This window comes from Hemiscyllium ocellatum, chromosome 10 (genome assembly GCF_020745735.1).
Source record: "Hemiscyllium ocellatum isolate sHemOce1 chromosome 10, sHemOce1.pat.X.cur, whole genome shotgun sequence".
NCBI lineage: Eukaryota > Metazoa > Chordata > Chondrichthyes > Orectolobiformes > Hemiscylliidae > Hemiscyllium > Hemiscyllium ocellatum.
Genome location: NC_083410.1, coordinates 79711716 through 79783804, shown reverse-complemented (window position 1 = coordinate 79783804; position 72089 = coordinate 79711716). Strand labels below are relative to the sequence as shown.

At 41.1% G+C, this 72089-nt stretch overlaps 1 protein-coding gene across 1 annotated transcript; it reads right to left on the bottom strand.

The window, feature by feature from the left end:
• Positions 1–19311: 19311 nt before the first annotated feature.
• ccr6a (chemokine (C-C motif) receptor 6a) lies at positions 19312–31978 on the bottom strand. The gene is made up of 3 exons (XM_060831136.1): positions 31892–31978; positions 25726–25846; positions 19312–20327 (listed from the first exon to the last, which is right to left on the bottom strand). The coding sequence occupies exons 1-3, from the start codon at positions 31976–31978 to the stop codon at positions 19312–19314; spliced, it is 1224 nt and encodes a 407-aa protein (XP_060687119.1).
• Positions 31979–72089: the final 40111 nt, after the last annotated feature.

The window sequence follows — 72089 nt, the reverse complement described above, 5'->3', positions numbered from 1 at the left end:
CACACCTCGGGTTTGGTACACTCCACCCAGGTTTGTAAGTGTAACCAGACCCAGTGCAAAAACAGCCCAGGAGACGCTACGAGAAATATAACAGGCCTGTGTCCCTGGACTTAGAGGGAGAGGGATGTAATGATTGTAATGAGGACAGCTACATCGACATCATAGAATATAAGCTCCCTCATTGGGGCTTTTCACCTGATCCACTCAGGGAGCCCTGACTAACAGGTATAAACTGGAATCTCAGATACTCTGTTCATTCTGACTGCTGGGTCTGAGAAAGCTGCATCAGTGTCAAGGACTATGTCCATGTAAATAAAGGATGACTTGGTGACGGGACACCAGCCTCTTTGGAGTTATTTCAAAATGTATAGCTGTATTGAAAACTTTAAAGAGATAAAGTTTGTCAGTAATCAACATTTACCTGATCAAGTTCCTGTAAGTTATGGATTATTGGTTAAGTACATTATGGAATGTGTCAATCTGCAACTGCCTGATTTGTAAAGCCTGCCTTTGATTGCTGCTGAAAAAATTTTGAGTTAGGGTAGGATTAGTTAACAGGTTTTGCTATGGGTTCAGAGAATTCTACTTTGACTCATAATGCAAAGTAATTTCTGCTTGGCATGCTAGAATAATGCACTGGAGCAAACTGTTTTGCGAACAGATCATTACTGTAATCACTATTTTAATCCTCCCATTTCCTTGGACAGTGATGAAAGTAGTTCCAGTTACATCCGATTTCCACACATGCAAATACTTGAGGTGCCTGTGAAGATCATTGGGAAAATAAGCTTGTTCTTTGGAACATGTTGAATTGCTTGTAACAAATTGTTGCACAAAAAAAACCTTTTGTAAGAAAGTTTGTAAAAAAGTTTTCCTCTACATTTTTTTAAGTTCACTGGCCACAATTAACAACTTTCATAAGATTGTCAATAGAAATCTTCAGGATAATCAAAATTAGCATCTTAATCACTTACATAGCCAACAATAAAAACATTTTAATAATACACTATGGTAATGTTTCCACTAGAGAGCAAATAGTTTTATTTTATTAGTATATTACATTCTTGGCTTATTTGTTCATATATTACAAATAATTATAGTACTTAAGGACTTGCCATGTAATTGCAGTAAATATAAGCTATTAAAGATTTAATATTCCATTAGATTTTATCCAGATATGTTAAAGTGCAAAATAATTGATTTTTTTATTTAAGAGTTAGCATTTTTTAAAAAATGGTAGTACCTCCTACTGACCAATTAAATAATGAAAATCAACCAAAGAAACAAAACTATTTATTTTCTGGAGTATTGATGCCAAGGTGTCTCTAATCGCAGCTTTAAATTCCATTCTGCAGTTAAATTGTTTATCATGGCCCCAGTGCTGGGTCTAAGTGAGTTTATTTTATGTGCAGTGATCACAATTTTCTAAATTCCTGATTGGATGAAGCTGATACTTTGTTTACTTTAGTAAACTTTAGTTTACTTTATTTTGGGCGTGGGGAGGGTGGGGAAGGGTGATATATCTAAGTGTTGTTATTCAAGAGTGTTGTGCTGGAAAAGCACAGTAGGTCAGGTAGCATCTAAAGAGCAGGATAATCGACAGTTCAGGCAAAAGTCCTTTAATCAGGAATGAGGTCGGGGATGGAGAGATAAATGGGAGAGGTGTGGGGTTGGGGGGCAAGGTAGCTGAGAGTGCAATAGGTGGATGGAGGTGGGAGTAAAGATGATAGGTCAGAGGGGAGGATGATGCAGATAGGTGGGAAGGAAGAAGGACAAACTGGACAGGTCATGAGGACGGTGCTGAGACGGAAGGTTGGAACTGATCAAAGTTTGTGAGAAGATTAGTAGCTTGGGTGCTCGGTGTTGTGGTTCTGTTCGCCGAGCTGGGAATTTGTATTGCAGAAGTTTCGTCCCCTGTCTAGGTGACATCTAACGAAGACAGCTAACAATCTGCATCCATGAACACCAACTAGCCACGAAACGACACGACCAGCTATCCTTAGTAGCCACACACGCAGATGACAAGCAATATGAGTTCGACTGGGACAACACTACTATTATAGGACAAGCCAAACAGAGAACAGCCAGGGAATTCCTAGAGGCACAGTACTCATCCACAGATTCAATCAATAAGCACATCGACCTGGACCCAATGTATCGACCACTGCAATGGACAGCTGGAACTGACAACCGGAAGCGGCAGAGACAAACCACTATAAATGTCAGAGAAAACATCACAGAAGCGCTTCATAAGAGGCTCCCAAGCACTGAGGATGTCACCTAGACAGGGGACGAAATGTCTGCAACACAAATTCCCAGCTCGGCGAATAGGTTGGAACTGAGGTAAGGTGGGGGAGGGGAAATGACAAAATGGTGAAATCCACGTTGATGCCATGGGGTTGGAGGGTCCCAAGGCAGAAGATGAGACTTTCTTCCTCCAGGCGATGGGTGGTAAGGGAGCGGCAATGGAGGAGGTCCAGGACCTGCATCTCCTTGTCTGAGTTGGAGAGGAAGGTGAAGTGTTTGGCCACAGGGCAGTGGGGTTGGTTGGTGTGAGTGTCCCGGAGATGTCCTCTGAAGCACTCTGCGAGTAGGTGTCCTGTCTCCCCAATGTTGAGGAGACTGCATCAGGAGCAACGGATACAGTAAATGGCATGTGTGAAACTTTGATAGATGAGGAATGCTCTTTTGAGGCCTTGGATAGAGGTGAGGGGGGTTCGTGTGGGCACAGGATTTGCAATTCCTGCGGTGGCAGGGAAAGATGCTGAGAGGGGAGGGTGGGTTGTTGGGGGAAGTGAACCTGACGAGGTAGTTGCAGAGGGAACAATCTTTATGGAAAGTGGATGGAGTGGGGAGGAAAATATATCTCTGGGTGTGGGGTCTGTTTGTACATGGCGGAAATGGCAGAGGATGATGCGATGCATACAGAGGTTGGTGAGATGGAAGGTGAGGACTGTGGGGGGGGACGTGCGGGGAGTGTTCTGTCCTTGTTGCAGTTGGAGGGGTGGGGTTTGAGGCAGATGTGCGGGAAGTGGATGAGATGTGCTGAAGGGCATCATCAACCACATGGGAGGGGAAATTGTGGTCTTTAAAGAAGGAGGCCATCTGGTGAGTTCTGTGGTGGAACTGGTCCTCCTTGGGAGCAGATGCGGTGGAAGCAGAGGAATTGAGAATAAGGAATAATCACCTAGTGGTTGCAAGACAAGGGAACTGTCACAAAACAAAAAGGGATCCTGACACACCAATGGCAGAGTTTTTTTTCGAAAATGTAATTCATGAACTTCCCTGATATTTCCTTCACTCTTAGGTAATGACATCTGAATGAAGGAAAGTCAAAATTGTACCAACTGATTTTGAATAGAAGATTGCAGAGTACCTAATACCAAGTCTCCCACCCCAATAAACTGAGAACTCCTGTCCGCCTAAACCCCTCCTCACCCTCTCAGCCTACAATCTCTCCCCTTTCCTCACCCACCACTCCTTCTTCCTACCGTCAGCCCCATCTCCCTTCCAAGCACCCGTCCCTCCAGCTCACCATCTCTCCCTTCCCTCAACCACCCCAAGTCTTCCAGCCCAAACTGAACACTCAGCTCTAATCTCCCCCACTCCCTCATTCCCCTAACTACATCACCCCATTCCTTTAGCTTCCCCCATCTCACTCCTCAGCGCAAGACTTCTAACACTCCAGCATCCAATCCCCTCATTCCATCACCCAACCCCCTCAATGACCCCATCCCCTCAACCTCCACTTCACTCCCTCAAACTCCTTATCAGTCCCTCATTCCCGCCAGTTGTTAATTGCTCCACATACCCTGAATCTCTCATTCGTACATACTCCCTCATCCCCCTGCATTCCTTTAAACCTTCACTCCCCTCAGACTGCCACTCCCTCATTCACTCCGCTCCCTCCCATTCCACCACATTTCCTCATTCCCACTGCCCTTCCTATTCCCCCACAGTCCCTCATTCCTCCCACACTCCTTCATTCCCTCGCCCCCTCCTACTCCCCCACTTCCCTCAATTCCCACACCTCCTCCTTTTCCCCCACATTCCCCCAATTCCCCCGCCCCTTCTATTCCCCCACACTCCCTCATTCCAACTACACTCCCTCATTCCTCCCACTCCCCACTTCCCCATCCCCTCCCATTCCCCCAGCACTTTCTCATTCCCCCACACTCCCTTATTCCCTGCCCCCTCCTATTCCCCCACATTCCCTCAATCCCCCCGCCCCTCCTATTCCCCCACACTCGCTCACTCCCCCCCCCCCCCGGCCCCCTTCTATTCCCCCTCACTCACTTCTCCTCCAGACCGCTCCGGCTGCCGCTCTGGAGCGATCCACTCCAAACATTCGAATCGGTCGCTAGGAGACCGGGGACGCCGATTAAGTCACGGCGCCCGTCCGTTGGCTCTCGAGCAACGTTCGGTGGAGGTGGAAGTGGGGGAGGGGTGGGAGGTGCGCGCTGGAAGTGGAGGTGGTGAGTGCGGGAGATGGAGGTGGAAATGTGGAGGAGATGGGGAATGGTCGGTGGAAATGGGACGGCGACGTGAGGGAGTGTGGGGATGATTTTTCAGGTCGTTGTAGGATTATTACTAGTTATAGGTAGGATTTCAGGGTGTTATACCTAATTGTACCAGCTATATTTGATTTATTAGTGATTATTATGAACAGAATCTGAGAGTTAGCGTGTTTATTATTAACCGGCACATTTAACGAATTACCCGCAGTTACTGTTTGAATCAAAACTCTTCCCGCCTCAAATTTAATCTGAAAATTGCTTCCCCTTTCCCAGTTCACCTGCAAGTAGTTTGTTTCCTGATTCTTGGAATTTCTCACAGGAATAGCTGCTTGTTAAAAAACACAAATATATATGTTCTTAATATGAGGATCCAACATTAAACTAAATATTTGTGAAAATCAGATGGTTAGATCATGCAGGTTGTCACTTTCTGTGCAATCACTTGAGGTATGTAGAGATCACTGGGCCAACATTTTAATGTATGTTGGTAGTCGCCCTTGATAAGGTAAAGGTGAGCCGCCCAATTAAATCATTGCAGTCTATGTACTGTACATAGACCAATAATGTTGTCAAGGAGGGAATTCCAAGATTTTGACCCAGTGACACTTAAGGACCAGCAAAATATTTCCAGTGATATATTTCAGCAAGGTGGCTCAGTGGCTAGCACTGCTGCCTCATAGCACCAAGGACCTAGGTTTGATTCCACCCTCGGGCAAATGTCTGTATGGAATTTGTACATTCCGTGTCTGTGTGGGTTTCCTCTGGGTGTTCCTGTTTCATCCCACAGTCCAAGGATGTGCAGGCTAGGTGTGTTAGTCATGGCAAATGCATGGGACGCAGGGATGAGGTGGGATTGGATGGGATGCTCTTTGGAGGGTCACTGAGAATATGGTGGGCTGAATGGCCTGCTTTCATACTGTTGGGTTTCTATAAAGTCCAGATGATCAATAGCTTGAAGGGAATTTGCAGGTGATGGTGTTCCAATGTATCTGCTGCACTTGTCCCTTCAATGGTAGCAGTTGTGGGGTTGGAAGGACCTATCAAAGGATCTTCAATGAATTTCTGCAATGCATCTTACAGATGGTACACATTGCTGCTACTGAGTGGTGACAGTGGAGACAGTGCATGTTTGTGATTATGGTGCCGATCAAGCATCTGCCTTGTCCTGGATGATGCCAAATTTGTTGTGTGTTGTTGAAACTGTACTTATCCAGGCAAGAGGGCAGAATTCCATCACACTTTTTACTGAGTCTTCTAGATGGTGAACATGCTTTAAGGAATCAGATGACTTACTCACTGCAATAGTCCTAGCCTTGGACCTGCTCTCATTGTCACTAGATTTATGTGGCTAGTCCTGTTCAGTTTCTGGATTAGAGTGGTGCTGGAAAAGCACAGCAGGTCAGGCAGCATCTGAGGAGCGGAAAATCAATGTTTCAGGCAAAAGGCCTTCATCAGGAATGAGGCAGGGAGCCTCCCGGGTGGAGAGATAAATGTTCAGTTTCTGGTCAATGGTAATTCCCTTAGGGCGTTGGTTGTGAGGGATTCAGCAATTGTAATGTCAAAGGACAATGGTTATATTGTCTCTTATTGTAGATGGTCATTGCCTCCATTTGAGTGGCCTGAATGTTATTTGCCACTTTTGGAGGGAAGGTCATTGGTAGAGCAACTGAAGATGATTGGACCTAGGACATTATCCTGAAGAGCACCTTCTAGATGACTGACCTCCAGCAACCAACACCATCTTCCTGGGTGCCAGGCATATTTCCAACCAGTGCAATTGTCTCTCCTGATGCCATTGATTTCAGTTTTGCTAGGTTATGGCACATGAATAAATCTACAGAATACCTCCAACAGTAATCCCATGCTGTAATTCTTGCTTGAAATCTGACTCCAGCTTTAATATTTTAGCAACAATTCTTCCTCGATATTACCTTTTGCATCTCCTTCAAACATGTGTCCTTCAATGACGTGGGCATAGCTTCTTTCAAATAATACTCAGGATCTTTTGCTTAATAAATGATGTGGAGCTATCAGTGTTGGACTGGGATAGACAAGTTAAAAATCACACAACACCAGGTTATAGTCCAACAGATTTATTTGGAAGTACTAGCTTTTGGAGTGCTTCTCCATCAGGTAGCTGTGGAGCAGGAACATAAGTCTCAGAATTTATAGCAAAAAATCTCAGTGTCATGCAACTGAAACGATATAGAGTCATAGGGTCATAGAGATGTACAGCATGGAAACAGACCCTTTGGTCCAACCTGTCCATGCCCACCAGATATCTCAACCCAATCTAGTCCCACCTGCCAGCACCTGGCCCATATCTCTCTAAACTCTTCTGATTCATATATCCATCCAAATGCCTCTTAAATGTTGCAATTGTATCAGCCTCCATCACTTCCTCTGGCAGCTTATTCCATACACCTACCACGCTGTGTTGGAAAACATTGCCCCTTAGGTCTCTTTTATATCTTTCCCCTCTCACCGTAAACCTATGCCCTCTAGTTCTGCACTACCTGACCCCAGGGAAAAGACTTTGTCTATTTACTCTATCCATGCCCCTCATAATTTTGTAAACCTCTATTAGGTCACCCCTCAGCCTCTAACACTCCAGGGAAAACAGCCCCAGCCTCTCCCTTAAAGCTCAAATCCTCCAACCCGGCAACATTCTTGTAAAGCTTTTATGAATCCTTTCAAGTTTCACAACACCTTTCCAATAGGAAGGAGACCAGAATTGCATGCAATATTTCAACAGTAGCCTAACCAATGTCCTGTACAGCGGCAACATGACCTCCAAACTCCTATACTCAATACTCTGACCAATAAAGGAAAGCATACCAAACGCCTTCTTCACTATCCTATCTACCTGCGACTCCACTTTCAAGGAGCTATGAACCTGCACACCAAGCTCTCTTTGTTCAGCAACACTCCCTAGGATCTTACCGTTAATTGTATAAGTCCTGCTAAGATTTGCTTTCCCAAAATGCAGCACCTCGCATTTATCTGAATTAAACTCCATCTGCCACTTCTTAGCCCATTGGCCCATCTGGTCAAGATCCTGCTGGAATCTGAGGTAACCCTCTTCGCTGTCCACTACACCTCCAATTTTGGTGTCATCTGCAAACTTACTAACTATACCTCTTATGTTCACATCCAAATCATTTATGTAAATGACAAAAAGTAGAAGACCCAGCATCAATTCTTGTAGCACTCCCCTGGTCACAGGCCTCCAGTCTGAAAAACAACTCTCCGCCACCACTCTCTGTCTTCTACCTTTGCGCCAATTCTGTATCCAAATGGCTAGTTATCCCTGCATTCCATGAGATCTAACCAGTTTCCCATGGGGAACCTTGTTGAACACCTTACTGAAGAGGAGAAAGTGAGGACTGCAGATGCTGGAGATCAGAGCTGAAAATGTGTTGCTGGAAAAGCGCAGCAGGTCAGGCAGCATCCAAGGAGCAGGAGAATCGACGTTTTGGGCATGAGCCCTTCTTCAGGAATCAGGAATCCTGCTCCTTGGATGCTGCCTGACCTGCTGCGCTTTTCCAGCAACACATTTTCAGAACACCTTACTGAAGTCCATATCAAATCTTATAAGTTTCTCCTTTTTGTTGGCTCTCTCACCATCTGCCTCAAACCTAGTCTGGCAGCTATGCTCTTTAAGACTTGGCAGCTCAGTGAGTAGTGGCGCTACTGAGTGACTGTTTGCGATGGACATTGAAGATCCCCCACCCAGACTATATTCTGTGTTGCTTGCCATTCTCCTAATGATGCTCAACATGGATGTGATTCATTAACTGAGGATGCTAATCAGCACAGTCCCTGTTTGATCTGATACCATGAGACTACATAGGGTCAGACAGCAATGTTGAGGACTCCTAGAGCAAATTCATCTCAATGTACATGTCTATGATGTCATTGCAGGTCAGTTTATCCTTGCTGGTGGTGTATGATATACCCAGAAATGATGGTGGTTTCTGGGATTTTCTAAGCTATGATCCAAAGAGTATGATTATGTCAGGCTATTTTTAGACTTATCTGTGGGTCGTCTTTTCCAGTTTTGCCATTAAACCCCCAGATATTACAAAGGAAGATATTCTGGGGATTAAGATGGCTGAATTTGCCACTGTTGCTTCAATGTCTGTATCATGCTTAGGTTACATTCCTTTAAGGTTTGATAAAATTGATTTAACAGGGTCATTAAGAGCCATTCACATTGCTATGGATCTGGAGTCACAAGTAAGATAATGACAATTAATCAAGGCAAAGTACTGCAGATGCTGGAAATTTGAAACAAGCACAGAGAATGCTGGAGGAACTTAGCAGGTCTCGCAGGATTTGTGGAGAAAGAAAGAGTTAATATTCGGAGTCCCATATGACTCTTCTTCAGGAAAAGGATGACATACTTCCTTCTCTGAAGGGCATTAGAGATCTAGATTTTTAAGGGTAATCAACAATGATTTCATGGTTTCCTTTAAGCCAGCTTTTAATTTCAGATTTTATTGCATTGAAATTTCACAATCTGCCATGGTGGTATTCAAATTCTTGTCACTTGAAATTATTTGAGATTCTGGAATTCTAATCCAGTGATAGTACAAACAACACCACCACTTCTTGCCATGGCTTGGGTATGAAGATGGTAATTGTTTTTCTTGCTTGTGTTTGATCTTGATTACAAGTGTTTTTCAAGCATGCTGCTAATACTTAAATTTTACTTCTTCTCAGAAGGTAACATCAAAAATCACATCTCACCAAGTGAAAGTCCAACAGGTTTATTTAAAAACACGAGCTTTTGGAGTGTTGTTCTTTCATCAGGTGTAATGAAAGAGGATGCAAAAGACAGAATTTTTAAGTAAAAGATCAAAAGGTCATACAACTGACACAAATGTATTGAACAAACCTAAAATGGCTGACTCCCTTGCGTTAAATCTCTAATCAGTTAAAAAGGAGATGCAGATTTTGAATGACTAAAATGCAAATCCCAGAATTTCTTTCAAGTCACTGCCCGAGATAACTACAAGTTTTATCAGTGTTAACAAGTGATGACATCTCTGGTTAGACAATGCATTTTAGGTGTGAGGTCCTGTTAACAGTCTGTCTGTGTTCTAACCTGGAGTCAAATTGGTTTTATTTCCAAAGCAAAAGGTATTCTCGGTGAGGAATTTCAGCGCCCACCACCAAGAGCGGCTTAGTAGCAAATGCCAGGAAATGACCATCTCCAATAAAAGATAATCTAATCACTACCCCTTGACATTCAATGGTGCTACCATCACTGAACGCCCAACTATATTAGTTGTTTAAATTAAAATAATTATTCTTTGAAAAAAACTTTCATCGATAGACACTTCTTCACTACATTTATAGTCATTTAATGCCTTGTGAAACACCTATTGAGATTCATAGTTCTATTTCAAAAAGTCTATAATCAAGTAAAACTGTCAATCCAACTGTAAATTGGGTGGAACCACACCATAATAATGGAGGATTGTAAAATTAGTCATGAAGCATTCATCTAGTAATGGAAATCCTCAGGCTTATGTCAACAGATCCAGTGAAATAGCCAGCGCTTTTTAAAAAAAAATTGCAGATTTTTGTTCCCAAATATTAAAACAGAAAGAGTAAACATGTCTTGAGAACTTGATGTCTCATTTTCATGGCTCTATTGATAATTCATTTTAACAACTCTATTGACAGTTCATTTTAGAACCTTCTTTTTACTACTTTGTTGAGAGTTTCAATGAGCTTGGTAATTCCAATGAGTTTAAGCACTTTGCATACAATGTCATGTCTACCTGTAACAATTCTAAAAGGACAACTTACTTCCCCCAAAGGTGTCTCAGGACAACTTCCAAAAGGGTAATTTAACTCTCAAAGAGAGTACTAATCCAGCAATTTCACAAAGAATAGACTGTCCCTACCAAGTCTAATCTGCACATCTCATTTTCCACTACTAGCTATTGTAAAGCAGATAAGACAGGAGGCCTCCTGCGAAAATGGCAAGTGCCATCACTACATTTCTCCAAGGTTTCTGCAGAATAAGAAAACACACTCCTACTTCCTTTTTTTCCACTCTCAGTACTGTTTTCAGACCACTGCTTAAGCTATAGAACAACTTGGCTATCACAGTCCGCTAAATAGATCATAACGTTAGTGAAATCGAGTTGGAACAATACAATTGTTCATGGCACAATAGTAATAAATGATAAACAAGGAATATTTTTATGCATTTATTTTTATAAACAGAACACATTGATTTTCATTCATTTGAGAACATGACAGTAAAGCAAAATCATAAATCTTATCATAAACTCTTCCATGCAGCATGGATACATTTATTCACAACTTGTGTTATTTTAAATGATTGATTTGTATATACAGTAATAAACTTTTAAAACAACTAAAGCTTTTCAAGCCTTTTTCTGTACCTTCTACTAGTATTTATCTGAACTGAATACCAATAGAGGCCATTTAAGTCCATCACATTCTTTTTTTTCATCACATGTTTACCATCTTAGTTAGGAGCTTATCAGGTGTCTGATTAGCACTCTCCACAGGACTGTAGCTGAGATTAAAGTCAGCAAAGTAAACACTGTATAAAAAAATGCTGTGTGTCCTCAGCGAAAAACTGAATGCTAACAAAACACAGGAGGTCTGGCAGCATCTGTTGAGCAGGAAACAAAGTTAACATTTCAGGTCCAGTGACCTTTTGTCAGAACACAAAAAGATCTCTGGATTCCAAACATTAACTTTATTTTTCTGTTAACAATGCTGACTGACATCCTCAATTTCTCAGAATTCCTTTTCTTTCAGATTTCTGCAGTTTTTTTGTGTTTATTTTACTGCACTTCCTCACTGCACAGAATGAAAAGTCTTTACTGATTTTGTAATAGATCAGAACAAGAAAAAGGAAGGGTTCGCCTTCATTCTCACTTTCTTCAGGTAGTTGTGGGTGTGGGTACCCTCTTGGTGCCCCTGTTATGCTTGTTTCTTTAGGTTTATGCATCACTAATCCAGAATGCCTTGTTCCAATCCTACTCAGGTCCCTCTCCTCAGGTTTCTCTGGTACATCAATGACATTATCAGTGCTGCTTCCCTCTCTCATCTAGAATTGGAAAAATTGTCAAGTTTCCTTCCAAGTTTCACCCCGCTCTGACCTTCACTTGGGTGATCTCTGACCCTTTTCCTCAATAATTCTGTTTGGAATATCAATGTAAGCTGTATGAAAAATACCTCATCTTCCACTTTATAACTTTCAGGAATCAATATTGAGTTTAACAACTTCAGAATGCGAGAACCCTCCTCCATATTCATTATCTACCCCCACACACTAGGTGCAATTTGTATGGGTTGCTCCCGATACAGCCAACTCATTTTCAACCATTTTTACTTCTTGACATCTTTATCTCAGCTTAACATCATCAATCTAGGCACTATATGTCTATCCCTTTTCTCTCTCTGGCTGGGCACAATCTCAGTGTACTCCTACTCACTCTACCCCCAACCCCAGCCCCGTCATCAGCATAAATAACATCATTTCTCACTTATTTTCATGTCTGACAAAGCGTTACTGGACTAAAAGCAATAACTTTGTTTTTTTCTACAGATACTGAGTTTCTCCAGCACATTCAGTTTTGCTTCAACTTATGTATCACTTAAAGGAGAGTTATCATTTGGGTATTTTATGCAGCTCTTTGAATAAGCAGTAGTACTTTGTCAAACTCTTCAGAACTCTTATCATGATAGCACATCATTCCTCACCAATACATAGAATTCTATCTCAATTTGAGTTTTTGAACACATAATTGATTAAAAATTAATTTTAAGTAAACACAGTGACCTGATGAAATATTTCTATTTACAAACAGAATACAAATTGAATACATCAAGAATACAATGCTTCTAATTATCAACATTAAAACTGAGCATTATCCTAAAAAAAAGGTTTCCATGACAGTGGTAATGTTAAGCACTGTATCAGAATTCAATGTAAAAAACTAACCTGCGTTTTCATATTAACAATTCTGCAAAATATAAAATAAATTCAATGTGTATCTTTTTTTAATTGTAGAATTAATCATTTGGTAAAAAGAATGTAAAATCCACATTAACAAGCACTGATTTACTGAAAAGAATGAGCTTGTATTAATCAGCTCAACAGGCCCTTCAGCCCAACATGTCCACACTGACCCTCTGAAGAATAACCTACCCAGACCCATTCCCCTCCACACAAACTGGCTAAAGAGCTACAACAGAAACTGAAATACCTGGTAAGTGGAACCAGACACTCTATACAGTCAACACAAGAATTCTTGGACATCATCAGAAATATACACATAGACAAGGAAAATACCATGGTCTCATTCGATGTAACAACACTGTTCACTTCTATTGACAAAACCCTAGCCAGAGAAACAATATCCAACCTGCTGGACATACATAACAGACAACAGGACGCTGAATCTATTAACAAAGACGGCATACTTAAACTACTGGACCTGTGCCTCACGACACACTTCACATTCAACAACCAGATATATGAACAAATCAACGGAATGTGGGCTCACCTATCTCCGTACTCATAGCAGAAGCAGTAATGCAAAGGTTAGAAAAAATAGTTTTAACACAATTACAACCCAAAGTATGGGTCAGATACGTGGACGACACCTTTGTAATCATTAAAAACATAGAAATAGAGAACACACACCAGATCATCAACGCCACACTCACAGGAATCCGATTCACGAGAGAGGAAGAAAAGGACAACCAGCTCCCATTCTGGACGTGATGGTACAAAGATCACCGAACGGAGAATTCACCACGAAGGTATACAGAAAAGCCACACACACAGACTAAGTCCTGAACTATGAAAGCAACCACCCCAACACACACAAACGAAATTGCATCAGGACATTATTCAAAAGGGCCACAACACACTGCAGCACACTTGAACTACAAAAAGAGGAAGAAGAACACCTATACAAGGTATTCACCAAAAACGGATACCCGCGCAATTTCATCAACAGATGCCTTAGAAAAAGACAACGAAATGAGGACATGCCACAACCCAAAGGACTGGCCACACTCCCATACATCAGGAGCATTTCTGAACTGACAGCCAGACTGCTGCGACCACTAGGACTCATAACAGCACACAAACCAACAGCCACTCTCAGACAACAAAGGACCCGATACCCAGCAGGAGCAAAACCAACGTAGTGTACAAAATCCCATGTAAGGACTGCACAAAACACTACATAGGACAAACAGGAAGACAGCTATAAACCCGCATCCATGAACACCAACTAGCCACGAAACGACACGACCAGCTATCCCTAGTAGCCATACACTCAGATGACAAACAACACGAATTCGATTGGGACAACACCACTATTATAGAGCAGGCCAAACAGAGAACAGCCAGGGAATTCCTAGAGGCATGGCACTCATCCACAAATTCTATCAACAGACACATCGAACTAGACCCTATATACCAGCCACTGCAGCGGACAGCGACTGACAACCGGAAGCAGCAGATTCAAACCAGTATAAATGCCGAAGGAATCAGCACAGAAACGCTTCACAGGAGGATCCCAAGCACTGAAGATGTCACCTAGAAAGGGGATGAAACGTTTGCAACAAAAACTCCCAGCTCGGCGAACAGAACCACAACAACGAGCACCCGAGCTACAAATCTTCTCACAAACTTTGACCATTCCCCGCCCTATATTTACCCCTGACTGATGCACCTAATACTAGGGGCAATTTAGCATGGCCAATTCACCGGACCTGCACATCTTTGGATTGTGGGGGGAAACCCGCACAGACAATGTGCAAACTCCACACAAATAGTCGCCCGAGGTTGGTATCAAACCCAGGTCCCGGGTGCTGTGAGGCAGCAGTGTGAACCACTGAGCCAGAATTGTACCCTAGATTGTCATTTCTTCTATAGCGCAATAGTCGTGTTCCTGTGCGACCCTCCGCTATACAAGAATCACGCAATACAAAGTGTTGGCGATGTGATCACACTATAGCAAACACATATTTTAAAAGTTCGTGCTTTAGAAACAGCACCCCATCTGTCAATTACATTTCAGTGAGCTCGTATTGATGAAACATGCATTATAGCAGAATGACTTGTACAACATAACAGCTTACAATCAATCTCAGAAATTTGAAAATGAAATTGTAGCACAAATACTGCAACTTTTGCAAAGAAGTCCCAAGACCTACAAAGGTGCTTAATAATCTCAATGTATCACCTCCAGTACTCCACAACAGTAAGGTTATTATATATATTGACTTTCAATAGTCAACATGTAATTGATTTTGTGATAACTCTGATCACCAGAGCTGGTATATAAGATTTCTCTTCACAACTGGAGACAATTTACATATTCTTCATTATTCAGGTGAGGGGAGATTAGACAAGAACAGAAGTTTATATTGATATGGTTAGATTAAGTAATGGCAGAAAACAATTGAAACAAATATCCTGTTTCTATGCTGCAAATTCCAACAAGTATAATAAAAAGTACATTTCATATTAAAGAAAAAAGTTTTCTTAGAATGGATTGTGTAAAATTATCATTACAGAAGAAATTAGAAATATTGAAGCAAATAGACTCAGCTAATATAAATGTTTGAATTTTTTTGAAAAAGTACTACTACATTTCTGTATTACAGAAATCCAGTTAGTATGTAAATCAAGTTTCGATTGTGCTTCTGGAAACAAGAGGGATTTGAGAGTCTTTGTACAGAACACACTAAGTTAACATGATGGTACTGAAGCAATTAAGAAGGTGAATTATATATTAAACTTTATTACAAAGAGAATGAAATATAACAAAAATCACTTGAATTTATGCTGTGAATTTAATATGATTAAATATCCTGGAGGGTTTCACAGAACATTAAAAAATAAAAGTGTGACACCGAACCGCATCAGGAGATATGAGGGTGGGTCAACAAAAGTTTAGACAATAATTAATTTTTAATGAATATCTTAAAATAGAGAAGTATGGACAAAAGGTTTTTGGAGGAAATTTCAATGTTTATGATTTGCACAGTGTAGCAATTAAAATCAGTCATGCCAAATTGTAGATGTCTCAAAGGGTTCTGGGGCTAGGGAGAGGATTACAGAGGGATGGAAAAAAGTGATGAAAACTGTGAAACAAAGGTGTTGCTTCACTAGAAGGCAGCATATGTTAGCAAGTACAAGGTGAATAAGATTCAGTGCAAGTTAGAATATGAACAACAGAATTGTATATGATCCCAAATTTACAGCAGCTAGAATATGAAGCTAGTCTGGAATGCCTTACTTTGGACAAACCTGGAGGTGACAAGGGCACAGATAAAGCTTTCAACAGGGGTGAAACTGGTCAATGTTACCAAGGCTAAATTAAGTTGCATCAGTGACAGTGCAACACAACTATGTCATTGAAAACTTGCTTCCTGAAAATGATAGATTGTGGGCAGCACAGTAGCTCTTTGGTTAGCTTTGCTGCCACTCAGTGCCAGGGATCCACATCCGATGCCAACTTTGGGTAACTGTCTGTGTGGAGTGTGTGTCCCTATGTCTGAATGGGTTTCCTCCCACAGTCCTAAGACATGCAGGTTAGGTGGATTAGCTGTGGTAAAACACAGGGTTATCAAAATAGGGTGGAATTCTCTTTGGAGGGTCGGTGCAGATTCGATGGGTCAAATGGCCTCTTTTCACATTGTAGAAATTCTGTGAATCTAAAGTCTAGTTCAGCCTCAGACACTTACCAGCAAAAGTTCACAGGCCAGAAGTGAAGGTCACTGGGAGGAATCAAAGACAATGGTTTCATTTGTTCAATATTTGATTAGGGAACTTTCTGCTCATCCAGTACCTAATGCCAGACAAGCAGTTTTGAGTTAATAGTACTGGTTGTTGCCATTTATGTGTGAAAACGGACACAAAAACAGAAATTGGAGAAACTCAGCAGATCTGGCAGCATCTGTGGAGAGAAAACAGAGTTAATGTTTCAAGTCCAGTGACTCTTCTTCAGAATTGAAAGGTCACTGGACTTGAAATGTTAACTCTGTTTTCTCTCCACAGATGCTGCCAAATCTGCTGAGTTTTTTCAATACTTCTGTTTTTGTTTCAGATTTCCAGATCTACAGTTGTTTGTTTTATTTTAGTGTGAAAACTGACATTGAGTTTTCAGAAGCTATCTCAGAGGATATGAGCAAGAATGGTGGCATCACAGGCTATCTTTATTCACTCCTGGGATTCCTGCATTATCATTTTTGAAAAGAGTGAGTAGAATAGATCTATGAATTTGAAGAATTTGAGGTGATCTTATTGAAATAAATAACATTGTGAGGAACTAAGGAAATTAAGGGGTACAGGGATCTGGCAGGTAAGTGAAGTTGATGTGGAAGATTCATCCTCGATCTAACTGAATGGCAGACTGTTCCACGGGATCCTATGTCTTACTACTTTCTCTTAGATTCTTATATCCTCATCAATTCAATTACTTCTGATAAATACTGACTTATATTAAATTAGGTGCTGCAAGATCTGAACAGAAATTGTGATGTAAATTGACAAGTAACATACATGATAATTGTTAGGAAGGAAGATGTGTTGGACATTTTGAACAACTTGAGGATAGACAAGTCCCCCGGGCCTGACGGGATATATCCTAGGATTATGTGGGAAGCAAGAGAGGAAATTGCAGTACCGTTGGCAATGATCTTTTCGTCTTCACTGTCAACGGGGGTGGTACCAGGGGACTGGAGAGTAGCGAATGTTGTGCCCCTGTTCAAAAAAGGGAATAGGGATAACCCCGGGAATTACAGGCCAGTTAGTCTTACTTCTGTGGTAGGCAAAGTAATGGAAAGGGTACTGAGGGATAGGATTTATGAGTATCTGGAAAGACGCTGCTTGATTAGGGACAGCCAGCACGGATTTGTGAAGGGTAGGTCTTGCCTTACAAGTCTTATTGAATTCTTTGAGGGTGTGACCAAGCATGTGGATGAGGGTAGAGCAGTGGATGTAGTGTACATGGATTTTAGTAAGGCATTTGATAAGGTTCCCCATGGTAGGCTTATGCAGAAAGTCAGGAGGCATGGGATAGAGGGAAACTTGGCCAATTGGATAGAAAACTGGCTAACTGGTCGAAGTCAGAGAGTGGTGGTAGATGGTAAATATTCAGCCTGGAGCCCAGTTACAAGTGGAGTTCCGCAGGGATCAGTTCTGGGTCCTCTGCTGTTTGTAATTTTTATTAATGACTTGGATGAGGGAGTCGAAGGGTGGGTCAGTAAATTTGCAGATGATACGAAGATTGGTGGAGTTGTGGACAGTGGGGAGGGCTGTTGTCGGCTGCAAAGGGACTTAGCTATGATGCAGAGCTGGGCTGAGGAGTGGCAGATGGAGTTCAACCCTGCCAAGTGTGAGGTTGTCCATTTTGGAAGAACAAATAAGAATGCGGAATACAGGGTTAACGGTAGAGTTCTTAGTCAGGTGGAGGAACAGAGGGATCTTGGGGTCTATGTACATAGATCTTTGAAAGTTGCCACTCAGGTGGATAGAACTTGTAAGAAGGCCAATGGTGAATAAGCGTTCATTAGCAGAGGGATTGAATTCAAGAGTCGTGAAGTGATGTTGCAGCTGTACAGGACTTTGGTTAGGCCACATTTGGAGTACTGTGTGCAGTTCTGGTCGCCTCACTTTAGGAAAGATGTGGAAGCTTTGGAGAGGGTGCAGAGAAGATTTACCAGGATGTTGCCTGGAATGGAGAATAGGTCGTACGAGGACAGGTTGAGAGTTCTCGGCCTTTTCTCATTGGAACGGCGAAGGATGAGGGGTGACTTGATAGAGGTTTATAAGATGATCAGAGGAATAGATAGAGTAGACAGTCAGAAACTTTTTCCCCGGGTACAACAGAGTATTACAAGGGGACATAAATTTAAGGTGAAGGGTGGAAGGTATAGGTGAGATGTCAGGGGCGGGTTCTTTACCCAGAGAGTGGTGGGGGCATGGAATGTGCTGCCCGTGGCAGTGGTAGAGTCAGAATCATTGACGACCTTTAAGCGGCAATTGGATAGGTACATGGATGGGTGCTTAATCTAGGATAGATGTTCGGCACAATATCGTGGGCCGAAGGGCCTGTTCTGTGCTGTATTGTTCTATGTTCTATGATACACAAGTGCCATTCAATGACTAGTTGTAATAAAAGAGAACCTGACCACCTTCCCTTGACATTCATGGCATTTGCTGCTATTGAATCCCCTGCCATTGGCATTCGAGGGTACAAATCTAACTAGACCAGCCAAATAAATTGTGACTACAACAGCAAATCAAAGGCTGGCTATTAATTGGTGAATAACTCGCCTTTTGGCCCTCCAAAGCCCTTTCACCATCAGTGAGTCACAAGTCAGAAGAATGATGGAATGTTTTCCACTTGTCACTATAAATATAGATGGATAAGAATTTAATTTTGAAATTATCATCTTGTGCTTCTTTTGTCAGGAAGAGAAATTTATTTTCTTGTGAGTTATCACTTTCAACAAGAGATTCAGCAAAGTGACAGATGGGGAAAATCAAAGTATTCTGTGGTGTGAAAGAGCATACTAGACCTCGAATCCTATTCTTATATTCCTTATACATACTGTTGTGGTTCTGTTCGCCGAGCTGGGAGTTTTTCTTGCAAACGTTTCGTCCCCTTTCTAGGTGACATCTTCAGTGCTTGGGAGCCTCCTGTGAAGCGCTTCTGTGCTGATTCCTCCGGCATTTATACTGGTTTGAGTTAATGTAAAAAGGTGAAGATCATACCGTAAAAGATGATGGGTTGTCAATATCAAAATCAGAAGTGCGCTTTGACACAAATGTTTCACTGGTACGCCTGGATGGACTGTGGCGAAATGTCATGTACCTTTTGCTTAAACACCAGATATCTCGAATAATTTTTGTAAAATAAAACCGGAACTTAACACCAATAAATGCATAGAGAACAGGGTTTAGACAGCAATGTAAAAAGGCCAAAGATTGTGCTACTGTACGCACAATGGTCATTTGTTTGTGAAGCTCACAATTGTCTGTTTTAACTAAAGTTTCATAAAGTACAATGACGTTGTATGGCACTTGGCAAAAGACAAATGCTATCACTACTGCCAATACAACTCGAAATGCCTTATGTCTTTGGAAGTTTCTGGCTTGGATAAGTGTGTTAATTATTAATGAATAACAGAAAACCATGATTAAAAGAGGTATAAAAAACCCCAGTGTGAGTTGTATTGTTGGAGCAATCATTTTACCAATATTTGAATAGTTTTTAGGGTACCTGATATCACATATATATTCTCCAGTTGTTTGAAACTTGTACATTTCACTAAAAACAAATGTTGGCAGGGATACAACAATTCCAGATAGCCAGATAACTACACAAATAATTTTACTGTAAATCAGTGCCTTTCCTCTGTAATTGAAGGACTTAGTTGCATGAACGATAGCAATATATCGATCAATACTAATAACAGCTAGCAACAACATCCCACTGTAGAAGTTGACGCTGTACATCCCCTTGAGAACCTTACATCCAATGTCCTTGAAGATCCACCCATTTGCTTCATTTGCAGCCCAGAATGGTAAAGTAACCACAAACAGTATATCGGCTATAGCCAAATTCATTAGGTACATGTCAGTCATAGACTTCACCTTTTTGTAAAGGGAATAGGTTAACACAACCAAACCATTGCCAATAATGCCTGCTGCAGTGATGATTGAATACAAAACTGGAATAAACACCCATGTAAATTTCCTGGTATCATTCATTGTACACAAGAATTCCATGCCGTTATAATCAAAAGTACTGTTGTATTCAAAGTAACCATAGTTGTCGTAAATGTAATCCATCGTTTTGGGTCAGTAAGTCTGGAAGACAAATAAATACAATAAATCATTATTAAAGACAATAAAGTTCTTCAGATGATGCTCTTAGATACCATAAGACTATTGAATTCAATAGTTGCTTAATTGGGTCCTCTCCAGTCTTTTTACAATTTTCAAATTATTTTAGGCAACCCCTATAATCAATTTATAACTGTCCCAACATCCATTTTCAATATAACATGAAGAAGGAAACTTCAGAATCTGGAGCAAGGAAGGGCCAATATAATTTGAAGCCAACAGCTTGTGGGCGTATTGCTGCTCTACTAGAAGACAGGTCTTCAGCTCACTGCCTGATAATGCTTCATCCTGACTTACACTGCCAAGAAAATGTTTCAGGAAGTCAGTGGTAGTTTGCCATTTCCTTCCACTCTCAGGGACAGATTGAGGATGCACATCTTAGTCCACCCCAACTGGAATAGAAATTAAATCTGAGCTGTTGGTGTTATCTGAACCAAATGTTAGTTATCTAGCCAAGACCCCTATTGAAGTCCCCATTCATAAAATGAAGGAAAGAGCTAAAGCAACACTTATTTACTCTTAACTTTGTTGTCCAAATTATATTTCTGTTAAGTTTGTGCCCAGGTCCTGACCTGGTGCAACTTGTTAGCTATGGCTCAGTTAGTAACATTCTCTCTAAGTTCTGGGTTCAAATATGGCTTTAGTAATTTCCACACAAAATCTCGGCTTAAAGTACAAGTAATAATAAGGAAGCCTTTTTTGGCTTTTGGATGAGACTTTAAACAGAGGCCTAAGCCTCTTGAAAAGTTGAATGGAAAAGTTCCCATGGCACTATTTCAAAGAAACACAGGGTTATATCCAGTCATTCTGACCATTATGAATTAACATCACAATATTCTTTCTGTCCAAGGATATTAAAGGAAGTGAGAGTGGAAATTGCACAAATGCTAGCAATAGTCTTTCCATCTTCCCTAAACTTAGGAATGGTGCCTGAAAATGCAGCACCCTTGTTCAAAAGGGTAAATAGATAGGCCCAACAAAGAACATTCTCTGTATATTGATGCATGTAGCTTTCAGTACATGCAAGTACATTAAGCCCGACTGACCATCGTAAATTGGCTGACAGCATGATTCCTTGCACACCCAAGACTATGCAGTAATTGTGGAATTACATTGGTGCAAATAAGTTTTGCAAGCTTACCAAGTTGAGCACAGTGAGTACCTTGCTAGTTGTGAATAGCTAAAGATATGCAGTTTGTTATGATTTGCCAATTTTTTGACATCAGCCTGCATACCTAGCGTCATGCCAGCATTGAAATTCCCCTGCCACATTACTGAGTTGAGTGACAAGTTACACATTTTTTTGGCCATTCTGATTAAGAGTCACTGGACTCGAAATGTTAATTCTGCTTTTTTCCCTCAGATGCTACCAGACTTCCTGAGTTTCTCGAGCAATTTATGTTTTTGTTTCAGATTCCAGCATCTGCAGATCTTTGTTATATCTTTCCAACTTGATTGTTAAGGACAACATTGTAATGCTGATTTGAAGATGCCGGTTGGACTGTGGTGTACAAAGTTAAAAAAAAATCACAGAACACCAAGTTATAGTCCAACAGGTTTAATTGGAAGCACTAGCTTTCGGAGCGCTGCTCCTTCATCAGGTGATTGTCTTGCTGCAGATGGAGGATATCCCAGAGGGTTCAAGAAAATAGACAACTTAGCTTGAAATAAGATACAAAAAGGGTAAAATCACATTGCTTGGTATAGTTTACAGATCACCATCTAATGGTAAGGATGGAATATTAAATCTCCAAGGACATTACAGAGAGGTGAAAACAGCACGGAATAGTTATAATGGATACTTCAATTATCCAAATATTGATTAGGATGTTGATAGTAGATACAACCTTGATGAACATAGACTCCTAGATTGTGTTCAGGAGTGTTTTCTATAGCACTACTTGTTCAGTCAAACTAGAAAGGAGGCACTGATAGACCTGTAGCTTAGAAACCAAATGGCTCCATTCAAGCAAGTATTGATGGGAGGGCTTCTACAGAAAAGTGAAACTTGTGTCAGAAAGTTTATGACGACAATGGAAAAAGACCAAGCACAATCCTGAGTAAGAATAGTAAAATGATGAAGAGCTGAATTCAATACAGCAAGAACAGAGCTGGACTAGATAGATTGGAACCAAAGACTTGCAGGAAAAGCTTTGCTGAACAATGGGATAGCCTCAAAGAAGAGGTGTTACGGGTACATAGAGTCATAGAGTCCTACAGCACGGAGAGAGGCCCTTCAGCTCAAATGGTTGATGCCAACCAAAAAGTTACAGTTGGGACATTTTTCCACAAAAAAGAAAATTAGGTCAAACAAGCCCAGAGCTGCCTGGATGGGAAAGGAGAAGGGGATTAAGATAATAAAATGTGTTAATGGCTGGTGGTAGATAGAAAATATAATTAAGAAGGTTCAGAGGGGAGGTTTAAAAGCAAATACGAGTGCAAAGAGAGACTATGAGAAAAGACTGTAAGCTAACAAAGAAGAATATGAGAAGTTTTCTATAGGGACATAAAGAGTTGGGCTAATTAGGGATCTCAAAGAGGATATACACACAGAGGCAATGGGCATGCTAAGGTGTTAAATGAATACCTTGTATCTTTCTTTACTAAGAAAGTAGTGCTGCCCAGATCAAGGTGACCAAAACTCTGTCACTAGAAGGGTTTAAAACTGATAAGGTGGATGTATTGGATAGACTGTTGATACTTAAAGTTGATGACACTGGAACCAGATGAGATGCATCCAACGATATTGAAGGAAGTGAGTGTGAAAGTTGCAGAGACACTGGCCATAATCTTTCCATCTTTTCTAGGTTTGGGGTAGTGCCTGAGCACTGGAGAATAGCACATGTAACACCTTTGTTCAAAAAAGGTTGTAACAATACAGTTTGATTGCCAACCAGATTGACATCTTCAAGGATATGAAATTAAAAGTCACATAGTCCAACAGGTTTATTTGGAAGCACTAGTGATCTTCTTGGAGATATGAAAGGTAGACAGAGAAGGACAGGAGTGAGATCAGAATTTACATCCACAAACATACATAGACACAAATGAGAGGTTTGAGTAGAAGCATATGTTTATAAGATTCAATAAATTCAGTTGTGGACGAAGCTTGTATTTAGCATAAATACCACCATGGACTGTGAGGTTGAATGGTCTGTTTCTGTGCAAGTCTAAACTGTTTGCCCAGATACCATAAACAGCAAAATGCAAAACCTCACAATCTATTTTCTTAAAATTCAATTGAGTGCCTAATTCCAAACATTCCAGATTGCATCATAATTCACAGCTATCACATTGCTATGATAGCCTTATGTGAAGGGATGGTTCTCTGTTTCACCTCCTTCAAGGAAAATATATCCTTCCTGAGGATACTTTCATGAATTGAAAGTAGTACTCCACATAAAATCCAAATGAGGCTCTATATAACTACAGCACAACTTCCATCCTGAAATATTCCAGCCTTCAGATAAAAAAATTCTGTTTGCCTTTTTGATTGCTTGTTGTTCTTGTCTACAAAATTTAAATGATTAATGTACTTGAACTCTCAAATCTTCCTGCTCATAATTTTCTTTTGGTTGGAAACAATCTAATTCACAATTATTTGGTCAAAAATAAATTGCCTCTTACTTTGCCTACATTAAGCTTTATTTTCCACAGCTCTGCTTCCTTGATTAATCTGTTTTTTGCTCTTTAGTTACTTCTTGACCATGTGACTACAATTTACATTCCCTTCAAATTTAGTGTCATTATCAGACTAAGATAGAAAACTCTATTTTCCTTTAACCATATTATTAATAAACGTTGAACATATCCTTGGGAGCATTATTTGTCACCTATTGCCAATCTAAGAAAATACCTTTTGTTCCCATGACTTCCAACGTTCCAAGAGAAAGTGAAGACTGCAGGTGCTCGAGATCAGAATCAAAAATTATGGCACTGGAAAAGCACAGCTGGTCAGGCAGCACCCGAGGAGCTGGAGAATCGACAGTTCAAGCATAAGCTCTTCATCAGGCCATTCCTGATAAAGAGCTTATGCTCGAAATGTTGACTCTCCTGCTCCTCCCGTGCTGCCTGACTGGCTGTGCTTTTCCAGCGCCCCTACTTTCCAACCATTTCCCATCAAAGTCAAAAAGCCACTTGTCTTGAGTCATCTTGAAGCACCGTTGAATTGCATGCTATTTATTTCTATCATGAATGTAGTTCATACCTGTTATATGGAGTACAATGATCCTGTTTTTCTTCAATGCAATGCTGTGTTTTATCAGGAAGATGCAATTATTCCAACTTGGTAGTCTGCAATTTCAAAGTGTAATATTAAATAATCAATCATAAAGTAAAATCTTACCAAGAAATCTGATATGAATTACAGAAGCCCTACTTCTATGAAGTTAACAATTACACAACACCAGGTCTGGAAGCACTAGCTTTCAGAGCGCTGCTCCTTCATCAGGTGGTTGTATGAACTTCTATCAGGTACTTCAATGAACTATATTATACCGTCCATGCTGTATACTTTTACTGACCGCACACATTACTTTATAGACACCACATGTCAACTCTCCTTATAAAAGGCAAAATAATGCAAATACTGAAAACCTGAAAGAAACACGGAGAATGCTGGAGAAACCCATCAGGTTTGATAACATCTGTGCAAAGCGAAACAGAATTAACATTTCATGTCCAGTAAGATTCTTCTTCGGATCAGAAGCAGAGTCATACCACGCTCGAAATGTTAATTCGGTTTTGTCTCCACAGATGCTGCCAAATCTGCTGAGTTTCTCCGGCATTCTCTGTGTTTGTTTCAACCCTACCTTATATTAGAACTAAATGGCATTCCACCCCCTCAACATCCAACTGGAGTGTTAGTATGGACATGGAATAATGGAACTCAGTGCTCAATATCATGGTAACCTTCATTCCTCTGTAATCCATACTTTAAGCCACAGCAATGAACTGGAAGGTAGCTAATGAGTCATGAATGCTGCCTACTATCAATGTGGCTGATAATTCCAGGTGTGAAATCTAAATATATAAGCGCAACATGAAAGCCAAAATATGACAGAACATGTCTTTGTCATGTTAAAACAATGTTTCGGTGAGCTGGACTGCTCAGCAGGAACCCTGCAGTACTTGTAGAACTGATGTTGTGAGTTATGAAAATCTGCTGCATGCTTCACCATCATCTCTTATAAGAGGTCAACCTTTCCATCAGCTATACTGAGTTAGCTGAGCAGAGAGAAAAAAGGAACTTGGGGGGAAGAAAATCTTCTTCTTGCATCTCTGAATTGACCTTGAAGTATGTCTCGGAAGCACTATACCACAGAAGTATTGGGGCATCTGTGCTGAGGAAAGCTCTGAATTCAACTTTTATCCTATTGTCAACAGTCTCAGATTCCTTTAAGAAGAAGTCCAAATTAACGCTTCGTATGGATAAGAGTCAGCTGGCGTCATCCCAACTTCATTTCCTCTGTCATTAAAGCCATACAGAATAAGACAAATGTCAATTTCCTACTCCGTAACCACCCTGTGGTTACATGGTTTTAAATATATATTCCAGTTATGCAAATAGTGCTACACTCCCAAGTACAAATCATTGCAAAGATTCACATAAATAGACATGCAGATCAAAGCAAGAGATGGAGGTGGACCTGCTAGGATACAGCATGAATAATAGCAAGAAATATAACAAACAGAATGAAAAAAAATCAGGATACTGACATCAAAAACTTCCAGCTTTTGCATCAAGCCTTAATGGTGACTTAAGAATTGTGTCATTGTGTGGTGACTTCCTTACTTCCACATCCTTGCATCTCATTAAAGCCTCAATTTGCTTTATTTATGGTGGACTTTCAATTCTTGTCTCCTTCCACAAGTAAGCAGAAGGCCTCAAATTCCCTCATGTAAATAAGAGCAGAAAACCTCTGGCAATTGCAGTTCACTAAACCTAACCAATATGTAACTACTTCTTCAGCAAGTTTTGAGATTTGTAGCTCAGGTTGAGGTTCTGGATGTAGGATTGCTCGCTGAGCTGGAAGGTTCATTTCCAAACATTTCATCACCCTCCTAGGTAACATCTTCAGTGGGCCTCAAAGTGAAGCACTGTGCATGATTCCTGCTTTCTATTTATATGTTTAGGTTTCTTTGGGATGGTGATGTCATTTCCTGTGGTGATACCATTTCCTGTGATGATATCATTTCTTATGGTGATGTCGTTTCCGGTTCTTTTTCTCAAGGGGTGGTACATGGGGTCTAACTCGATGTGTTTGTTGAGAGAGTCCTGGTTGGAATGCCATGCTTCTAGGAATTCTCGTACGTGTCTCTGTTTGGCTTGTCCGAAGATGGATGTGTTGTCCCAGCCGAAGTGGTGTCCTTCCTTATCTGTATGAAAGGATACTAGTGAGAGAGGATCATGTCATTTTGTGGCTAGTTGGTGTTCATGTATTCTGGTGGCTAGTTTTCTGCCTGTTTGTCCAATGTAGTGTTTGTTACAGTTCTTGCAAAGTATTTTGTAAATGTCATTAATTTTGCTTGTTGTCTATATAGGGTCTTTCAAGTTCATTAACTGCTGTTTTAGTGTGTTGGTGGGCTACCATGATGCCAAGGAGTCCGAGTAGTCTGGCAGTCATTTCCGAGATGTCTTTGATGTAGGGGAGAGTGGCTAGGGATTCTGAACGTGTTCTGTCTGCTTGCTTGGGTTTGTTGCTGAGAAATCGGCGACTGTGTTCATTGGGTATCCATTCTTTTTGAATATATGGTATGGGTGATTTTCCTCTGCTCTGCGTAGTTCCTCTGTGCAGCAGTGTGTGTTGGCTGTTGAAATAATGTTCTGATGCAGCTTTGTTTGTGGATGTTGGGATGATTGCTTCTGTAGTTCAATATTTAGTCCGTATGTGTTGTTTTTCTGTCAATGCTGTGGCAGTGACATCTAGGAATGGCAGTTTGTTGTTGCTTTCCTCCTCTTTAGTGAATTTTATGCCAGTAAGGGTATTATTGATGGTGTTGAAGATTTCCTTTAATTTGTTTTGTTCATTGATGACAGTTTATTGATTAGCAGAGGCAGTAATGCAGAGACTTGAACAAATAGCTCTGCCAACCATCCAACCCAAGCTTTGGGTTCACTACGTGGATGACACCTTTGTCATCACCAACCGAAGAAACCTAAACATATAAATAGAAAGCAGGAATCATGTACAGTGCTTCACCTGGAGGTCCACTGAAGATGCTACCTAGTAGGGTGACAAAACATTCAGAAATGAACCTTCCAACTCAGCGAGCAATCCTACATCCATACTTCTTCACAACAGTGTTCCTTCATGCCCAAATTCACTGCAAATTCAGCTTTTCCATATCATCAGACTAACTCATGCACGACGTGGGTCCTCAACCATTTTACTGTGGAATTCAGAAACATCTATGACTTGCAGACTTTGAACAATCAACGGATGGACCTGACACTTTATGGACCAATATGATGTTAATGTCATTCCTAGAGCATTTGCCAGCAGTTTAATGCAGCAAACGTGCTGCCTGTGCTTCAACCAAATAGCAATGTGTGGCAGTCAAAGGGCAGCAGTCCTGCATGAGCTGAGGGAGACTGCAGTCAGTCAGAGGATACCACCACAGTCAGTGAAGCGATTCACCCAATTCTAGTCCTGGAATTTGACAATGGTATGTGAAATATTTAGTGCTACCACAGTTTCAGTATCCATATCCTTACAATCTGGGGATTAGCTCTGCAGGTCTAGTGCAACCAGTCTAAAGATTACAGGTAGGTCAGTCAGGATACTATGGAGACACTACTACATCATTTGGATCATTTTGGGGGTGGGATGATCCTTTTTTTCTGCAATGAGACTAAGGGTGGGATTGATGGAAGTGAATGATACATAAATGGGACAGATTGTGAAATGTCTGCAGTGAGTGAGTAGAAAACAGATTGGGCTGGAAGGGTTGGGAGGATCAAGTGAATGAGATCCATTGAGTGGACATGATGCATGCAATCATAAGAGAGTTGTAGTGTATGAGCTTACAATAGACCATGGTGAGAGGTGTGTGCAATGGCAGAGTGGAGTCAGTGATGGTCCTGTCAGTGTGAGCAGAGAAACGATGGTGGTATTTATGCTTGCAGAGGGGAAAAAATATCATTGACGTTCATTCTGCATCACTTCATACAGGACACAACTATTCCCCAGACTGACTGCATAATTAATGAGATGAACAATGGAAAACTGCATGAACAAAGTCACTCCAAGCCTTTATGGACTAGCGCCATGAAACTCAGAGCAGAACATTTCATTGAAAATCAAAAAATTGTTGTGCATGACATCTTCATGAAACATAAGATTAATTGTATTCATACAATTAAAAGATCAAGGTATTAGCAGACAATTCAAAACCAAATGCAGGGTTTATATTTAATAAATATCAAAATATAGAAGCCATTTTCAGTTCAAACTTTGACAAAAAAAACATGTTTATTTCATTCAGGCTGACAGAAGCCTTGAAATGTACATAGTGGAGTTAAGACTGGAGTTTTAAGCAGACATTTCTGCACCTTCATGGTCATTGATTTATTAAGAGTGGTTTCTCATAGACATAAACGTTTCCCTGTTATCAAACTGCTTTTAATTATTTAATTATCTCAGGTATCAGGCAGGAATCTAAACTAATCTATTTAAAAAGGTGACTAAGGTAAATCCCTAAAATATTTGTTCAAAGTGACAGAGGAGAAGTATTTAAAAAAAATATTTAACTGCATCTCGGTCCACAGCACACGACACTTGGTCATTACCACTACCTCCACTAGTACCTGTACCATTGCTTTCTGAATGTACCTAGAGATATAAGATATCTTGCCTCATTCATCTCATTTTTTTCTCATCTTTCCTGATGAAGGGCTTATGCCCGAAACGTCAAATTTCCTGTTCCTTGGATGTTGCCCTGACCTGCTGCGCTTTTCCAGCAACACATTTTCAGCTCATTCATCTCATTCACCAAGATTTGTTTGGTTCCATTCTTCAATGTTTCCAACAGAACAGTCACCTTCGACTAACTGCAAGGCAGCACACCATTCCTGTAAGAAGGTGAAGTGTTGAGCCATGCAGGCTAGTTTTAAATAGTCTAGCCACTCATCAGCAGTGATACAATCAAAGCATCATTAGTATTGGCTGGACACTAAAATCATTGAAAGGGACAGGTGGCAGGAAGATAGCATGCTGCCTGCGGTGCAACCAGTGTGGGTTAAATATACGTCAGTCTCGGCCAAATTTAGCCCCTCTTTCGTTTCCTTCATAATCTGGCAAATGATATATCTAAGTATAAATTCCTCTCATCTCCCACATCTCAAATCTGAGTTTAGGGAAGGATGAATTTGCTCCTTAATACCCTCACAAAATTAATGAGTGGGATGACAAGTGAGTGATTAGTGGAGCAGTAGGAGCCTGACCACTGGAGTGGTAGTGGTAAGACAGACCACAGGTGAGTGACTCCAAGCGAGATGAAAGTGTCTTGGGGATTTGGGAAGGGACTGTGAAGAAAAGTGCAGTTGTGAGGATAAGTGAAGGAATGAGAGATTGTGGAGTCAGCAACAGAGATGAAGACCGGTGCTCTGTGAGGGAGAGTGGTCACTGGGAGGTTCAACAAGGAAGAGAAAATACCCTTGCAAAGAGGAGATCATTTCAAACATCAGTGACGTGATTTTTCAAGCCTTTGAACTACTGTGTATTTCTATTGAAAGAGTGATCACCTATAGAGCACATCAGCCACAGCAGACAACCGAATGCACACCTGCTTTCACCAATGGTCTGCAGTCAGTCTGCCATGTTAAATGGAATTGAAGAAAGCCTTGCAAGACCTCACTAAAGTGTCTTAACCATCCTCCTGCAGCTCGTCTTCTGTGCTGCAGTATGTTGTACGTAGGAAAGCAGGTCAATCCCCTCTGAACATTCTTTCTGGTATATTCTGAAGGGCACCCCAAGACCTGGGCAGATATCCTATGCAGGTAACCAAATAGTTTTTGCGATGAGTGACCTTGTGTTCGTGTGACTCCCTTTGCATCTTTCCTGATATCAGTGGTGGAGCCACCCTTTGATGTCATCAGGCATGTCACTTGAGGATAGCCCTTGTTTCCAAGGACTCACCCACTTGCTCTATTTGGAGTTGCAAAGGCTGTGCAGAATGGTGCTGACTGGTACAGAATGGAAGCATTGTGGCAGCCTCCAGGATAACTTGCATGGACATAAATGACTACCTTATAGTGGTCACATTCCAATGAACATTAATGGAGTGGAAGCCCTTCCAACTGACAAACACTGCTGGTTGATCAAAGAAAACTTTCATTGAAACGTATGTGCAGCCTGTGACTCTCTGTATGCTTGTAAATACAACTAATACAGCAGATATAAGAACCATCTGATTCTGACTGTTCTCATCAGTAGCAAAATAGATGTAAATGGCAGTGCTGGCAAACACAACTGCTCACCTGGGGTGGGGGGTGGGGTGGGGGGCAGTATAGGCCAGCCTTATTGCCCAGCCCTAATAGGCCTTGAAAAGGTTATGGTGAGCTGTGCTCTAACTCCTGCAGTTCTATTGGTGTAGTTTCACCCACAATGCTGTTAGGTAGGAAGTTCCAGGATGTTAACCCAGTGACAGTGAAGGAATGTTGACATATTTCAAAGTTAGAATGGCTTAGAGGGGAACCTGCAGGTGGGGGTGTTCTGATATATTTACTGCTGTGGTCCTTCCGGATGATAGTGGCCATGGGCTTTGAGGGTGCAGCCTAACAAATCTTGGTGAATTTATGCAGTGCATCTTGTACATTGTACACACTGCTGCTACAGAGAAATGGTGCTGAGAGTGTGAATGTTTGTGTATGTAGTGCCAATCAAGTGGGTTGCTTTGACATGGATGATGGAAAGCATTTCGAGTATTGTTGGAGCTGTACTCATCCAGGGAAGTGTATAATATTTTATCACACTCCTGACTTATGCCTTACGGACAGATTTTGGACAATCAGAAAGTGAATGATCTGCTGTAGATTTCTGAGCCTCTGACCTGCTCTTGTAGCCACTGTATTTACCTGGCTAGCGCAGTTCAGTTTCTGACCAGTGGTAATCCCAGGATGTTGATAGTGGGGATTCAGTCATGGTATCACAATTGAATGTCAGGGGGCATGGCATGAATGAGACTTGCCATTTGTCAGCACTAATCCTGAGAAGAATCCACACACTCAATAAACGCTTTTTCTCCAGTTTATTGGATATCAAGGAACGTAATTACACCAAACTCTCACATACTTACCTCCAAACTTGGAATTCCTCGATTGTCCCAGAACCTTCTCCTGGCCTTCAAAACCGCTCGGACACCTTTAGCCACATGGTCACTGCAGCTACCACCACTGCAGCAATGATGATATCACTTCCGCTGCTGCCACCCCACAGACCACTGCCAAATATAATGCCTCTGTGATGGCTGCCAGGACAACTGCCTCCGCGATCACCACCAAGACCACCGCTGCTGAAACCACCATGAAGACTACCTGTCACCACCTCAACCTGTCCACCCCCTCACCCACTCCGATCTCTCATCCTCGCAATATGCAACCCTCCACTCCCTCCGCTCCAACCCCAACCTCACCATCAAACCAGCGGACAAGGAGGGTGCAGTTGTACACTGATCGCTAACTCATGGACACCTCTTCCTACTGACCCCTCGACCACTTCACCTCCCATCACCAAACTATCATCTCCCAGATCAAATACAGCCTCATCACCTCAAGGGATCTCCCATCCACTGCCTCCAACCTCATAGTTCCGGAGCCCCACACTGCCCAGTTCTATCTTTTACCTAAAATTGCCAAACCTGACTGCCCCGTTTGACCCATTGTCTCCACCTGCTCCTGCCCCACTGAACTTATCTTGACACCATCCTGTCCACCTTGGTCCAGGAACTTCCCTCATGCATTCAGGACAGAACTTCCACCTCTTCCATGACTTTTTCCCCAGCCCCCAATGCCTTATCTTCACGGTGCAGGGCAGCACGGTGGCTCAGTAGTTAGCACTGCTGCCTCACAGCGCCAGGCACCCGAGTTTTAGCCTCAGGCAACTGTCTGTGTGGAGTTTGCACATTCTCCCCATGTCTGCATGGGTTCTTCCTGGTGCTCCGATTTCTCCCACAATCCAAAGATGTGTAGTTTAGCTTGTTTGGCCACGCTAAATTGCCCATAGTGTTCAGGGATATGCAGGTTAGGTGCATTAGTCAGGGGTAAATGTAGTGTAATAGGGTAGGGAATGGGTCTGGGTGGGTTACTGTTTGGAGAGACGTGGATTTGTTGGGCCAAATGGCCTGCTTCCACCTGTAGGCATTCTGTAGGGATTCTATGACCATGGACATCCAGTTGCTATACACATCCATCCGCCATGATAAAGGCCTCCAAACCCTCTATTTCTTCCTCTCCCGCCAACCCAACCAGTACCCCTCCACTGACACATTCATTTGATTAGCTGAACTGGTCCTCACCCTCAACAACTTCTCCGAATTCTCCCACTTCCTTCAGACCAAAGGTGTAGCCATGGGCACCTGCATGGGCTCCAGCTATGCTTGACTCTTCATTGGGTACATGCAACAGTCCATCTTCCATAGTTACACTGGCACCATTCCCCTTTTCCTCCACTACATTGATGACTCTATTGGCACCACCTCATGCTCACACCAGGAGGCTGAACAGTTGATCAACTTCACAAACACCTTCAACCCTGACTTCAAGTTCACTTAGACCATCTTGAACACCTCCCCCCCTTCCTGGATTTCTCCAACTCCATTTCTGGTGACCGACTCAACATGGACATCTATTTCAAACCCACTGACTCCCATAGCTACCTGGACTACATCTCCTCCCACCACCACCCTCCCCACCCCAGCCCCTGTAAAAATGCTATCCCTTACTCGCAATTCCTCCGCCTCCGCTGCATCTGCTCCCAGGAGGACCAATTCCACTTTGAAATATCCCAGATGGCCTCCTACTTCAAGGACTGCAATTTCCCCTCTCACGTGCTCAACAATGCCCTCCAGTGCATCTCCTCCACTTCCCACACCACTGCCCTTGAACCCCACCCCTCGAACCCTAACAAGGATAGAATCCCCGGTCCTCACTTTCCACCCAACCAATCTCCAGATACAGCGTGACATCCTCTGCCATTTCCGCCACCTACTGTCAGACCCCACCACCTGTGCCCACAGCTCCCCACTCACCTCCACCTAAACCCCCAAACGATCCTTCCACATCCAGCAGAGATTTTCCTGCACATCTAAACACCTCATCTACTGTGTGTATTGCTCTCGATGTGGTCTCCTCTACATTGGAGAGAGGGGATGCCAACTTGTGCAACATTTCAAAGAACATCTCCAGGCAACATGCACCCAATAACTCCACTGCCCTGAGGCTGACCACCTCAATTCTCCCTCCCACTCCGCCAAGGACATGCAAGTCCTGGGCGTCCTCCATTGCCAAATCCTAGCCACCCGACGCCTGGAGGAAGAATGCCTCATCCTCCACCTGGGACCCTCCAACCACACAGTGACAATGTTAATGTCACCAGTTTTCTCATCTTCCCTCCCTATTTTATCTCAGATCCAACCCTCTAACTCAGCACCGCCCTCTTGAACGTCTTACACCTGTCCATCTTCCTTCCCACCTATCTATTCCACCTTCCGCTCCAACCTATCACCATCACCCCTCACCTACACACACCTATCGCCTTCCTAGCTACCTTCCCTCTCAGACCCACTCCCCTCCTATTTATCTCTCAACGTCCTAGGGCCTCCCTTCTCCCCATATTCATGACTAAATGTGCATGCCTGAAAAGCCGACTCTCCTGCTCCTCGGACACTGCCTGACCTGCTGTGCTTTTCCAGTGTCAAAGTCTTTGATTCTGATCTCCAGCATCTGCAGTTGTCACTTTTTCCTAATCTGGATATTGTCCAGGTTTTGTTACATTTGGACAAGGAATGCTACAGTATCTTAGGTGTCAAAAATGGTGTTGATTACCATGCAATAATGGGCAAAACTCACTTCTGACCTTAGTTTGATGGGAAGATCACTGATGAAGTAGCTGAAGGTGGTTGAGCCTTGAACACTTCCATGAGGACATCCTACAGAGATGGACTAGAGCTGAGATGACTGACCTCCAACAACCACAACCATCATCATCTTCCTATGTGTAGGTATGACTCCAACCAATGGGGAGTTTTGTCTTTGATTCCCGTTGATTTCAGTTATCCTCGGTGTCCTTATTGCCACACTGGTTGGAATGTGGTCTTCATGTCAAGGACTGTCACTCTCATCTCTGGATATCAACTTTTTGTCCATATATACATTAAAGATTATAAATAGATCATGAGGTGTGGCCCTGGTTAATCCAAACCAGTCATTGCTAAAAAAGCACTAATTGGTGTTAGAGTAGATTCAGAGCGATCACTGACCAAGTTAAATTGTCCTGCTTTTTATGGTCAGGACACACCCGGGCCATTTTTCACATTTTCAGATATATGCCAAAATTGTAGCTGTGCAGGGTTAACTTACTTAATGGCTCAACTAGTTTTGGAGCACATCTTCCTTAAATATTGCCAGGGCTATTAGCCTTTGTAGTATCCAGTGTCTTTAACTGTGTCTTGATTGACATGGAATGAATCATATTAGCTGAATTGGCATTGATGCTGGGAACCTCTGAAGGAGGCCTAGTTAGTTGGAACTTCTGGCTGAAGTTATTGCAAATGCTTCAAATCTATCTTTTGCACTAATCTGCTGGTCTCCTTTGTACAGCTTCTTCTCCATTTGTTTTTTACTTGTCCACTGCCATTCATGATTGGTTGTGGCAGGACTACTGAGCCTAGGTCTGATTTGTTGGTTATGGAATCAATTAGCCCTGTCTTCAAGTTGCTACTTTTGCTGCTAGACATGCAAATAGGTGACACCTCATTTTTAGGTCTGCCTGGCCCTGATCCTCACATGTCCTCCTGAATTGTTTACTGAACCAGTATTGATACCTTGGCTTAATGGTAATGGTACAGCAGAGGATATGGCAGGCTGAGAGTTTAAAGATTGCATTGGTGTATATTTTTGCTGCTGTTGATGGCTCACAGTGCCTCATAGATGTCCAGTTTTGCATAGACCTGTTAGAAACCTGTGCTACTTTACATGGTGGCGGTGCCACATAACACAGTGAGGGTATCCTTCATATGAAGATGGATAGATGGGGAACAGATTGTTAATTCCTATCTCGCACTAGCAGTCCCTGTAGTGGCTGCACACAAAGGAGTTTGGGGCTCTGAAAGCTCTGATGGTTATTGGCAATGCATGCCCAGCTGGTTTACTGGGGGGGAGCTAGTCTACCAGGAGGTAGCAGACTACAACAATGACCTGCTGAGAAAGCTTGAGCACCATGACAGTTATGTCCAGAAAGTTGAATATCAGTCTATGTCCCATGCCTGTGTTCAGTCATGCTGTCCTGCGAGGCAAGATTTGGATAAAGAGAAGGCAGTTGTTGACACTGTGGCATTGCTCCTGGTGTTGATTTTTCTTATGAAAGCTCACTGACTAAAAATGTTAACCCTTCAAAGTTTGGGAGAAGATTTGTAGCTGCTCTGGACAGCTGGAACTGACAACCGGAAGCGGCAGATTCAAACCACTACAAATGCCGGAGGAAAGATCACAGAAGCACTTCACAGGAGGCTCCCAAGCACTGAGGATGTCACCTAGACAGGGGACGAAATGTCTGCAACACAAATTCCCAACTCAGCGAACAGAACCACAACAATATTAACTCTGCTTTGCTCTTAACAGATGCTGCCAGACATGTTGAGCATTTCTTGCTTTTTTTGGTTTTATATCAGAATTCCCACATCAAGAGTGCTTTGATTTTGTTTTGTGCTTGTGTTGTTCTTGATCAGAGGCCTAAAACACAAATGATCCACAAGCTGTGATGAAGATTGACAGCAGGAAAGTGTGGATCAATGCACATAAAGTACAAGATACTGACATTGTCTCCAAATGAACACCACCTGTGAAGCAGGTGAAGTAGAACTCCTGAGAAAGTCCTACATTCACAAATTTTCATCTTGGTAAGGAAATGATGCATGGTCTCAAAGGTTTTCCAGCCTATTAATTTCACAGAGCAGTACGTCATTACTGTGCGTTCACCTTATTGGCAAGTTTCACACAGCTTAGAAAGCTCAGGCACTGACTGTTCAAGGCAGAATGCTAGATTAAAGTCAGAATTACTTGACCCTGTACTGTATCTAATTTGAGACATCGCCAAGGAAGTTTCCCATGAACCTTCAATTGCATTCATATAAAAGTGGGAATTGAACAAGTTTGTGTTGTGTTTCCATCATGCTGACATATTTTGGGGCTCTAACCTCCAATCCCTCAGCTGACCATAACTCCCCAGTCCCTCCCCTCTGCCAGTTAAATTTTTTTTGGGAGTTTCAAGGAACCCACAAATCGTGCCAGAATTCCAAATATCTCTGACACTGATGTAGACTTTATCCATCAATGACAGAATATTAACACCATTGATGTGATGATTGCCAAGACTGTGACTAAATCATATCCCTTTCTTCGATTTTTAAAAATCTGTACACCAAATATCAGAGTCAAAGAGATGGACAGCATGGAAACACCCTTTGGTCCGAACTCATCCATATCAACTAGATATCCCAACCTAATCTAGTCCCATTTGCCAGCAGTTGGCCCATATCCCTCTAAACCCTTACTATTCATTTACCAATCCAGATGCCTTTTAAATGTTGTACCAGCCTCCCCCACTTCCTCTGGCAGCTCATTCCATATACACACAACCCTCTGCCCTTAGGTCCCTTTCAAATCTTTTTCCTTTCACCTTAAAGCTATGCCCTCTAGTTTTGGACTACCCCATCCCAGGGAAAAGACCATGGCTATTCACCCTATCCACGCCCCTCATTGTTTTATAAACCTCTATAAGGTTATCACTCAGCCTCCAATATCCCAGGGAAAATAGCCATAGTCTATTCAGCCTCTTCCTGTAGCTCAAATCCTCCAACCCTGGTGACACCCTTGTAAATCTTTTCTGAACCCTTTCACAAGTTTCCCATAGCAGGGAGACCAGAACTACATGCAGTATTCCAAAAGTGGTCTAACCAATGTCTTGTACAGCCGCAACATGACTGCCCAACTCCTATACTCAGTGCACTGCATCCTCAAATATATTGAGGTCAATTCCTCAGAAAACCTCATTCTGCCTAAAAGTGCACTGCCAGAGGACGCATAGCTATGCACTGACACAAATACCCACTTCTGTGGATCTAATGAGTTGAGTTTTCACTTGATATTTTGCATCTTTCAAGTGAGCACAAGCAGGCACTAGTGACTGGGTAGGCTATGGAGAATTCACGTGGGAGTGTGCATTCTTCTCCAAGTTGTATGAAATCAAGCTGAATTCTGTTGGAGGAAAATGACCAATGTGGCCAGGTACTGACAGAGATAAGATTTCTCCACAATGGGACAGGTGAGAGCAACTTGATCAGCTGGAGTAAGAGTGGTGATATAGGGAACCAAAAACTGTTCGGAACTAAGGAATTGCCATGGAGAGGCAGTTCATCTCTGTGGAACATCAAATATGGCTCTTAAATGAGTCTTTGCAGGCTATATCCTCAGCAGGAGATGTCTACTACCTTAAAAAAAGAATACTTTACACAGATACTTCATCTGCGGCTTTACGAATGTGTTATTAATCTTCACCCAGTTGGTCACCAGTATATTTAGCATGCTTGCCTTCATTGCTCAGGCACTTGAGTATCAGCATTTAGGGTGTCATGTCGAGGGCATAGATAGGATGAATAGCCATGGTCTTTTCCCTGGGATGGGGTAGTCCAAAACTAGCTTTAAGATGAGAGGAGAAAGATTTGAAAGGGACCTATGGGCAGCATTTCCATGCAGGAGATTGTGTGTGTATGGAATGAGCTGCCAGAGGAAATGGTGGAGGCTAGTACAATAACAACATTTAAAAGGCATCTGGATGGATATATGAATAGCAAGGGTTTAAAGGGATATGGGCCAAATGTACAGGATATTGGTGAGACCTCATCTGGAGTACTGTGTGCAGTTCTGGTCGCCCTGCTATGGGAAGCATGTTAAACAGGAGAACGTTCAGAAAGATTTACCAAAATGTTGCTGCGAATGGACAATTTGAGATATAAAAATAGACTCGAAAGGCTGTGAATTTTTCACTGGAGTGAAGGAGGTTGAAGGGTGACCTTATTAAGATTTATAAAATCTTGCTTGATGTGGGAGCTTAGGAATGTGTCTGACGTTCCTGACTCTTACACTTGCAAGAAGTGTGTCCAGCTGCAGCTCTTGTTTGACCGCATGACAGCTCTGGAGCATAGAGCATTTGCGATGTTGAAGAGGTCGTGGATAGCATGTTTAGTGAACTGGTCACACCATAGGGTTAGAATTGCTGAGGGAGACAGTGAATGGGTGACCAAAAGACAGAAAAAGAGTAGGAAGGCAGTGCAGGTGTCCCCTGCGGTCATCTCCATCCATCCGCAGCTCCAGAGCTGTCATGCGGTCAAACAAGAGCTGCAGCTGGACGCACTTCTTGCAAGTGTAAGAGTCAGGAACGTCAGACACATTCCTAAGCTCCCACATCAAGCAAGATTTTGTAAATCTTAATAAGGTCACCCTTCAACCTCCTTCACTCCAGTGAAAAATTCACAGCCTTTCGAGTCTATTTTTATATCTCAAATTGTCCATTCGCAGCAACATTTTGGTAAATCTTTTCTGAACGTTCTCCTGTTTAACATGCTTCCTATAGGATACCGTTGGGGGAGATAGCACCATGGCGGGCACTGCTGTTCAGAAGGGCAGGAAAAAGATTCAATAGGACCATAATCATAGAGGATTCTGTTGTAAGGGGAGTAAAAAGGCAGTTATGTGGCCGAAAACGGGACTCCCGGATGGTACATTGCCTCCCAGGTGCTTGAGTCAGGGATGTCACCGATCAGCTGCAGAGCACGCTAAAAGGCGAGGTTGAACAGCCAGTTGTCTTGGTGCATATAGGCACCAACGATATAAGTAGAAAACGAGATGAGGTCCTGAAAGAAGAATTCAGAGAGCTAGAAGAGAAGTTAAAAAGGAGGACCTCAAAGTTAGCGATCTCGGGATTGCTACCAGTGCCACATGCTAGCCAGCATAGAAATGAAAAAATAGGCAGGATGAACACGTGGCTTGAGAGATGGTGTAGGAGGGAGGGATTCAGATTTGTTGGACATTCGGACTGGTTCTGGGGAAGGTGGAACTATTACAAAATGGACGGTCTACATCTGAACCAGATCGGAACCAATGTCCTTGGGGGAGTTTTTGCTACTGCTGTTGGGGAGGTTTTAAACTAATGTGACAGGGGGCTGGGAACCAGAAGAGAAAACAAGTAGGCAGCAAGGTGGGGACTGGAGACTGTAAGAATTATGAAGATAGCATTAATAAAGGGAAGAGTAGGCAGAGATCTGATGAGTGCAAAAGAACCGGTGGCCTGAAATGCATCTACTTTAATGCAAGGAGTATAGTGAGTAAGGCAGATGAACCTAGGACTTGGATCGGTACCTGGGAGTATGACTTTATTGCAATCACAAAGACATGAAGGAAGTGCATGATGATTGGCAACTAAATTTCCAGGATATAGCCACTTCAGATAGGACAGGGAGGGAAGTAAAAGGGGGAATGGAGTTGCATTGCTGGTCAAGGACGATATCAAGGCTGTGCTAAAAGAGCACACAATAGAGATCTTGGGTAGTGAGGCATTATGGGTGGAGCTAAGAAATAAGAAGGGTGCAGTTACATTGTTGGGACTGTACTACAGGCCTCCCAACAGTGAGCTTGAGATAGAAGAACAAATATGTAAACAAATTATGGAAAGATGTAGAGGCAATAGGGTCGTGGTGATGGGAGATTTTAATTTTCCCAACATTGACTGGGATACACTTAGCGTCAGAGGTCTGGATGGGGTAGAATTTGTAAGAAGCGTCCAGGAGAGTTTTCTAGAGCAGTATGTCAATATTCCAATGAGGGAAGGGGCCATATTGGATCTGGTACTGGGAACGAGCCAGGACAGGTGGTAGAAGTTGCGATGGGGGATTTCTTTGGGAACAGTGACCACAATTCTGTAAGTTTTAGAATACTCGTAAAGAAGGGAATGGTCCTAAGGGAACAGTACTAAACTGGGCCAAGGCTAATTATATCAAAATTAGGCAGGAACTCGGAAATGTGGTTTGGACACAGCTATTTGAAGGGAAGTCCATATTTGAGATGTGGGAACCTTCAAACTTAGGTTAAAGATAGTGCAGGATAGGCATGTCCCATTGAAGGCAAAGGATGGGAAGGGCAAGATTCGTGAGCCTTGGACGACAGGAGAAATTGTATGACTAGCCAAGAGGAAAAAGGAAGTGTACATAAGGTCTAGGCAGCTAAGAACAGAACGGACCCTGGAGGAGTATTGGAAGAGTAGGGCAAGTCTTAAATGAGGAATCAAGTGGCTAAAGGGGGTCATAAAATAGTTTTAGTGAGCAGAATTAAGGAGAATCCCAAAGCATTTTATTCTTATATAAGAAGCAAGCGGGTAACTAGAAAAAAGATTGGTCCACTAAAGGGCAACAAAGGAAGGCTGTGTGTCGAACCTGAGCGAATGGGTGAGATTCTGATTGATTACTTTGCATCAGTGTTCACTGAGGAGAAGAACATGATGAATGTTGAGATTAGAGATAAAAGTTTGATTAGTCTGGATCACGTTGACGTAAGTAGGGAAGATATGTTGGGTAGGCTAGAGGTTATTAAGGTGGACAAATCCCCAGAACCAGATGGGATCTAACACAGGTTGCTGAGGGAGACAAGAGAGGAAATAGCTGGGGCCTTGACAGATATCTTTGGGCATCCTTAAATACAGGTGAGGTGCTGGAGGACTGGAAGGTTGCTCACGTTGTTCCCCTGTACAAGAAGGGTACTAGGGATATTCCAGGTAACTACAGACCAGTGAGCCCGACATCAGTGGTGGGAAAGTTGCTGGAGAAGGTACTGAGGGATACGTTCTATTTATATTTAGAAAGGAATGGGCTTATCAGTGATAGATAACATGGTTTTGTGCGGGGGAGATTGTGCCTTACCAACTTAATAAAGTTCTTCGAGGAAGTGACTAAGTTTATAGATGAAGGAAGAGCTGTTGATGTCATATACATGGACTTTAGTAAGGCATTTGATTAGGTTCCCCATGGTAGACTAATGGAGAAAAGGTGTGCAGAGTGTTCTAGCTAGGTGGATAAAGAACTGGTTGACTACAGGAGACAGAAAGTAGTAGTTGAAGGGAGTTTCTTGAAATGGAGAAAGGTGACCAGTGGTGTTCCACAGGGGTCAGTGTTGGGACCACTGTTGTTTGTAATATACATAAATGATCTGGAAGAGGGCACTGTTGGTATGATCAGCAAGTTTGCAGATGACATGAAGATTGGTGGAGTAGCAGAAAGCCTAAGGGACTGTCAGAGAATACAGGAGGATATAGATAGACTGGAGAGTTGGGTAGAAAAGTGGCAGATGGTTTACAGTCCAGACATATGTGAGGTGATGCATTTAGGCAGGACTAATTCTAGAGCGAATTACACAATGAACGGAAGCGCCTTGGGAAAAGTTGATGGGCAGAGAGATCTGGGAGTTGCAGGGCCATTTTACCCTGATGTTTGCTGCACAGGTGGATAGAGTGGTCAAGAAGGCATATAGTATGCTTGCCTTCATTGGATGGGGTATTGAGTATAAGAGCTGGCAAGTCATGTTAAAATTATACAAGATATTGGTTCGGCCACATTTAGAATACTGTATCGCCACATTACCAAAAGGATGTGGACACCCTTCAGGCACTCTGCCTCTATTCCTGATGAAGGGCTTTTGCCCGAAAAGTCGATTTTCCTGCTCCTTGGATGCTGCCTGAACTGCTATGCTATTCCAGCACCACTCTAATCCAGAATCTGGTTTCCAGCATCTGCAGTCATTGTTTTTACCTCGTTGATTTTAACCCTACTGCGAATCCTCTTGCGAGGATGCCTGTCTTGAAGAAGTTTTCCTCCTCTCTCTACAAGAATCTCAGGGAGTCTCTCTCCCACTGCAACTCCCAGGTCATTTCTTCACCTATTGTACTCTATGCTACTTTCTCCCCAACTCCATCCTCCTCTCATTTATCTTTCCACCCTTCAGGCACTCTGCCTCTATTCCTGATGAAGGGATTTTACCCGAAACGATTTTCCTGCTCCTTGGATGCTGCCTGAACTGCTGTGTTTTTCCAGCACCACTCTAATCCAAAATCTGGTTTCCAGCATCTGCAGTCATTGTTTATACCTACTTTGGAGAGGGTGTAGAAAAGGTTTACGAGGATGTTGCCTGGTACGGAAGGGGCTAGCTGTGAAGAGAGGTTGAGTAGGTAAGGCTTATTTTCGTTAGAAAAAAGGAGATTGAGGGGGAACCTGATCGAGGTTTATAAAATCATGAAGGGTATAGACAGGGTGGATAGAGACAAGCTTTTTCCCAGGGTGAAAGATTCAATAAAGAGAGGTCACTCTTTCAAGGTGAGAGGTGGAAAGTTTAAGTGGGATACACGCAGCAGGTACTTCATACAAAGGGCAGTAGGCGTTTGGAATGCGTTGCCAGCAGAGGTGGTAGAGGCAGGCACGGTAGATTCATTTAAGATGCGTCTGGACAGATGCATGAGTAGGTGGGGAGCAGAGGGATACAGATGTGTAGGAATTGGGCAACAGGTTTAGACAGTTGATTTGGATCAGCTCAGGCTTGGAGGGCCGAAGGGCCTGTTCCTGGGCTATAAATGTTCTTTGTTCATGAGGGCATAGATAAAGTGAATGACAAGGGTCTTTTTCCTGGGATGGGGGAGTTCAAAACTAGGGGCATATTTTTAAGGTGAGAGGAGAAATACTTAAAAAAGGACACGAGGGGAAAGGTTTTCATAAAGAGAGTGGTTTGTATGTGGAATGAACTGCCAGTGGAAGTGGTGGATGCAGGTACAGTTCCAACATTTAAAAGACATTTTTAGAAGTTCATGAATAGGAAAGCTTCGGAGGCATACGGGTTAAGCACAGGCAGGTGGGAGTAGTTCAGTTTGGGAACATGGTCAGCATGGACTGGTTAGACCGAAGGGTCTGCGTCTATGCTGTATGACTCTATGATTCTACATGGCATTGGTTTAGAGTAGAAATGATGATGAAAGTGGATATAAAAGTGGAAACCTCATTCAAAGTGCTCCTACTTTGGACTTATTGCCTCTACCCCAGTGGCCACCTGACATGCTGCAGGTCCAAGCCCAAGCCTTCCTCTGCATGGTGCTGGTGAAGTTGTCTTTGTTTGGGCCCTCAAGACGTGAACATATCCATAGTTAGGGCAGGGCTTTGAGTAACATCAATCCCCCCCAAGATCATGTGAACAAGTTTGATCAGAAATTGTATTTGGCAGATTTCTGGCCTGAATACAGGTGCAAGAAAAGAGGCAGGTGGGTGTCCAAGTTCACTATGACATCTGGCCTGCCAGTTTTGTGGTGTTATACTGGGCTTGAGCTTTTTTCCTGGAAGTTGGATCAGACATGAAACCTGGCTGGAAGCATGGGTAAAACTAATTAAGAAGTCAACAATCAGAGGCTGACTCAGTCACCGGCACAGCAGTTACCTTGAATTGGTCTCATTTTTGGTGGCAGGAATTGGTACACAGCACTCCCCATTCCCATTAAGAGTATTGCTCAACAGGGAGACATCTACAGACCCATTAATTCTCTTAGTGTAACACAACATATTCCAGAGCAGGATTTTGATCTGGTTCTTCTTACTGTACAGGCAGACAATGATCATTTGAAAAATTTCAAATACGGGTTGTGTAATATGAAATGATGACCTAGGTTATTAAGTAAAATACTAACTAGAAAAAAGGAAATGTAATTTGCATGTGTGTGGATGTGTAAATATCTGATGCGATCTGAAGATCACTACACTACTTTGGAACATTCATTGCATTTGTTTTAAAGATTGTTATCTGGTATGGGCCTATTAGTGACATCTTATAGACAAACCTTCCAGTTAGTTTCAATTTTCAAATAACAAGTAAGTAGTAAAGCTGAATGGCCCATTTCATGATTGACGATGTGACCTCCAAATAATGGCCCAGTTATTTTCGCACATAGCTTACAATTCAAAGGGAAATGCATGCCGTCCTTTATGCCAAACAATTTTAAACCTGAGTATGTTTTTCTTGAAAGCAGCTGTGGAAAATGGTCTTTGAAGTACAACAGTAAAAATCCAAAAATTTACAATTCAGTTACATGTCTGTTTGGATTTAAGCAAGTTCATTTATTTTGTTAGTTTACTGATGGACATACAAATAGACATTAGAAATTAGAAAAAAATTTAAATTTGCCTACACAGCTGGGATGCTCATAATAACTCCAAATTCAAAATTAATTAGCATTTTCAAAAAGAGACTGAAGCAATATTGGTGGAAAATGAGATTTTGGTTTATGGGATATTTGACAATGCTGGGAAATTCCACAGAGCCAACATCACTTTACCAGAATGTATGTGCACAACAGACGAGATTTTGCTGGAATAATAACTGTATGTTGATGATTCATGCTTTCGTAATGAAAAGGCTTGTCAACACATTCACTGAATTAAGAAATACATCAGTTACAAATCTTCAAAAAACTTTCTAGTCTACATTTTGCCTTCCAAAATGGGATCATGCCTAGTTTCAATAATATTATTAAGAACTTTTTGGATTTGTATGCATCAAACTTTTACATGAAAATTAGAACTGGAATAACAACATAAGTACTTTTTAACGATGTCATTGCTACTAAACCAGGGAGGAAACAAATAGATCAACCGCAATCTTATTAAATGGTAAAGCAGACTTGAAAGATTCTCCCTCAAATCGTGTTTGTATGTTTTCATTCTTATAGAGCAACTTGTTAGAGATTTTTAAAATAGCAACATTTTAATTTCTAATTCTTTCTTGTCATCTTTATTTCTATTTTTCTCTGTCTTAATCCAATCTTTCTTTCCTCTTCTATTTCTTTTTTTCTGTAATGATTGGACTGTAATCTGTCCTCCTTATCAGACACTCCTTTTTCTAAAAAAAAAGTCCTGCTTCTTTCTCAGTTTTTGAATCTTGTTTAAATCTGCTGGAGCAGAGTTTTGGCACACTTTTGGCAAAATAACAGCATCAGAGTGGAAATACTTCCAAACCAATTCCTGGTCAATTTGATTTTCTATTTCCATGGGATGTAGTGGAAAGGAACCTGCCATTCCATAAAATACTGTAGGAGGAGAAAGTGAGGTCTGCAGATGCTGGAGATCAGAGCTGAAAATGTGTTGCTGGAAAAGCGCAGCAGGTCAGGCAGCATCCAAGGAACAGGAGATTCAACGTTTCGGGCATAAATGGCTTATGCCCGAAACGTCGAATTTCCTGTTCCTTGGATGCTGCCTGACCTGCTGCGCTTTTCCAGCAACACATTTTCAGCATAAAATACTGTAGTCAATCAACCAATGGTGTGAAAGAGCTGTCCACTTTGATCAGAATCTTAACTGGTCTCAGAATTACCTCGTGGGTGATTTCTCATTTTGAAGCTTACTTAGACAACAAAAAACCCATATTCTGTTCTTGTGCTATATTTTCTCCCATAAAATTATTCAGGGAGAAGGGAGATTTCATGTCTAGATAATAACTACAGTCAATGCTGCTGAAATGATCGGCAGTTCATGAACTGAATTTCAACCAATCCCCATGCTTTGCTTTCATGTTGATTCAGCAAACTGGATATCTGTTGATCAGATTGCAAGAGCACTGGCTGAAGTGCACAGCAACCTGTTTTGGTTTGGTTTACAAACCATATTCTAGAAGAACTGGAATATAGGTGTATGACATTTTAACCACATCCTGCTTTCAAAGAAAAGCAAAACCTTTAAAACTCCTTAAACTCTGCAATAATGGTCAAGTATTTGCTACTGGTTCAAAAGTAATAATATAACCCTTTCTGTGCTGGAGCATACAGAACTACTTGACAAGTAAAAGTGACTGAAAATAGGGCTTTTCCAAAAGATTATTTTGTTAGCTCACAGGCCAAATGGAAAGAAAAATTCTTGAGGAAGATGTGTTCAAAACAATGCTCCTTAAAAATGACACTCCTTGGCTGCTTTTTTCAAAAAACTTGACAGGACTGGATGGATTGATTCACAACAGCAACTTTATACCAGGCCAACATTAATCTACCTTTTTTTTATTATAAGGTGGTAACATAATGCCAGAACAAAATTTAGAAGCATGACGTTCATATGCATGTAATAGCACACATATGCACACGAGGGAGATCTTGTCATTCAGGCTGAAGATCAAGCAGAGAGTAAGATTCTAAGCGCTTATCAATGGTATCTGCAATGAAGGTGTAAGTTTCACAGCTTATCGGTATGGTAGGAATTTGAAAAAAACTGCAGTTTCTTTTAGAGACTTGGGGACAAAGAAAAAGCTTTCTTCCTGAAGTTTCTTTTACTGCTTGTTGATCAGCTTTTGAAGAATAAGAAATTTATAGCATGATCAAAAAGATGATTAACCTCCAAACCCTTCTAGCAACAAGTTAACCCAGGTGAAATTTCCATTACAATTGTCTCTAAGAAATTATAAAAGCCATTTTCAAGAAGAAAAGATTTGTAATGATATTACATTTGCTTCTCAGGATGTCTGAAACTAGTTTACAGCGCAACAATTCTCCCTAATTAATTTATAAGTGCAGTCATGGTTACAAAATTGGTCAATAGATTTAAACATAGCAAAAGTCTCAATAAGCAGTAAATGAAGAACATGGTTAGCGGGGCATTGTAATATTTCAGGAAACTGGCCTGGAAAATAAGAGAATTCCACATTCTTCACATGGAACATGGGATCCGTTGCCTCCACAGAAACATGGAAATCTGAAACACAGCACCTCTGATAATGCAACAACATATGCCTAAATTCACTCCTGAAATAGAGATAAATGAAGCAATGGAGTAAGAAATACAGAAAATATTACTCCATTACAGCTACCACTTCCAGTATTTCAATACACCCACTTTCACTGTTCCAATAATAAAAATGAGTTGCACTTCATAGAAACCAGTAACCAAAACCATAATTACTGAAAGATTTTAAGGACTATCTTAAAGAAGGAAAGACAGAAGTTAAAACCTTTGGGAGTAGGATTCCAGAGTTTATGGGATTGAAAGTAATGCCCTAATAGAGTAATGTTAAAAATCCAAAATTCAAAAGAGACTCAAACTGATTGAACGCAGGGGTATGGGAGAATAAGTAACAAAGCAAAACAAATGTCCTCACTAATGAAAATAACACAGAGCATAATCTGAACTGTAAACATACATTTTTAATATAATCTCTTCCCAGTCAGTTGGCTCCTCTATCAAAATAGTGGAAAGAGAGTTATATCTAAACATGTTAAAAAGGGGATCTAAAATATTGAAAAATGACTGACACAAATCACAATGCACTTATAACAATATGTGTTTGTTGTACTTTGGAAAGTATTTTGCATCCTTTTTTAAGGTTTTAAGGACAGTTTGGTGACAGTTGGAGTGGAGGTGGGAATGGGGTTTTTTAACTTGGGTGACTGTGTAACATGGACAAAAATTGTATACCTGCCTGTTACACATCTATTATTGACTGTTTTACGATATAATAGGTAAACAAAATGATCTGCAGTGATTATTGTTAATCAACACAGAGAAATTACATTGTTTGGCACTGTAAAGCTACCCATTAACTGCACAAGCTGTTGCATTATTGTTGCCAGTGATGTTTCTAGGCCAATATGCAAGAATGTTTGCTTTTATCTTGTTATAACAAACTTAGAATTTGAATTCTTCGTCCACAGTGGTTTTAGGAATCATAGAATTGCAAGATTCAAGAACATAAACAGAAATAATGCAAAATTGTTTAATGCTCAGGAAAAATCTTTAATAGCTCAAATAAACTTAGCAAATCAAAGTGCTAATTCTAAAAGTATAGAAAATGATAGCAGAAGAATGAAGGTATATTAATACAGAAATTCGCTTCAAATACACCTGCAGTTTTGAGTGCAGTTCTGATTACCAAGATGTGAAAAAGGATACAATAATACTGGAGAAAATGCAGAAAAGACTAACAAGATTCACGGGAATTAAAAGAATTGAACTAACAGAAAAGATTGAGCAGGATTGACTAATTTCTTCGGATATGGGAAGTCTAGACAGGGACCTGATTGAGATCTTCATAATTGTGACGGGATTTTATAGAGTGTATTGGGGGAAAGTGCTTCTACTTGTTGACAAGTCCAGAACAAGGACACACGAATATGAGTTAGCCACTAACACATCCAATGGAGATTTTCAGAGAATGGTTGCATCATGGTCATCTCACTGGGTTAGTAATCTAACAAGCCTGGGACAAATATGCTGGACTCTGAACTTCATATTCCACCACAGTAACAGAGAGATTTAATTTTAGTTCATAAATGACTCTGGAATAAAAACTTAGTATCAGTAAAGTTTAGTATGAAACTACTGGATTGTTATAAAAACCTAGTTGGTTCACTTTTGTGATATATTTTTCATTATCAGTTCTTAATTTCTGCTGAACTTTGGGCAGTTGTTTTCAGGACTTGCACACACAAAGTGAGGCCAAGAGGCCAAAAATTACTTGAAATAAGGAGAGATAGAGGAAAGACTTAACCACTCTGAGCTAGATTTATGCTCAAGGCTCTAGCCCACAAGACTACTTACAACAGTGATGAGTGGTCTTGTGGGCCAAAGAGCTAAGCTGCCATCTCAGATCTTACCTGATCAGTTCTTAGTGAGACAAGTATATGATGTGATGAAATTTTCTTCAATTCACTGGGAAAAGTTGTAAGATTGATATTTCTTCCATGTCCTACTCAAAATAATTTGTTTGAATTCTCCTTATAAATGCCCAAAGTTTTGCCAGAGAGGATGAAAATAACTGAAATGTCCAGAAACTATCCGTTCCATGCTGAGTCATGGCACTTACCATTACCACACAGGTGGGAATGGACTGCTCAGGATTCTCCATTTAAACCATTATCTTCCTGTAGTCCTGGATGATTTTGAAATGTCTGAAGTCTGACATGTAACTGAAGGTCTGAACATTATGGATTTTCTTAGAAGCCAGGGTATCTTTTTGGAGAGGTAAGATATAACTTTGGATTTGGACCCAGGAAATCTTTAAGGAGTAACACTGCCTTTTAGGGGAGATAAGGACTCTTCTGAGAGAGTTAAAGAACCTTTTTGGAAAGTTAAGGAGAATTAACACACTTATTCATAAAAAGTGCATATACACTTTGAGACTGTCAAGTGTCAAAGAACTGTTAAAGCTATCAAAAAAAACTGTCAAAACTATCATGTAGTTGTCAAAGTTGTCAAGTAGACCTGTCAAGATTGTTAAATCATTTAAAACTCCAAGCTTTTTAAGCTTTCAAGAAAAAAATTAAAGAGTTTTCCTTCTATTTCAATTTATTTCTTTGATTAGCATTGTGAATATTTTCTAATCAAGCAGCTCAGTAATGTTATACAACACGTATAGAGCAGGTGGGACTTGAACTCAAGCCTCCTTCTACCATAGCACCATAACAGCGCAAATTAGCTTTATATAATTGTTCGGACAGAATCCATTATCACAATGGAGTGATTTCCACTTCATTGTTTGGTTGACAGCTGGGAGTGGCTCTGGACTGTTTAATGTGGGGCTATGAACTCCAAAGTTTGTTGCTCCAAATTTTGGTTTGATTCCATTTGATTTATTACTATCACATGTACTGAGGTACAGTGAAAAGTGATGTCTTATGTGTTTTACAGGCAGAATGTATGAAACAAGTGCATCAGGGTAACAGAACAGAGTGCAGGACATCATGCAGGTTATAATAAGGAAATGATTATTTTTATAAAGTTTTATTGAGATGAAGGAGGTTAAAATGTAATATTCATGTTTTATAATGAGTGTTTTTCTTAATATAGTGAAGTCTTTAATTAATTTAGTTTATTCAGCAGAACTTTATTTTTCTCAACTACGAGCATGGAGGTTTATCCCTGGTTGATACTTGTTGTTTGGCATTGTAGATCAAAGTACAATGAGTAATGTGTTGGTGTACAGTTCGACTGAGCTGGTATAGGGATTACTAAGGGTCAGACAGTAATTACAAAGGCAGAGGTTAGAAAAGAGGCTGCGAGGATCCATCGGGAGTGGGCGCAGCCGAATAATTTGTCATGGCAGTTATAGAAAGTTTAATGGGATGCAAGTTCAGGAGTGTAGGTGGCATATGTTGGTGTGAGTGAGTGAGTGAGATCCTACCCAGAATGCATTTAACCACAGAATGTGCAGTGAATTTACACAGCACCTGGAATGGTAGGTGATCCCAGGATATGGCAGGCTTCTTATTAATTTCATTTGGTTACAGAATCAAAGAACTGTTAACTACATTTTATGAGCAGATAAGTCAGCACCTCTCAAACTCTGTACAGAATAAGTGGCATTAGCTGTTCCACTGCAGTGACTAATCAATGGAGTTTCTTTGTTACAAAATGATGTGTAGGATTTAAACGTAAAACCAATTTGTGCTATTCAACAAAAGGTCAGACAGCTTCAAAAGCTAAGCATTCAGTACGAAACACCTCAACTGTGACTGAATGACCTGATTCTTAACCTACTTTAGAATTGAAGTTGTGAGCAAGCACAGTTCTCACTTTTGATGTACTACGCTCAGAATGTATTCTGAGTTGAAAGTAGTATTCAATTTCCAGATCTTTGACTTTATAGTTGTACAGTAAATTCCTGATTTCGAAATTATTCTACTGAAATACTTCTGGAATACTATGCATGATTAACACTTCCAGACATGGTACTGTTACTCTTGAAACAAAAGGAATAGGTAATGTTATTATTGTGATACCTAATTCAATAGCAGTCTCCTCAACTCCAAATCATAGCTACTGAAAAGAAAAGGATCTTTTAGATGAAATGTGAAAAGGTGAATGCAAAGTTTTAAAGACAAAACAGAAAGATCTCATGGCACTATTTTGAAAAAGAGCAGGATATTCTTCCCCATATTCTGTCCAATATTTAGCTCTGAATAAAAAACAGTAAAACTAAATGTCTGGTCAGTGTGACGTTGTGAACCCTTTGCAGAAAATAAATCCTGTTTTTCCTACATTACAACAATGCCCCTACCTGCAAAGTATTTAAAGCTGTAAATCACTGAATCTACCAGAGATCATAAAGGGTATCCTATAAATGCAACTTGTTTTTTTCTGGGTTGCATGCAGAGTTATCAAATTTCCATTTTGACTTGATACAAATTCACTCTGGTGTGGTGTGCAGTGTCAATAAAATCTGATAAACACCGAGAGATCTTGCTCTTTTCTTTTTCAATGCGAAAGAATGTGATGAGAATATGTAATGCATCCCATCGTCTGACTGACCACATATCTCTATCACACACTAACCACATTCATGAAATCTCCTGAGGAACTTACATAACCAAGTGGTGCTCAAGAATACCAAAATTACACTTGGTATTAAAACAAAAGCATTCACCCAAAACAAGCTAATACACACAAAATCTCCACTATGCTGAATGTAAAAGAAAAACCAATGAGATTTCTATGAACCATGATCAGAAGCAAGATCTAATTATCCATTTACAAAGAGTTCCTCTGCTAGTAGTAACCCATTTATTAAATAATTGTAATACAGTTGGAAATATATTGTGATGCACACAATTTAAGGAACAAAAATGAGCAAAAGAATATACAGCACTTGTAGAATATTTAACATGTCAAAACCTATTTTATTTTTGATTTTCTGATTGGAAAAGATAAGCTCTGAATTAGCAACAACAATACACGACAAGATCAATCATGCAACAAATTATCTGCTCCCATTGATCCCATCTATCCATAGAATCTGCTTTACAATTGATAAGTCATTTGCCATGAGTCACAAATATGCAGTATATATACTGTAAAATATTTAAGATCATGTTCAAAATGATATAATGGCAATAGATTAAGCTATTTAACCAGACTGACAATCTTTGCTGGAAACAAGAAACAATTTTGTGTGAATGTCACATGTTTTCAATTAACTAGCTTTTAATAAAGTTGATCCTACAGTCCATCTACTTGTTCATTTGAGTCAAGTTTCAGGCAGACTTTAAAACGAATGGCCAACACTCCTGCCAAAAAACTGACTCGGGGTTCTTTTAATATTCAATTTAGAGACCACAATCTCTGTTAGGTCCCCACTTTCAACATACAAAAAAAATGGATGAAGCATGTATGAAACATGTCAGTCCTACTGTGTAAAGATATCAAGAGGCTAAATAAATAGTCATTAAAATATGTTGGATACTTCCTCAAAAAGATAGGATAAATGACACACCACATTTCTATTCTAACTCAGGGAAACAGGAGCCCCATTCAACATCAAACCTCCCACCTTCCTCAACCCAATTGGAATGTTTTTTGTTTTTGTTTAACAGTTCTGATTCAGGTAATCTGAACTATGAAATCATCTGGAAGATATTTGTTCATTTAGAATGATATATAGCAACATAAAGTTAAATTTATCTTTAAGGGATGGTGGTCGTGGATGTTTTGCACATTGTTCACAACTATCCACTTATTCTGTATTTTTATTGTCAATATAAAGAGGAAGAATAATTTGTCACATCATGGAATCATAACAGTTTGTAATGCAGGAACTATTCATGTCTCTCTAAAGAGTTATCCAACTAAGTCTTGTCCTCTGCTCTCTTTCCCAATATCGCTACAAGTTGCACCTTGAGATATTTATCCAACTCTTTTGAAATTACTGATTCTGTTTTTGCCATCCTTTCAGACAGCGCATTCAATTCATGACACCTTGCTGCATTAAAAAAAAATCACCTCATCCCCCTGGAAAATAAAAATAAATTTTAATAATTTTATAGTTGAAGCCAGAATAATGCAAAACATTGCTATTCTCTTACCTGGTTTGTTGAATTACATGGCTTGCATTTCATGACCCAGAGAATTCTTGTGTCTGTATGAATAAAGCACAAATAATAATTAAACGCAATAATAATAAATTACAAATAAAATACTGTTAAACTTTAATAAACAGACAATAATAAGACCATAAGACCATACGACATAGGAGTGGAAGTAAGGCCATTCGGCCCATCGAGTCCACTCCGCCATTCAATCATGGCTGATGGGCATTTCAACTCCACTTACCAGCGTGCTCCCCGTAGCCCTTAATTCCTCGAGACAACAAGAATCTATCAATCTCGGCCTTGAAGACATTTAGCATCCCGGCCTCCACTGCACTCCGTGGCAATGAATTCCACAGGCTCACCACCCTCTGGCTGAAGAAATGTCTCCGCATTTCTGTTCTGAATTGACCCCCCTCTAATTCTAAGGCTGTGTCCACGGGTCCTAGTCTCCTCGCCTAACGGAAACAATTTCCTAGCGTCCACCCTTTCCAAGCCATGTATTATCTTGTACGTCTCTATTAAGTCTCCCCTTAATCTTCTAAACTCCAATGAATATAATCCCAGGATCCTCAGCCATTCCTCATATGTTAGACCTGCCATTCCAGGGATCATCCGTGTGAATCTCCGCTGGACACGTTCCAGTGCCAGTATGTCCTTCCTGAGGTGTGGAGACCAAAACTGGATACAGTACTCCAAATGGGGCCTAACCAGAGCTTTATAAAGTCTCAGTAGCACATCTCTGTTTTTATATTCCAACCCTCGAGATAAGAGACAACATTGCATTCGCTTTCTGAATCACGGACTCAACCTGCATGTTTACCTTTAGAGAATCCTCGACTAGCACTCTCAGATCCCTTTGTACTTTGGCTTTACTAATTTTCTCACCATTTAGAAAGTAGTCTATGCTTTTATTCTTTTTGCTAATGAATAAAGACTCAGTGGATACTAACAATTTAGCATAGTCATAGAGATGTATACAGCATGGAAACAGACCCTTTAGTCCAACCCAACCATGCCCACCAGATATCCCAACCCAAACTAGTCCCACCTGCCAGCACCTGGCCCATATCCCTCCAAACCCTTCCTATTCATATACCCATCCAAATGCTTCTTAAATGTTGCAATTGTACCAATCTCCACCACTTCCTCTGGCAGCTCGTTCCATATATGTACCAAGCTCTGTGTGAAAAGGTTGCCCCGTAGGTCTCTTTTATATCTTTCCCCTCTCACCCCAAACCTATGCCCTCTAGTTCTGAACTCCACGACCCCAGGGAAAAGACTTTGCCTATTTACCCTATCCATGCCCTTCATTCTTTTGTAAACCTCTATAAGGTCACCCCTCAGCCTCCGACGCTCCAGGGAAAACAGCCCCAGCCTGTTCAGCCTCTCCCTATAGCTCAAATCGTCCAACCCTGGCAACACCCTTGTAAATCTTTTCTGAACCCTTTCAAGTTTCACAACATCTTTCCGATAGGAAGGAGACCAGAACTGCACGCGTGGCCTAACCAATGTCCTGTACAGAAGCAACATGACATCCCAACTCCTGTACTTAATACTCTGACCAATAAAGGAAAATATACTAAACACCTTCTTCACGATCCTATCTACCTGCGACTCCACTTTCAAGGAGCTATGAACCAGTACTCCAAGGTCTCTTTGTTCAGCAACACTTCCTCGGACCTTACCATTAAGTGTATAAGTCCTGCTAAGATTTGCTTTCCCAAAATGCAACACCTCGCATTTATCTGAATTAAACTCCACCTGCCACTTCTCAGCCCATTGGCCCATCTGGTCAAGATCCTGTTGTAATCTGAGGTAATCCTCTTCGCTGTCCACTACACCTCCAATTTTGGTGTCATCTGCAAACTTACTAACTGTACCTCTTATGCTCGCATCCAAATCATTTATGTAAATTACAAAAAGTAGAGGACCCAGCACAAATCCTTGTTTAGTCACATAACATCGAGGGGAAAGTTAAACACTTATCTTTACATTTTCCCATAGCAAGCTGCTTTGTGGTTTCTGAATTATCAGTCATCTACTGTGGTTGTTTCCAAAATCTTTGAATAGCTGTGCTAATGATGTAACAGTTCGAATAATTTGCAGCACTAAGGGATTATTGAAACATTGAGCACAAGAATAGTGTAACAAGCACTACTCTAATCCAGCACTGTAAGAACTGAATAAGTATCAAGTCCAATATCTTCCAAGGAAGACAAAAGTGTGGGACCAATAAATCCAGCAAAACTTAGATAGCAAGGGATTTACAGATTTGGATAAAGAGAGAAAAGCAGGTTTCTAGCAGATACCAAGGGGTCAAAACAACAGACATATACTTAAAAGTAAATAAATCTGCAGGACCAGACGAAATGATTCCCAGGCTGTTAAGTGAGGCATGGGAGGAAATAACAGGGGTGCTGATAATAATTTTCAATTCCTCTCTGGCCACAGGAGAGGTGCCAGACGACTGGATGACAAACACTGTGGTACTAATATTCAATGAGGGAGCAAGGGATAAAGTGGGATACCATAAACCAGTTAGTCTAAACTCAATGTAGGGAAACTATTGGAAGCAATTCTGAGGGACAGAATTAATCTGTATTTGGAGAAGCAAGGGTTAATCAAGAAAAGTCAGCATAGTTTGGTTAAGAGGAGGAGAAAGTGAGGACTGCAGCTCCTCTGCCCAGAAGCTCTTCAGCCACGTTCTCAAACAGACTCGTTACCACAGCCACATCTCCTTCCTCAGCACCTGTCTACAGAACCGACTAATCCTGCACGGACTCCGGACTACGTTCAGACCAACAAAATTTGGACCCAACCAGGACAACCAGTACCTACAACAAATCCGAAGCCTCCAGCAACAGACCTCCCTCCAGATCCTCCGCTCCACACTTGCAGCCATGCGCCGCTACCTACATTCCCTGCAATTAGACTTGCCCCAGCTCAGGACAATGCTCTCACAGACTTGCAAAGGACCTCTCCTGTTTTTCATCCACAGAAGAATCATACACTAAACAAACAGTTCTTCCTAGCCATATCGGAAACTCCTCTATATTGGGGAGACAGGCCGCTTACTTGCGGAACATTTCAGGAAACACCTCTGGGACACCCGGACCAACCAACCCAACCACCGGCTCAACACTTCAACTCCCCCTCCCACTCCACCAAGGACATGCAGGTCCTTGGACTCCTCCATCGCCAGATCATAGCAACATGATGGCTGGAGGAAGAGCGCTTCATCTTCCGCCTAGGAACCCTCCAACCATAAGGGATGAACTCAGATTTCTCCAGTTCCCTCATTCCCCTCCCCCAACCTTGTCTCAGTCAAATCCCTCAAACTCAGCACCACCTTCCTAACTTGCAATCTTCTTCCTGATCTCTCCGCCCTCACCCCCACTCCGGCCTATCACCCTCACCTTGACCTCCTTCCACCTATCGCATTTCCAACGCCTGTCCCCCAAGTCCCTCCTCCCTACCTTTTATCTTAGCCTGCTGAACACACTTTCCTCATTCCTGATGAAGGGCTCATGCCCAAAACGTTGACTCTCCTGCTCCTTGGATGCTGCCTGACCTGCTGCGCTTTTCCAGCGACACATTTTCAGCTTGGTTAAGAGGAGGTCAGGCCTCACCAACTTGATATAATTTTTCAAAGAGGTGATCAGATGAGTGTGCATCTGAGGGCAATACATTATATATAGCCTACTTGGACTTCAGCAAGGCCGTTGATAAAGTCCCACTTGGGACTCTGATGGTGAATGTTAGAGCCCATGGCATCCAAGGAAATTTGGCAGGAGGCAGACAGTGATGGCCAAGGGGTGTGTTTGTGACTAGAAACGTGGGTCCAATATGGTTCTATGGGGATTAGTGTTGGGCACTTGCTCTTTGAAGTTTATATAGACAATTTAGGAATGTAGGAGGATTGATCAGAGAATTTGCAAATTTGAACATTTATGTGGAGGTAAATAGGAGGACATAGGCTGGCTGGACAGATGGACTGATCAGTGGCAAATGGAATTCAATCCAGGTAAATGTGAGGTGATGCACTTTGGCAGGACAAATAGGACAAGTGAATACATGAATACATGAGGAGTGGTAGAACGGTGAGAAACACCAAGGATCAGAGGGATCTTATGCATATCAAGGTAGTGGGACAGTTGAATAAAGTGTTTAAAGCATATGGAATACTTGGCTTGACTAGCTGAGGCACAGAGTTTAAGAGCAGGGAGGTTATGCTGCGACTATATAAAGTATTGGTTCGATCACAGCTCGTGTTCTGGAACCCACATTATAGGAGAGATGCAGAAGAGCATGTATAGAGGAGATTTATCAGGATGTTGCCTGGACTGGAGATTTTTACTTATGAAGAGAGAGATTGGACAGACAAGGTGTTTTCCTTGGAGCAGAAGAGACTGACAATGTACAGGACAAAGACGTATAAAATTATAAAGAGCACAAATAGGATAGATAGGAAGGAGCTTTTCCCGATGGTAAAATGTTCAATGACCAAGTGGCATAGATTTAAGGGGCAGGACATTTAGAGAGAATCTTTTTTCACTTAGAGTGTGATGGGAATCTGGAAGTCACAGCCTGTAAGGATGGTAGAGCAGAAATCTTCTTAACATTCAAGGTGTACACTTGCAATGATAAGTGATACAAGGCTATGGGCGAAGTGCTAGAAAATGGGATTAAAATCATTTGATAGTTATTTTTAACGAGTGTAGATTCAATGGACCAAACAGCCTTTTCCTGTGCGGTAGAACTCTATGATTCTATCTGCAAGCATGATAACATGTCTTCAATGGTACAAATACTATTGAGAATAAGGAAACTTCTGGTAAGAAACAAAAACAGAAGTTGCTGGGGAAACTCCAGTTTGGTTCTGAAGAATGGTCACTGGACTCGAAATGTTGACTCTGCTTTCCCCACAGACACTGCCAGATCTGCTGAGTGTCTCTAACAATTTCTGCTTTTGTTTTATATTTCCAGCAACTGCATTCTTTGTGTTATCTTAACCTCCAGTGTGATATGGCAGATATATTATTATAACTAAGTAAGGACTGCACGTGCTATTATCAGTAGTTAAAGGTACATTTAAAGGTAGCCTAATAGACAACTAAGTTATTGAAAGTGTCAATTAGTTCAACTTAAACTACTTTAAAGGAAAAATTACCTAATACTTACTTAAGGGATGTTCCACCTAATCTTACAAACAGGAATTTCACCCTTTTCAGTAAAAATACCGTATTGTTTCAAATGTTCAGAATGTGGAAAGCAACTTACCAGACAGTATTAATTGAACCAAACAGCTCTAGTGTAAGAAGCCTGAAGGGATACATTCTACGGAACAGACCTCCAAGAAATAATTCTTGGATTCAAAAGAAAAATATTTAATAAATCTGGAATTAAAAATCATCTCATCACTAATTAAATATTTTGTCTTCACTATATAAGTTGGAAAATTTTTAATGATTTAGATGATTAATCCTGTCTTGTTCTGAACTTCAAGGTCAGTATGTAATATTTTGTGGAATAATTCGCAAGCAAATAGATGAAAGTGCACATCTGAAAATGCTGACATTTTCTCTAAAAGTTAAGACTGTTTAATGCATGAGCATTAACCAAGAAATCCAAATCTGCCACATCTATAATCTTTTGATCTCTTAACCAACTAAGAAACCCTACAAAATACAAATAGCACACAATCTCCTGAGGTAAATCAATTATAAGATGACCATGATAATCTTAGGAGGTAAACCAATCATATGATGATCATTACAATTTTCGCTTGCTATTCATTCCTTCCACAGTCATGGATCTATTTTCCCCACCTATGTTTACACATATGCCACATAGATCTTTTGTTCCCACTGTACATTATTACAGTACTAATGCTGGGATGGATCATGGCTTTTGTTCACTAAATCTTGCAAGAGTTCCTGACTACAACATGTGGAGGTGGAAATCTGGTCCATTAGTGCTAGGAATAGCATGAGGTACAGGAAAGGACCTGTCCTTTACATTGGCCAGTGGACTCTTGAGGAGAGGTCTGATCCTTCCTTCATAATGAAGTTTCAGCAAAACACTGATAGTTGCATGTGAGCTTATGCAATCTGCGTGTCATTTAGGCTAAAGAATTTGTCTTTAGGCATTTAGTTTTGCACATGTTCTTGGCATTTTGGAGTTGATTATAATTCTTTCTAGTCAAATACAATATTTTCTTCAGTGGGTTATAAACTTAAAATATGAAAGAAAAGGTGATTGTACACACAATAAATCAGAATAAATATTACTGCTCCATGTGGGAACTCCTTTGTGCTTATTTTGTCTTTTGGAAACCACAGGAAGTAGCCCTAACTGCTTGAGTTTGAGCTCTGAAGTTCTGAGCTTGAAGGAAGGCTGAGGTTTTAAACAGGGAGAAAGTGAGGACTGCAGATGCTGGAGATCAGAGCTTAAAAATATGTTGCTGGAAAAGTGCAGCAGGTAAGGCAGCATCAAAGGAACATCGACGTTCCTGAAGAAGGGCTTATGCCCGAAATGTCAATTCTCCTGTTCCTTTGATGCAGCCTGACCTGCTGCACTTTTCCAGCAACACATTTTTAAGCACTGAGGTTTTAAACAGCAAATGTTACAGAATGTGTGCTACAGCGAGTTGCAGCAAACCAGGGAAAGGCAGACAGCCTAGGATCTTCTGGGAGCGTAGAAGTCTCAAGCCAGCTTTTAGTCATGTTATGATCCCAGCTAATAATAATACTGGCAAGTCAGATCCAGAATGAAACTTGGCTTGATAGATCCTAAATTTGTATCTTTTACAACCATGGAGGTCAGATACTGATCACATTCACATGAGTTTGAGAGCATGCTTGTAAAACAAGGACAAGCATTTATTAAATGAGACCTATATGACAACATAAAACACAAAGATTGGAAGAATTCGTCACAGTCTGAAGTGGATTCAACTTGCACTGTTCCTTTTATCCCAACAATAGACTTACACTCAAATCTCGTTGAAGAGTTACCATTGTCTCCACACTAAAATTCCATCTTCAGATTTAGGCTGGCACAGTTTTGCTTCAAATTTCTGTGCAGTCACTGAGTCATAGATATTGCTTTCTTTCAGCTGATAACCCTCTCCGAGCTACCTAGAATACAATCAACCTACTAAACTCACAATGACTTTAAGTTCAAAGCAAGTACAGGAGTTCCCTAAACTGTGTCCAGCTGCCTTACCTCATGCCACTCACAGTTACAGGCTGACTTACTTGTGGATTGTTCTGTTTTTCAATGCCATTGGATCCCTGTCACTAGGTAACAGTACAATTTTGTTTTATTTCCTCTCTGTAATGCGCTGAACCAATCAACCCAAGCCTCTCACTGCAGGGTTAAAAGAAAACAGTCACAGAGATGTACAGCACGGAAACAGACCCTTCGGTCCAACACATCCATGCTGACCAGATATCCTAACCTAATTTAGTCCCATTTTCCAGCATTTGGCCCACACCCCTCTAAACACTTCCTATTCATATGCCCACCCAGATGCCTTTTAAAATGTTATAATTGCACCAGTCCCTCCACTTCCTCTGGCAACTCATTCCATACATGCATTACTCTCTGTATGAAAACTTTGCATGTAAATTAAAGTTATACGTTGTTTTTAACAGCAAGTTGACAATACTAGGATCTTCTGGGAGTGTAGCAGTCTCAAACAGCTTTCAGTACAGTTTAGAACACATTGATCACACTGTGGTCTATATACTGCACAAGGGACACAGTAGAGTATAGAAATACAGAGATTACAGACGATTTGATATTCAAGAGATGGACAATGTTTCTGAAACTTCCAACGTGAGTCCTACTTAGCAAACTACTGCCCTGGTGGAAGTGTACAGCACATCTCTGAAAGGATACAGAATATTTCATATGGAAAAGGGAACGAAAGATGTCATGTCTCATGTGTGAAACAATGGCTTAGGAAGTAAAAGGGTTTCAAGTGTTAAAGATCTGGACCTAAAAAAATGGCAGTTTCTGGATTGCTCACACTGTAAATTGGTAATGACATTTGGAACAGTGAAATTAGACAGGTCAACACATAGTTGGAGAGATGGTACAGGAGGGAAGATGCCAGATTCCTGGACAATGCATTCAGTTTTGGAGCAGAAGAAACCTACACAAAATAGGGGCTATGTTCAACAGAAGTGGGATCAATGACTTTGAGGGAAAGTTAACCAGGTCCTGCACAGAAAGGGTTGATGAAACATTTTAAAGGACCATCAGCTGCAAAGAGCATTGAAAGACAAACAGCATTAGAATAAAGAGGAAGGAATTCCTGAAATGTGTCCAACAAAAATTTGTCGATCTGTACTTTTCCAAACCAATGAGGAAGGAAGCGGAGCTGATGAATGAACTGGAGCAAGTGAGGAAATATTTCAAAGATAGTTATCACAATGTAATCAGGTTCAAAATAGTTATAGGACAAGAAACTGTTCTTCAAAGTAGGCTTTTTTTGGTGCAAAGATACTAGTGGGCACATTTTTAAGTATTAAAAAAATAAATTGTGCACACTAATTAAACCATTTAATACTTCCAAATTGTTTATTTTTTACATTAGTTGCAGTGGTTTTAAATCAGGCTACCCACAGCTAATGAATGAGATACTGATATTGAAAATGATAATTGCCTTTAATATACCCATTTTTAGCTATATCAATAAAACCAGTTTACCACTCTTAAACAGTTTGAGAAATCCTTTATAAAGATAATTTTATATGATATATTATTCTACCTGATTGTACTGGTTCATAAAAGATTATACATTTGTAGTTTTGCAAATGGTTGACAGCATAATTTCATTCCAGAAAACTAGCACAATGCTCAGCCTAATTTGTACTTGGAATGCAGATTGGACCCAAAGTGAGAACTCTAAACTTTAGAGTTTGAGTTTGAACAGTGAAAGGAAGTTTTTGATCAATATTAGGTTCTAAATACTGTCAGGAGTAAATTGAGAAAGAAAACAAAACAGTCAAACAGAATGATTCAGAACAGATCAGAAGGTATTGTAAACGAGACACAAGCCCTCACATATAATAGAAATAATAAGAAGAGTAAGAATTATAGGAAACCACTACATTGTGTTTTCATGCTAATTGATAAAAAATGTTGTTGTGGTTCTGTTCGCCGAGCTAGGAACTTGTGTTGCAGACGTTTCGTCCCCTGTCTAGGTGACATCCTCAGTGCTTGGAAGCCTCCTGTGAAGCGCTTCTGTGATGTTTCCTCCGGCATTTATAGTGGTTTGCCTCTGCCGCTTCTGGTTGTCAGTTCCAGCTGTCCATTGCAGTGGTAGGTATATTGGGTCCAGGTCAATGTGCTTATTGATTGAATCTGTGGATGAGTGCCATGCCTCTAGGTATTCCCTGGCTGTTCTCTGTTTGGCTTGTCCTATAATAGTAGTGTTGTCCCAGTCGAACTCATGTTGCTTGTCATCTGCATGTGTGGCTACTAAGGATAGCTGGTCATGTCATTTCATGGCTAGTTGGTGCTCATGGATGCGGATCACAGGAGGCTCCCAAGCACTGAGGATGTCACCTAGACAGGGGTCGAAACGTCTGCAACACAAATTCCCAGCTCGGCGAACAGAACCATAACAACAAGCACCCGAGCTACAAACCTTCTCACAAACTTTGATAAAAAATGTTTTTTGAGTAAAAGCAGCTCAGAAAGGTGACATAATGGAAAGCTGTAGTTTGTGCCTTCAATAACTGAATGCTTTATTACCCTGTGTAAACAGGGACAAATGATCAAAAAACAAATTTCAGGTGAAATTTTATCTGAAAGCCATGAAAACAGACTGTTTGCTTTGCAAGAACCAAACGAAAAGTACTTTCACTGGATAGATTGTGATGGAACACTAGTGGGAGCAGTTCCTGGGCCCCATAGCAATAACTGGGTGGCTTTAATCTTTAGATAGATTTGGAAAATCAAATTTGTGGAAGTAGCCAGGAGAAAGCATTTACAGAGTATATTCAGGACAGTTTCCTGGAAGAACATGTTGTAGAATCAATCAGGGATGAAACTAATTTGGATCAAGTGATATGTAACAAGGCAATTTAATAAATGCTGTCAGAGTTAAAGGTCGCCTTGGGATTAGTGATCATAATATAGTAGAATTTAGAATTCAGTTTGTGAGTGTGAAATTTGGGTTGGAAACAACTGTGGTAAATTTAAGTAAGGATAATTAAAAATGACTGACAGTTGAGTAGGCTTGGAAAGGAGTTCAGCAGAAAAGATGGTTAAGAAACAATGCCAGATGTTTAGGAAAATAGTTTATAACTCACAGCAAAAATATAGCCCAGTAAGAAGGTTTCTATGAAGTGGATGCATCAACTATGGCTAACCAAAGTAATTAAGGATGGTATCAAATTGAGAGAATAAACTTACAATATTTCAATGATTAGTAGTAAACCAAAGAGAAAGTTTTAAAAAGATGATCAAAAAGAGGAGGGGGAATAAACAACTAGGCTAAACCAGCAAGTAATATAAAAATGGATAGTAAGAGCTTCTTCTGATATATAAAAAGGAAAAGACAGGCCACATTGAATATAGGTTCCTCAGGATGAATCACAAAATGGTAGCATCCAAGTGCAGTAATAGTGAAGGCAATTGAATGTTGGCCTTTACTTCAAAGGAAATGGAGTATAAAAATGGGAAGATCGTGCTAAAACTATAAAAAGTGCTCATCAGACCACAGTTGGAATACTGTGAATAGTTCTGGTTTCCTTAGCCAAGGAAAGGGATACTTGCATGAGAGGCAGTCCAGAGAAGGGGAACCAGGTTGACTCCAAATATGAGGGATTTCTTATGAAGAGATTAGTGGGTTAGGCTTGTACTCAGTGGAGTTTAGAAGAATGAGAAGAGACCTTATTGAAACGTGTAAGTATCTTAGGGGAATTAACAGGGTAGATGCAGAGAGGTTGGTACACCTTGTGAGAGGATCAAGGGCCAAACAGCACAATCAAAGTGTAAGGCACCTCATATTTAAGACAGAGATGATGAGAAATGTCTTGTGCATATTCAAAGTTGAGGTAGATAAACTTGTGATCAGTAAGGGATTCAGCGATTATGAGGCAAACGTAGGAAAGTGGAGTTGAGTACTATTAGGTCAACCATAATCTCATTGAATAACAGAGCACACTTGATGTGCAAAATGACCTATTTTTGCTCCTACATCATATGGTCTTAAAGGAAACAACCACGCAAAATCTAAACACATACCAGAAACTTAGATTGTGCACGTCTACTACTGTAGAAGGGAATCACGATAAGTGTTATTTAAAGGTCATACAGCGAAATTGCAGGTAATGTAGTTTATGTGGAGAGTGATTTTACAGATGAGTCCTACTAATGAAAATCCAGAAGAGGTCTTTGGTTGCATACAGGAGAACACTAATTAGGATGCGGGTGCCTTGGTTAGGCTGCAAGACTGCTCAGTTACTGTCAAAGAACATGGAAATGTTTGGCTCTGACATAGCAGAAGTTATTACATGGAATTTTCCACATCAACAGCCTCACTCCATCTTCCAGTTGTTTTGCAGACTCATAGGCATTACAATACAACCCTTTCTATGAATCATCAAAACCTCTACCACTCTGTGAAGATGCAACAACACTCCTTTTTATCAGATCCAGCAGCTCACTACAGTACCTTAAGCAGCATTGCACTGTGATTTAGACCAACTTCTGCTGTTGCATGATCTATGGTAGCACAGTAAAATGCTGAGAAACAGCATAAAGCAGGAACGTTCATCATCATGAATATGTTGTGATGTCTGATGTGACTGCTCTACCACAACTGGACTCATGATGTAGGTAACATCTCTGTGGAGCTTAGGAGATGTAGACATTCTTGCCTTTCACTGGTTCTGCTCTGCTCATGTTATGAATCACCTTGACCTGCAAGGAGGAGGCAAAAAACTCAGTGATTATGTCACAGTTTGTTGTATGATGTGCCATTGCTGAGTAGCTGGAATGAGCTAGAAGTTGGAACTGGGTATAAATGCAAATGGGCTTTGTGTGAGGCTCAAATGGAATCTCTGGATATTTGGCCTGAGTCCTGAGTGCTAAATACTGCTAATGAGGGCATTGTGCAGTGTGTAACGTGGGTGGTGCAGTGATTGGAGATGTTCTTTGAAGATGCCTTCAGTGACCTTGACAGTTTTGGGGATTTCAGTCAGCTTCTTGTTGAAATGATGGCATTGGGGGGGGAGGGTGGTCGGGGGGTCAGCTTTGTTGGCTGGATGGTTGTTTATGATGTTGATTAAGGCCAATGGTGCATGGGTCAATTGTAGTCTCAGCTGATCTCACTGTGAAGGCTCTGACTTCTAAAGCTCACCATTTGGTTGAGGAATGGTGACCCTGATATAACTTGCCACCAGTCATCTCTCTCTAAATGAGAGAGGAGTCCATGATGTCTTTTACTTTTCTGGATCAGATTCCCACCACCTATTCCATCCTGTCCCATCATCATTTCCATCCTTCCCCACCCAAAATTCTAGTCCCACTCTCATTCCCCATAGCCTGCCCACCTAAATTCCCCCTCCAACCAGATCCTGATGAATATATCCTTTCTTCTCTATTATGCAACCCTTCCCAAACTTTTTCCCACTATGACCCAATTTGCGACTCTTGGTGAGAGCTAAAAAAGCAGAGGCATCTGGATGAAGACGAATGAGTGCAGAGGTTAGGAAGAAAAGACAGAAAGCCGGGGATGGCGGGGGGAAGGGAGTGGGGGGGGTGGGGGTGCAGGGGTTGCAGTTGGTGTAGAGTTCCATGGTCACCATTGCTGCCTCAGAACTTGTGACCCTGCAGAATTTTAGTTTGTGACCCCCCTTGAGATCTCAGTTCTGCTCTTTACTCTCTGAACAGGTCCCGTGGATATTTTGAATAAGTTCCTAGCTGCTCTAATATATTTATCTTTCTCTGATGAAGCAGCACAAGGTTCCCATTGAACTGGACTGTCTGTAATCTTGGAGTCCTTTTTGACTCTGAACTGATATGCTAAATTCATATCTTCTACTTCATCAAGACAGCCACTTGCACCTCTGTAACACCACCCAAACTCTCTTCTGCCTCAGCTCATGCACCACCTCCTGAAACTCTCACCAATGCCAGTGTTACTTCTAAACTCAACGATTCAACTTTTTTCCTTGCTAATCTCATTCATTATAACTTGCTGCTTTTTAAAGATTTGCTGTTGCTTTTAACACATAGACCAAATTCTGTTCACTCATGGCTCCTTTGCTATTTGATTCACACTGGCTCTTAGCACAGTCAACTTCAACATAACAATTCTTTAGCCATGTTAAAACAACCACCCCAATCTCTGAAACCTTCTCTGGCCTTCTAAACTGCAAAATTCACTGTGCTCTGCCAATTCGAGCCTATTTAACCCCCACCCCCCCAACCCCGTAATCTTCCCCCGCAACTGGCAGCTGTGACTTCATTTTCCCAGTACCCTAAGCTCTGGTGTCTCCTCTCCAAACCTGTGTGCTTCCTCTTCTCTCTCTCTCTCTACATTTAAGATACTCCTTACAACCTACTTCACTGACCATGCTTTGGTGAGCTAATATTTCTTCATGTGAATCTGTCTCAAATTCTTCATGATAACTGCTCCTGTGGGACATCTTAGAATATTTCGCTATGTCAAAGGCACTATGTAAATACACGTTCTGTTGACCTAAAAGACTGTATGCCCTAAAATTAGTTTTACTTGAAGCAGAAACAGTAAATGATCAAACAATGAAATAAGAATACCCAGTGATCTTACAAATGCAATATATGTTGAAGTATATTTATTGTCAATACAGATTGGCACGCCATAAATTTTAAGACACACATTGAATATAAGATTTTTAAAAAGCAGGCTGTGTAAACAAGAATTGCTACTGATGCATTAGGCAAAAAGGGAAAGCAGGTACAGTGATCCAAATGTAGATGGAATCTAGAGAATAGAGTTAACTTGGTTTAAAGCTGATGCTAATCTCAAAGTAAGCAGTAATAGGCGGTAGGGTTAAAATGGGAGTAACTCAGCTTTGACAGTTACAAATTGCAACATTGTGGGAAATTATGTCTCACAAATTTGATTTGAGTTTTTTGAAGAAGTCGCAAAGAGGATTGATGAGGGCAAAGTGGTGGACGTGATCTATATGGACTTCAGTAAGGCGTTTGACAAAGTTCCTCGTGGGAGACTGGTTAGCGAGGTTAGATCTCATGGTATACAGGGAGAACTAGCCATATGGATACAGAACTGGCTCAAAGATAGAAGACAGGGGGTGGTGGTGGAAGGTTGCTTTTCAGACTTGAGGCTGTGACCTGTGGTGTACCACAAGGATCAGTGCTGGGTCTACTATGTTTCATCATTTCTATAAATGATCTGGATGGGAACATAGGACGTTTAGATTAGATTACATTTCCTACAGTGTGGAAACAGGCCCTTCGGCCCAACAAGTCTACACTGACCCGCCGAAGCGCAACCCACCCATACCCCTACATTCACCTCTTATCTAACACTACGGGCAATTTAGCATGGCCAATTCACCTGACCTGCACATCTTTGGACTGTGGGAGGAAACCGAAGCACCTGGAGGAAACCCGCGCAGACACGGGGAGAATGTGCAAACTCCACACAGTCTGTTGCCTGAGTCGGGAATTGAACCTGGGTCTCTGGCACTGTGAGGCAGCAGTGCTAACCACTGTGTCACCGTTTAGTTAGTAAGTTTTCAGGTAACACCAAAATTGGAGGTGTAGTGGGCAGCAAAGAAGGTTACTTCAGATGACAAAGGGATCTAGATCAGATTGGCCAGTGGGCAGATGGAGTTTAATTTAGATGAATGCGAGGTGCTGTATTTTGCAAAAGCAAATCAGCAGGACATGCACTGAATGGTAAGGTCCTAGGGAGTGTTGCTGAACAAAGAGACTTTGGAGGGTGGGTTCATAGTCCCCTGAAAGTAGAGTCGCAGTAGATAGGATATTGAAGGCATTTGGTGTGCTTTCCTTTATTGGTCAGAGCATTGATTACAGGGGTTAGGAGGTGATGTTGCAGCTGTACAAGACATTGGTTAGACCACTTTTAGAATATTGCGTGCAATTCTGGTCTCCTTCTATTGGAAGGATGTTATAAAATCTGAAAGGGTTCAGAAAAGATTTATAAGAATGTTGCCAGGGTTGGAGGATTTGAGCTATAGGGAGAGGTTGAATAGGCTGGGGCTGTTTTCCCTGGAGCGTCAGAAGTTGAGGGTGACCTTATAGACGTTTATAAAATTATGAGGGGCATGTTTAGGATAAACAGACAAGGTATTTTCCATGAAGTGGGGGAGTCCAGAACTAGACGGCATAGGTTCAGGGTGAGAGGGGAAAGATGTAAAAGGGACCTAAGGGGCACTTTTACAGACAGAGGGTGGTGTATGTATGAAATGAGCTGCCAGAGGAAGTGTGGAGGCTGGTACAATTACAACATTTAAAAGGCATCTGGATGGATATATGAACAGGAATGGTTTAAAGGGATATGGGCCAAGTGCTGGCAAGTGGGATGAGATTAGGTTAGAATATCTGGTCAGCATGGACGAGCTGGACTGAATGGTATGTTTCCATGCTGAACATCTCTATGACTCTATGACTCTATGTTAGGGGTAATCACATAACCAAATTCTAGGTCAATAGTATAAAAGGGCTTCCTTCAATTGAAATTGACAACATTGTATAAATTGAGAGCTAGAATGTGCCAACTACGAGCAGAAGCAAGGTTTAAAATGTGAAATTATTCTCATGACACCTGGATATGGAACCAGTTTCAATTTGTAGATGCTGGAACAGTGAGTACTGTTGCTTGATCTAAAAGCGGGCAGATCTTCCAACCTCATTCTAACCATGAATTTGACACCTTGGTTTTGCCTTCTAAGCTTTACAGCGGTCACAAAATGCTTTCATCTGCTTTCGAGACCACCCCCCCCCCCCCCAAAAAAAGCAGAAATTGTCAAACAAAAATTATATATTTGGGATGGAAATTTCAACTTGTTTTTCCCTCCCCTCAGTAGGATTTCCCTCATTAACAATATTTTGAGCAATTTGATAAGATATTAAAACACAGGCTCCTGGTAATTCTCAGAATTATTACTGAATCTGATCAAAGAATAGAGATTTACAAAATTATGAGGGGCATGGATAGGGTAAATAGGCAAAGTCTTTTCCCTGGAGTCAGGGAGTCCTGAACTAGAGGGCATAGGTTTAGGGTGAGAGGGGAAAGAAATAAAAGAGATCTAAGGGATGGTACGTGTATGGAATAAGCTGCCAGAGGATGTGGGGAGGCTGGTACAGTTGCAACTTTAAGAGGCATTTGAATGGGTATATGAATAGGAAGGGTTTGGAGGGATATGAGCCGGGTGCTGGCAGGTGGGATTAGATTGGGTTGAGATAGCTGGTCGTCATGACCGGTTGGACCGAAGGGTCTGTTTCCATGCTGTGACTCTATAATAGTTCTAAATGTTGCAAGTCCTGCGTCTCAATTAATCGTCCCGTTTGCTTATTATAGTTCTGATATATCAGAAAATATCGATATATAAATACGAGTTCCAAGATCCAGGTGCATAACAATAATCATTTAAATTAATTTTTAAAACGAAACTTTGTTGTAGTTATTAATACAGCGGTTTTTTTTGTTTTCAATCAAGGAAATCTAAATCTTAATTACACATTTTAAAAGAATTTGGAGTCATTTTTCCACAATATTAACTCAATCGCATTCCTTATTTCCCAATAACCCCACCACTTATTCCATCTCACCTGCGAGCGACGACAAAGTGATCCTTTCTGAAGTTTGTGGAGTGAGAGTGGAGATAAAAAGTTAGATAGCGGGCAACCGAAAAGATTTCTTTCTCCCCTCGGCGATCTTCGATCTGAACCCGCTGAAAAGCAGGCAGGTTGCGCAACGTCGAAACTCCAGATGCAGCAACAGGAAACATTGCAGGTCGGAGTTTCAATGATGTATGTGATCACCCACATCACGTGCTAAATACAACTCAACAGACCAGTCTGCACCTTGGGCAAAACAAGCAAGTGGCACCAACTCCCCAAAGCTAACTCGAGTCTCTAGCTCTTTTAGACATTGTACAGGTAATTGCCAGGTGGCATCCTCGGGGTGTTACAAAATGGATTTTGATTTCTTCCTAAATTTTGATTCTTAATTGTGGACATTGAAGAAGAAAAGATGGTTGCGCCAAAATCTACATCTGTCCTGGACTTGACAACTCTACAACTGACCGTTTATGTGCGGAACCTGAAGCAGAACGGCAAAATATTAAAGGGAAATTAACTCCATCCATTTAAAAAAAGGGAAGATGTGGAAATGCACGCTTATGTTAGTGTAGACACCTTAACGCTGCCTATGTGGAAAATAGGAAAGAAACAATTTCAGGACAAAAGAAAAAGTAATGAGATTTACTGCTTATCCCGAATTCTCGGCTCCATGTCAGGGAACAGTTATGAATCAACCGCGTGGCTGTGAGTTTGGCCAGACCTAATAAAGACAGCAGGTCTCCTGCTCCGAAGAACTTTATTAAACCTTATGGGTTTTTTACAATGACAGCTTCCATAGTCTCCCATTATTGAAATTTACTTCCAATTACAGCTTTATGAATGGAGTTCAATTTCACTATCTGTAATGATGGGATTTGAACACGTGCCCAGACTATTAGCCTGCAGCCCATGGATTACTAATTTAGTAACATTACTGGGACATCATCATCTCTGCCCCTAAAGTCCACATCCACCTGAGAGGTCAGGCAGGCTGAGTTTAATGCCTTATGTGAATGATAGCACTGCCCTGTAGCTCTCGCTCAATATTCTAGAATGCAGTCTAGAATAGTTCACATTTCTGGAGTGAGATTTGAATTCATATGCTCCTGACTCATTGCAAGAAGATAGCCATTCATCTGTCACTTTCACACACCAATCCCATATCTTGCTTAAGTAAAAGTGGATGTTCATCCATGACAGTTAAATGGCTTGTGAAATATTAATATGGAACTCTAGGTGCTATAATGTGAAAAATTATATACATTTACAGAGAATTATTAATAACTGAAGGAACGATGGTGGCAATGGTGGGGGGGGGGGGAATCTTTTACAGAAATGGAAGCATGAAAAATGGCAAAAACAAAACTGAGAGCCAAAGAGTTTCAGGAAAGTAAGAAGTAGTTCAGTACTTAGGTTGCTGACTAAACTGGGCAACAAAATGTTCCTTCAAATTCAATCCCACCATAAGCATTAATCTCTTCACCACCCTTCTTGAAACATTTTATCTTACACTACCTTTAAATGAAACATGAACGGAGGCTACAGACTCCCTCACAGGCAGACAAAAAACATCCTATGTCATTATTTGACACAAAGATATTTCTCCTGATGTCCTGGACTATACTTCAACATCACTTAAAGCTGTCTGGCCATTTAAATTTTTCC

Excerpts from the sequence above, each read along its gene's own strand:
- ccr6a (XM_060831136.1), bottom strand. The coding sequence starts at position 31,978 with ATGGTGGTTTCAGCAGCGGTGGTCTTGGTGGTGATCGCGGAGGCAGTT. Across the intron at positions 25,847-31,891 it reads AGGCATTATATTTGGCAGTG|GAATCTGAGACTGTTGACAA; the intron begins GTCTGTGGGGTG and ends TTCTTCTTAAAG. Across the intron at positions 20,328-25,725 it reads CAAGGTCAATTCAGAGATGC|TCTTGTGTACAATGAATGAT; the intron begins AAGAAGAAGATT and ends ACGGCATGGAAT.